This window comes from Pinus tabuliformis, chromosome J (genome assembly GCF_031772625.1).
Source record: "Pinus tabuliformis cultivar Carrire ecotype Pingquan chromosome J, CPIR1, whole genome shotgun sequence".
NCBI lineage: Eukaryota > Viridiplantae > Streptophyta > Pinopsida > Pinales > Pinaceae > Pinus > Pinus tabuliformis.
Genome location: NC_142295.1, coordinates 15,102,481 through 15,174,569, shown reverse-complemented (window position 1 = coordinate 15,174,569; position 72,089 = coordinate 15,102,481).

Sequence of the window (72,089 nt, the reverse complement as noted above, 5' to 3'; positions counted from 1 at the left end):
ATCATTAAGCAGAAGAAAATATCACGGGGAGGAACATCAAGATGAGGTAAGCCTTAGAATTTTTATGTATCTCTGCTAGTGTATAAATACCTTCAGAGATCCATATAGCTCCTTGTTATTCATTTCCCTTTTTAACCTCAGTAGAAAGAAGCATCCATGCTGTCCATCATGTTCCTCTGTCTCTGTTATTCTTTTCATTGATTCATAACGCTCAGTCTACCAGTATCCTTTCATATTCCTCAGTCATGGCAAGTCAGCAAGCCCTTACAAAGATAGAAAGAATAGTTGCTGCTAGGTATGGACCCTTGGTCTTGCCTACCCTGTTAATTCCATGCCTGTAGTAGATTATCAAGAATTTATGCCAAAGTTTACTGGTGCATAAGGAGTAACAGCTGAATAGCATTTAGAGTCCTTTTACAGCTATGCTGATAACCTGGATATCAATGAAGAGGATGTCTGGATGAGGGTTTTTGTTCAAAGCCTAGATGGGGAAGCTACAAAATGGTTCAGAAATTTACCCCCTAGGTCCATTGCAGACATTGAGGCCCTAGATGATGTATTTTTAAATCACTGGGGGAATGATAAAGATCTGCTCTTTTATTATACTGAATTTGGGAACTTGCAGAGAGAAGATGGTGACCTTCTATCTGATTTCAACATCAAATTAAATCATATGTATAGCAGAATGTCAGCTGAAGTAAAGCCCACCCCTGCTTCTACTATGCTCACTTATGCCAATGCCTTCGATTCCCAATTCTGCCTGTTGTTAAGAGAAAGAAAGTCTGCTTCTTTGGCTGATATGCAAAATGCAGCCTTTGAGGTAGAAGTAAACATCATTGCTGCAGAAAGACTCGAAGGTGATGATGAAAGGAGAAGGCAGGGAGGTGAATCCTCATCATCCTATGATTCTGAAATAGATGAATTGGCTAGGATGATTGAATTTTTGGCCTCTGAAGTTTCCAAACTAAAAACTGAGCAGTATTCTGAGGAAGCTGAAGCTCATTGTTCTTTTTCTCTTTCAACTCCAAATCCTTATAGAGGAGCAAATGAGCATTTGCAGATTCTGCAAAGAAATAAAGTTACAAATGAAGATAAAGGGGTCAAGACCCTTTTACAGAATATAGTCATGGAAGAAGTGCAGCATGAGGAGGAGGTCCATGGTTTGGAAGGTTCTCCTTTCCTAACAAGGGCTGCTTATGAGAAAGCATTATCCAGAGGCACTGCTTGTCAGTTTGTTGTACCTACAGAACAACAAGCTTATCAGCAGCAGCATTTAGCAGAAAGCCCCTTCATCCTCCAAGAATTTGTGCCCGAAGCCAGCTCATCTTCACATGGTTGTGCAGATCTGCAAATTTTCCAGCCTGCTTTGGTCCCCATTCCAGTGATTAAAAAGGGAGAAGAAATCTCCCCATCATTTTTTGTCCCTCTGTCTGCTCAAGTGAAATTCCCTCACAGTTGCCCCTTAAACACTGAGGCAGAACATAATTCAATGCCCAAGGCTGATACTGATCATCTCAGTCTTTATATTCTAATACCTGCTCAGATAACCTCCACACAGACTGAAAAGGCAGCTTATCAGATGACAGAGGAAGATGGTGTACAGTTGTTGGACTCCTCCTTGGATGAGGATTGCTCAAAGAAAGATTCAGGAGCAGTTAATGTTTCTGTGTCCCCTACACATGAACATATTGGTACACCATTTATATTTATTGTGCAGGCCAAAGAAGACATAGACAAGTACACAACAACAATGGTTATTCAGTAGGTGTATAAGGGCTCCCATGAAGAACGTCCAAGGAGGAAAATACATAGAGGGGAAATGAAATTTGATCAATATCTACCTCTTAAGCTCAAATATCCTAAATTGTTTGTGGTAGATGATCAAATCAATCCCGTTTTGCAACTCTATGATGAAGGGGCCGAGAGCAGGAGAAACAATTTTGATGGCCTATCAGTTGGCCATTTTTTGAGTAATTTTGTTGATTATGAGTAGCTTCTTTTTCAGGTTTTAGTTTAGGCTTAATTTGACTCCATGCCCAATGGATACTAGGCAGTGTTTTTAAGCTGATTTTGTATGAAGGCATTGGTCTGCAGTTCTTGAGACCTCACAGGGAGGATCTCATCCCCAGAAGGAGCCAGTGTTAGCTCTGCTACATAATTTGGTTTTTTTTTGGTCGAAGGCAACTTGGTAGTGTTGTTGGTGCTTGAAGAAATCTTGCAGCAACCTTTTCCTCCCTCCTCCTTCTTTTCCCTTATATTCTCTTCACTCCCGCTGTCCCTATTTTCCTTCTCGAAATCCTTTGTAAGCCTTAAATTCCCTATTACCCCACCGTTTCTGTTTTATTCCAAAAATCTGCATAGCCCCTTTTCTTTAAGCCCCAGGCGCTAAACTTATGAGCCCGTGCCCACGTGACCCACCCCTCCATAACCCTTTGCCACCTTTTTCTCGTGCGCTAAGCCTCATTCTTTTCCCCACCGTTGATCGCATCCATCGCCAGATCTAACGGTGGACGCTTCCCCCATAGAGCGGCTTGCGCGCACGTTAACCCACGGGGACGGTGGTTTTTTTCTGTCATGTGTCGTGATCTTACGAGATCGCACCATCATATAAAAATACCGTTGAGCCTCGGTAAGCGGTGTGGGGAAACCGCCTACCACCCGAAACTGTTGTTCTCCCGCGTGTTAATTTTCATGCGTCTTCTGCTTTCGTCAACCGTCAGATCTTCCACATCCAGATTCGACGGCCTGCGCTTCTCCAATCACTCTTTCTCCCAATTCCCTCTATGATTTGATTGTAGCCGTTCATCCCTGTGATCTGACGGCCCACGTTCTCCTGATCCCTCATTTTCCGATAACCTCTGCAAAGCGTTTCCCGCTGTTGATTCATGCATATCAACGGTTGATCCTTCTCCGTCAAGCCTCTGCCATATTGCCGGTGTCCTTAGCCTGTTCAGTGTACCCGAGGAAGGACGAAGCCATCTGCTACCCATAACCTATGCAATAAAGCTTCAACAACTGCATTTAAAGGAGCAGCATGGCCATAGAGGAAAATGTAGAGTTCGAGCAGTCAGCGGCATTAACCAGTTATGGCGCTCCTCTCAGGCAACATTCCACCTGCTCAGGAAGGACAACAAAGTATCAGAAAAGATCAGATTTGTCCATTAAATCTAGTAGATCATAGAAGAGGCCCATTTCAGAGAATTAATGTGGTTGGTGGTTAGCTATGACCCTCCACGCATAAGCCTGGAAAAATATCTTTGTAATCAATCTCTATATATATCGAGAAGACAAATTGTAATGGGGGTTGATGATGGATGAATTTATTTTGTTGTAAACTTCAACTTCTGGAGACTGTAACTATTGTGATACCTACAGCATCTGGTCTTCATTTTTAGCTAATGCAAGCTTCTTTTGCTGTTAATTGCTCACTTTCCACTTCTTCTTCTTTGTTCCAGGCTGTGCCTATTATGCATTTATTCATGTGTTGTTAATGTTTAGCATTAGAGGGGTTGTCATCCCACCTCTGTGTTAGAATCTAGCATGTATCATTGAATTTGTATGCAGGTTTCTGTTGTTTTAATGCCAGAGAGTTTTCATCCTATCTGTGCATTAGGGAATAGAATCACATACCTTTTAACTGGTTACAACTGGCCATCACAGGGTTCTGTGCATCTACTGGTGTGATCAGTATTCTCCATCATCACATTTTCTTACAACTGTGAGTAATTGGTGGTCTAAAGCCTTGTAGTCTAGGGGTGTTCACCCATGTCTGGGGTTAAGCATAATAGAAGTGGTTATCTGGCTTGAATGTGCAACATTTCTTTCATTCATCCACCATTTTCCAACTTTTTGTTGAGTTTGTAATGTTCCCGAGCATCTTTGATATACAACCTAGGAGAGTTTCTTGGGGTGATAACAAGTGGAAGGAGGTCATCAAATTCAGAAACAAATTTGGATCAGGAAGTATCTACCTCTACACACACAAGAGGAGTGATTACATTTCAATGGATCCATTCATAACTTTGGAATTTGGAATTGATCACAAAGAGGCAAAGTTCTTGTTCACCATTATTCTTTCTGGGAGGTAAAGGGAGGAAAGCTTACATCCTTTTGGCAGGATTCTTCATAGCAACACTCTCATTTGGGGGAGATCAATAAGCTCCAACCTATCCAAGCTCTATCCACAAGTTTGGGATCCAATAAGTTAGCATAGTTCTCGAATCTAGTAGATGATAAAAAACTATGGAGGAAATGGAAGGATACAAGTGACTGGCCCTAGAATGAAGTTACCTATCCCTGGGAGGAAATCCAAGAAATACTAGATAGTTGAAAGTTTAGGGTTTCCCATTGTTAGAAAATTATATATTACGAAGCAATGGAACACATAAAATATTGCAGAAATACAAACACATAAAACAAGAGAGACACATATATACGTGGTTCACCCAGTTTGGGCTACGTCCACCCCGAACAGGCAGTCCTTCCTTTCTATTATCCAGCAAAATGAAGAGACACAACCTACAGTAGATCTGCTGTAATATCCTCTGTTTTCTCTCACAGTCTCACCTCTCTGTTTCTCGCACGGAGAATACACATCTATTAGATAGCCTCAAATACAATGCCCTAATACAAAGAGAGGGGTTGCCTTCTAGGGAAAAAAAACTTAAACTAAACATAAGTTCCACCATCAGATCATCTGCCTAATGAACGGCCCAAATTGACTAGAAATTACTATACTTTTACAAGGCAATTTTACATATGTTTTTAGCTTCGGGGGTGCTGCCCCCGAAACCCCCCGCTAGGGGACCACTGGCCCTTGCACCCCCTCGCGTGGAGGGGTGTACAAACTTCCTTGGGTATATACCCGACTGAAACAAAAGACCTCTGAACAATCATGCTCCACACACAACAATCTCCCACTTGGAGAATGATTGTAGCAACTCCACCACTGCTTCATTTGCTGGACAATGACTGCTCTTTGGACTTGGTTGTTTCTCATCTTCATCGTCATCCTTGAAGACCAATTTAAACTGAGCATATTCTTAGTTTCTCCCTGGTTACAACTTTTGTTAGCATATCTGCAAGATTCTGGCTAGTGTGTATCTTTTCCAGCTTCAACTCTCCATCTTCCAACACTGATCATATGAAATGGTACTTGAGCTGTATGTGTTTAATCTTGGAATGAAATGCTAAGTTCTTTGCAAGATGAATGGCACTTTGGCTATCACTGTATAACGTGCCCATATCATGCTTCTTACCCAATTCACCCATAAACCTTTGTAACCAAATCATTTCTTTACTAGCCTCTGTAGCAGCAACATACTCTGCTTCTGTTGTTGAAAGTGCAACAACACTTTGGATTTTTGAAACCCAACTGACAGTTGTTCCACCAATAGTAAATACATATCCTGTAGTGCTCCTCCTGTTATCTTTGTCACCTGCCATATCTGCATCAACATATCCCTGTAGAGAAATGTTTGAACCACCAAAGCATAATGCTTTATTTGTGGTACCTGTTAGTGTCAGTCTTTCCAGCCTTCCTATAGTGATCAAATACGCTCTTACAAAGTGGTCTCAGAGTGTCAAGGTCAAATTTTGTCATTTCAGTGAGTCTTCAAGCAAAATTTGGTCACTAGGCATTAGGTCTAGGCTTTGCCCAAATGTCAGTCCATGTCATCATTCAGCTGAGCCTATCATCATTCAGAGGGTTGTCATTATCATGTCAGTGTCTAATGAGTCTTTTTACAACTTATTCATGCTTCAGTTGTGCCTAGGCAAGGTCATTTCCCTCTCCTAGGGTTTTGAAGGCAATTTCTCTTGGGCGGCTAAATAATCGGCAAAACTCATATCCTGATGTTCATACACCTTCCCCTATCCTTAAAGTACCTTATAAAACACTCCTCATCCCTTAGATCCTCCAAATTCCTCATTTTTCCACAAACCCTAGTTTCTAGCTACAACCTGGCAATTTTCTAGGTTGGGCCTGTGTTTTGCCCTTTTGGACCCCTTCCCCTCACTCAATCTCTGAGATTCCACTTTCCCCTGCTTCCTAACATCCCTCCCCACTCCCAAAAATTTCCTCAAGAATTTAGAAGCCCCCTATCCCCTTCATTTCGCTTCATTTCGACAAAATTCCTTGTTTCACATATCGGGACAAGTTGCACTCAAATGATGTTTCAGAGCAATAAAAGATGAATTTTGGAAAACTGAGAGAATTTTTTGTCCATAAGATGCCAAAGAAGAAAAACCTCCTTCACTTTTTACACAGGTGTCATGGTTTGAGAGAAATGTCAAAAATACCGGCGAGAACGAAGGTGCTCCAAGGACGGTTGGCCAAAGCACAAAAACGAAGGAAAACGCCCGATCCACTCCAAATTTTTGCCAAAGCCTCTTTGACTGAGCATGGTACTTGATTGGGGACTCCCAGCCCAAATTTCAAAAAATTTGGAGAAAATTTTGTCATTTGTGAATTTTTTGTGCAATTTACAGGTTTTGGCTCCTCAAGGGGTCTCACCCCGCGCGCGACCCTTTCATTTGGCAACTCCGTTTTGCGAAAAATCAGCATTGATGGATTTTTCATGCAAAGTTACACATGCCTATGTATTAGCTTGAGTTTTCATGGAGTTTTGGGTCTCCAAAAAGTCAAATTACAGCCAAATTTTGACTTTCTACCCCTTTTTTGAGCTGCAGAAGTAGTCTTGGGATAATTGACTTTTGACTGGGAAAATGACCTCCAAATCCAAAAATTCCCATTGGGTTGGAAATTAGACTCAGATACCTTTCCAACGAGCTATCCTACACCTCATTCTGACACCGGAAAGGCCTCCAAACAGGGCTTCAAAGTGCGCGACCCCTTCAGCTGGATGTGCGCGACCCCTTGGGAAATTTTTGCCAGATTTGACCAATTCAGCCCAGAATTTACAGTTCAGCTCCAGTTTGACTTGCTGAGGTCGATGGTGGTCCTTTTGATTGTACTTGTGGCACTTTTTAGATACTTTTACTCTTGTTTTACTCTTCTAGAAGTTTCTCTCATGTAAAAGGGTAAAATTGACTGTATGAACTGGTTTCCAAGTTTTTAGAGGCAAGTTGTTTTGACTGCCTATTTTGTAGTGCTTAGTTTAGAAGTTGTTCAAACAGCTCCTAGGATAGTGAGCTCGACCCATGGAGGCAGGGAAAGAGGTTAGATCATCTATATTATGTACTTTCATGCTCATTTTCATGGTTGGACTCTTGAGGGAGGAACTATCATTGTATATTTTGCTTGTATCTCTGCAATTTTTGGCTAAGGAAGACCAGGGTTTTGCAGTCATCATTGGGATTCTTGTGGACTCATTGTGTTGATGGTGTGTCTCTTCATGTTATTGTAAGCTTTGTTATGTGATTCATTTCCTTTCTATACTGCTGCATATTAAACAAATGAAGTGATAAAGTCAGAATTCATGTTTTCCATGCTCTGCTTTCAAATTTGTTTAATTTCTATGTTTTCTACTGTCTAAAGAGAATTCAAATCCATTGTTTGCTCTCTTTAGCCTTCTTATCTTTCTTCCAGATCATCCATTTCAGCTAAAGACATCTACACAAACTCCTACCTTGCCCCAAAGATCCCCCTGCAGAAACTGTGTCCAATCCCCGCACCCTAAATTGCAGATCCTCAATTTGCCACCAAAAACCCCATAAACCCCCAAATCAACCTTAAAATCAGTTTACTAGCCTAATATCAGTGTTACCTTGATTGGTCATCTCTTCCTATTGAAAATTTACCGAGATTGACCGGAGAGAGCCTTCTCCTGCCCCGTAGGGCTAGCTACGAGGCTGAATGGTTTGATGTAGCTTTGAGATTTTCCTTTTCAGCCTGAGGTGAAATTTCAAACGCTAACAGTACCTTTCAAATATCTGAGAATCCATTTCACTGTTGGCATTATGATTCAAGTGTTGACCTTGATGGCAACTCACTCAGAGGATGGTACAGGTGCTCAGAGGTTGGTACAAGTGATGGCATCTTAATCAGAAGACAGATCTCAGTACAGCATGCCAAGGAAGCTCATACACGCCGTTTCGTTAAGCCCAAGTCGCGTGTACACGCTAGTTCGATTCATAAAAAGCGCGTGTATGTGGAAAGGTTCCTTTGGTCCATGGTGGTTAGTCCTTGGAAGTTGTGCCTATGATTTCAGACCATTGTGTCTCGACGGGCGTGTCGATCCCTAGTTTTGAAGTTGATGGTATTGTGTTACTATGGTTTTGGCTCTTGGTATTGAGCTAGGCCTAAGACTATATAAGGAGAAGAAGATCATTAGGCAAAATCATCTTTCGACAAGGGCTTGAATATCTAAGAGTGAAAGAGATCTGATTTGCAGGTGCTGGGTTGCTTGATCTAAGCCAAGGAGAAATCACATTGGTTGATGGAAGACTAGATCTAAGGATAGATCGGGATCTAATGGTTTGAAATGCACTATCATGATATGGTTGATTATGCTTATTTCTAGATCTGCATATTGTCGCAATGCTATGTTCTGGGTCTAACTAATGTCTGGTACAGCTGCAAATTGAGAAAGTTTATTTTTAGATCTGTACGCAGGTTGGCTTCGGTAAAAGAGCGTGTATACGCGGGTTTGGCTCATTGAAGTAGCGTATATCTTTTGAAGCTTGTTTTTGGGTTTACAGTGGGGTCTGACTGTTATTGCAGAGTTCTGTAGTCTGCTCTGTGTTCTGGTAACTGGTGATTGACAGGGTTCAGTGGTTCAGTGATTCAGAGTTTGGTTGTTTTATGCTTCAATGATCTGTTGTGGAAATTGAATGAATTGTGGTCTTCAGATTGTAATGTTGTGCTTCAGGAATATTCAAGTCTGAAAATGTATGAAAGGTGATACCTGAAGAAAAGAAGATTGTAGGTCAGCACCTACGTACTAGTATCTTGGCTAGTACAAGAACAAAGGGGGTTGGAGCTCCCTTCCAAGGAAGTTTGGAGAACGAGAGAAGGTTGTAGCCTTCTGCAGGTTGTAGCCTGCGTACTGGTATAAGGCTGCACCAGTACAAAAGATTGTAAACTGAAGTTTCTTAAAGAAAGATAGAGACAACTTGCAGCAGGTGGTTTTCACCCACATTGGGTTTCCACCTTATATCTTGGTGTTCATGTGTGTGGCTTTTGATCTGTTCTGTTATACTGCATCTGCTTACTGTTAATGTGCTGAATAATGTCCTGATGAACTTAACTGAAGAATAAGCTAACTAAGTTATGAGTTTTCTGCTTATACGCTGTTTTATTTAGTCACAGTAGCGTGTACACGCTGTTTACTTAACTGAAGTAGCGTATATGTTTTGAGCATTGAAAAGGTTTGATTGATCTGATAATACTGATTCACCCCCCCTCTCAGTATTATTTCCAACAATTGGTATCAGAGCAGGTCCTTCAGAGAAGCTTGATCGCTTGAAGGTAGATCATTCATCATGAGCAACTACGAGAAAGAAGCATCAATCAGGCCACCGGTTTTTGATGGAACAAATTTCAATTATTGGAAGGTAAGAGTTACTGCATATCTTCAATCTCTTGGTACAGAAGTTTGGAACATTGTAGAAACAGGCTATGCTTTTCCTTCAGCTACTCCTACAGATCCAGCTGAGAAAAAGACATATGAAACAAATGCAAAAGCAGTCAGTACTCTATTAGGAAGTATATCCCAAACAGAATTCATGAAGGTCATGCACTTCAAATCAGCAAAAGAGATATGGGACAAAATGATCACTAGCTATGAAGGAGATGAACAGGTAAAGGAAGCTAAACTTCAAACTCTCAGGATTCAATATGAGACTCTCAAGATGTATAATGATGAAAGTGTGGCTAATTATTTTCTTCGGGTAGATGAGATTGTTAATTGTATGAAAAATTTGGGTGAAGAAATAAAAGAGACTATAGTAGTTCAAAAGATTCTAAGATCATTATCCCCCAAGTTTGAATCTAAAGTATCTGCAATAGAAGAAAAGGAAAATCTCAAAGTTCTCACTATGTCTCAGCTACATGGAATTCTAACTGCTTATGAAATGAGAAAGGGAGGTCCATCAGACAGAAGGGAAGCTGCTTTTAAGGCATCAGGAAAAGAAGATTACTATGAAGCAAGCCATGTTCCAGAAGAAGAGGAAGAAGAATCAAATTTTGTCAGAAATCTTCAAAGGGGTGCTGGAAGGTTCAGAGGTAAGCTACCTTTCAAATGCTTTGCTTGTGGAAGAGTAGGTCATTATGCTGCAAAATGTCCTAATAAGGATAAAGGAAAAGAACCTGCTAGATGGAATAAGAAACAAAGTGCAAATAAGAAAAGCTACTACACCCATGAAGATAGTGATGGCTTATCAAACAGTGATGAAGATGAACAAGGTAATAAATATAAGCTATTAATGGCATTTGAAGATGATGATTATGAGGATGCTGTAGATGTGGATAATCTCTATAATGAAATTACTAGACTCAAGAGATGCATAGAAGAAAAGAGTGTGATCATTGATACTTTGCAATTTCAAATTGATGAAAAGGAAAAACATCTTGAAAAACTAGAAGGTGAAATTGTTGGTCTCAGAAAAGAAATTGAGAAAACAAAAGCTATTAATCTTAAGTTTGTCAAAGGATCTGAAACTTTGGATGAGATTATCAATGTGCAGCGGTCTCCTCTAAACAAGACAGGTTTGGGCTATAATGGAGAAACCTCTCAAGCATCCACCTCAAAAAGTTATCTTGATGCAGCAAGAAGAAATGAGCAGAAGAACAATGAAGATAATCAGGTAAAGCAGGGACGAATTACAAACAGAAACTATCAGGGACAATCCTTCTTAAGGGTGAACAAAAGCTACAACCAACCACAGGTAAAATCTTCTCAGTTTGGCACAAGAATAGATGAAAATAGAAATTACAATCAGTTGGCTGGTAGATTCAATAACCGCAGAAGCTTCTTCAATGGACAATGCTTTTCTTGCCATAACTTTGGTCACAAAGCAGCTCAATGTGTTGCATATAAAACAATCATGACTAGGGAAGCTCAAAAACAAAGAAGTATGACAGGGATTACAAAGAGGACCTATAACAACTTTTCGGTTCTTGAAAATGAAGTTGAATGTTCTATTTGCAATAATTTTGGTCATAAAGAATCTGAATGCAGGAGCAGGTTTCAGGAGAAAAAGGAACAAGCCACGAGCACCAAAAAATGGAGAATAAAAGAACCTCAGACAGAAAGATGTGGGATAGCGTTTTATGCAGAAGGACAGGAAAATCTATGGTACATTGACAGTGGATGTTCGAAACATATGACAGGTGATAAAGAAAAACTTGAATCTTATTCTACTTTAGAAAAGGGAAAGAAAGTTTCTTTTGGAAATGATACTCCTGCAACTATAAAAGGAAAAGGTATTGCTCCTTTGAAAGAAAAGGTCAAGGCTGGAAATGTTTTGTATGTTGATGGATTGAAGCATAATCTTCTAAGTGTCAGCCAGATGTGTGATCAAAAAACCGAGGTTATTTTCAGATCGAATGGATGTCTTGTTCGTGATCTTGATACAGGTAAAACAGTTCTCAAAGGCAAAAGAACTCCAAATAATCTGTACATATTTGAAGAAGGACAACAACAATGCTATCTTAGCAAGGATGAAGAGCACTGGTTATGGCATCGAAGGTTGGGACATCTAAGCTTCTCACAAATAAGAAAAGCATGCAAATATCAGGCAGTTCGCGATCTTCCAGATATCAAAATTCCAGACAACACCATATGCAAATCTTGTCAGTTTGGAAAGCAAACCAGAACTAACTTTCCAGAAAAGGAAGGATCAGCTAGCTTGCCTCTTGAGCTAGTCCATACAGATGTATGTGGTCCATTTAGGAAAAGGACACCTCGAGGAGAAGAATATCTGATATTATTCATTGATGATTTCTCAAGGTTTGTTTGGTTAGGGCTTATGAAGCACAAAGATGAAGCATTCGAAAAATTCAAATCCTTCAAAGCATTGGCTGAAAATGAATCAGGACACAAAATTAAGTGCCTCAGATCTGACAGAGGTGGGGAGTTCACATCAAATGAATTTTTTGATTTCTGCGATGAACATGGGATAAGAAGAGAATTCTCTACAGCTAGAACTCCTCAGCAAAATGGGGTTGTGGAAAGAATGAACAGAACTATCCAACAAATGGCTCGTGCTATGCTCGATGAATCAGGTACTCCTGCAACCTTCTGGGGTGAAGCTGCACATGCTGCTGTTATCATTCTTAACAAAACAAATGTCCGAGTAAACAGCACTCAAACACCTCATGAGCTTTGGAGTGGTAAAACTCCTTCCGTGAAGCATTTCAAAATCTTTGGGAGCAAATGTTATATTAAGAATACTGATGAGCAACTTGGCAAACTTGAACCTAGAGCAGATGAGGGCATTCTTCTTGGTTATTCTCCACATAGCAAAGCATACAAGTGCTACAATAAAAGACTTGGCAGAATTGTTGACAGTATTGATATAGTGGTTGATGAGAAGGGATATATTCCTAGGCAAGTTCATCATGAAGACATTGAAGAAGATGAAGGTTACTCTCAAAGGCGAAATGATGAAGAAGAAGAACCTCAAGAAGAAGAAGAATCTCAAGAAGAACCAGAGGAGCAGACAAGAATAGAAGAGAAGACTCCATCCAGATATGTCCAAAAGAATCATCCAGAAACTCAGATTGTGGGGCAGAAAGAAGCAGGAGTACAAACAAGAAGGACACTTGCAGAAGCTTCAAGCTACTTGGCTCTACTCTCCTCCATTGAACCACAAAATGTGAAAGAAGCATGCAAAGATGAATGTTGGGTCAAAGCAATGGATGAAGAACTTGAGCAAATCGAAAGGAACAACACTTGGGAATTAGTTCCTAGACCAAAAGATAAGAATGTAATAGGAACAAAATGGGTCTTCAAGAATAAGTTAAATGAAAATGGAGAAGTAATTAGAAACAAGGCCAGACTTGTTTGTAAAGGGTATGCACAGCAAGAAGGAATAGATTTTGAAGAGACCTTTGCTCCTGTGGCAAGACTAGAGGCCATCCGAATGTTCCTTGCTCTCTCAAGCTTTCAAAACTTCAAGGTATTTCAAATGGACGTGAAATCAGCCTTCCTGAATGGAGACTTAGAAGAAGAAGTATATATTGAGCAGCCAGATGGGTTCATTCTTGGAAATGATCCAAACCTTGTATGCAGATTGAAAAAGGCACTCTATGGGCTCAAACAAGCTCCAAGGGCTTGGTACTATCGGTTGGACAAATATCTTCACCAACAAGGCTTTTCAAAAGGATCAGCAGATAGCAATCTCTATATAAAAGTTGAAAATAACAAATTGCTAATTCTTGTTGTTTATGTAGATGATATTATTTTTGGCAGCAATGAAGAGACCATGAGTCAAAACTTTGCCTTGGTTATGCAGAAAGAATTCGAAATGTCACTTCTTGGAGAATTGACATATTTTCTTGGATTGCAAATCCAACAAAATGAAGGAGGTATCTTCTTGTCTCAAACCAAATACCTCAAGCAGATCTTGAAGAAGTATGGCATGGAAGAGTCAAAGCCAGTATGTACACCCATGGTTACAGGATGCAGCCTCAGTGCAAATGATGAATCAGCAGCAGTTCACCAACCCACTTATAGATCCATGATTGGGAGTTTGCTTTATTTGACAGGTACTCGACCAGATATTACACATGCAGTAGGAATGGTTGGAAGATTTCAAGCCAACCCAAAGGAAACTCATCTTCAGGCAGTCAAAAGAATCTTCAAATATCTTCAAGGGACCCAAAACTATGGCTTATGGTATCCTAGAAATACTGATCTCACTCTTCATGCTTACACAGATGCAGATTGGGCTGGAAGTGTGGATGATAGGAAAAGCACAAGTGGAGGTGCTTTCTTCATGGGTTCCAGATTAGTATCTTGGTTCAGCAAGAAACAAAGTTCGATTGCCTTATCTACAGCTGAAGCAGAATATGTGGCTGCAGCATCTTGTTGCACACAACTTCTTTGGATGATGCAGACCTTGCAGGACTTTCAAATCACTTGCACTCCACCTGTCTCTATCTTATGTGATAATACAAGTGCAATCAGCATTTCAAAGAATCCTGTCATGCACTCAAAGACCAAGCACATACCAATCAAGTACCATTTTCTTCGGGAACAAGTGCTTGAGCAGAAGGTCAAGTTGGAGTATGTTCCTTCTAAGGAGCAAGTTGCTGATATTCTCACAAAACCACTGCCCAGGGAAACTTTTGAATATCTCAGACAAAAGCTGGGAGTAGTTGATGCTTCATCCTGTTGTTGAAGATTGTTTGTTCTACAGAAAAGTTGGTATACGCAGGTTACGGAAGGGATATGAGCGTATACACGCGGATTCATGTTGGGTAAGTCGCGTGTATGCTGGACGCTTGTTGCAGAAAGAATATCCGCGTACATACGCTGTTTTATACAGGATAAAACGCGTATATGAAGTTCTGAACAGCAAGGGAAAACTCTGAAGTTCTGAACAGCAATAGGAATGTCAGAATTCTTCAGGCACAGTTTCAGGGAGTGCAACAGGCACAGGTTCAGGGGGAGCAGCTCAAAAGTCTCATAAAGCATTGTTGGCATTCAGATGTTTTGGTTGTTGGTTTCAGGAGAAGGAGCTCAGAAAGAAATTCTGGTTGCTGATCTAACAAGATGTTTATCAGATGCTGCTGGTGTCTTTCCTAAGTCTTGGTCTAGATCTGTTGTCTCTATGTCATGTATCTCTCTTGTCATATCTCTTTTATGGTGTCAAGGTCATGTAACGGCCTATGTTGGTTTCCCCACTATGCCTGGGATGAATGCTGTAATATAATTGGTTGTTTCTGATATGTCCCCTCTTGGTAGGGAGTATGGATGTATGTATTGAGTCTTTTGGTGATAGGAAGGTCCCTTATGGTGTATAAATCTTGGTTCTTGTTGAAGAACATCTTTTTCAGATCTGGCCTACTGTCAGGGGGAGCACGAGTCAGCACAGCCAAGCAGAGGTATCAGCATGTCCTCAGGGGGAGCACAGCCCTTTGCTCTTGATGTCAAAGGGGGAGAGTGACTTGGTGTGGTGGTTGCCATCAAGTCCAAAGGGGGAGATTGTTGGCATTATGATTCAAGTGTTGTCCTTGATGGCAACTCACTCAGAGGATGGTACAGGTGCTCAGAGGTTGGTACAAGTGATGGCATCTTAATCAGAAGACAGATCTCAGTACAGCATGCCAAGGAAGCTCATACACGCCGTTTCGTTAAGCCCAAGTCGCGTGTACACGCTAGTTCGATTCATAAAAAGCGCGTGTATGTGGAAAGGTTCCTTTGGTCCATGGTGGTTAGTCCTTGGAAGTTGTGCCTATGATTTCGGACCATTGTGTCTCGACGGGCGTGTCGATCCCTAGTTTTGAAGTTGATGGTATTGTGTTACTATGGTTTTGGCTCTTGGTATTGAGCTAGGCCTAAGACTATATAAGGAGAAGAAGATCATTAGGCAAAATCATCTTTCGACAAGGCTTGAATATCTAAGAGTGAAAGAGATCTGATTTGCAGGTGCTGGGTTGCTTGATCTAAGCCAAGGAGAGATCACATTGGTTGATGGAAGACTAGATCTAAGGATAGATCGGGATCTAATGGTTTGAAATGCACTATCATGATATGGTTGATTATGCTTATTTCTAGATCTGCATATTGTCGCAATGCTATGTTCTGGGTCTAACTAATGTCTGGTACAGCTGCAAATTGAGAAAGTTTATTTTTAGATCTGTACGCAGGTTGGCTTCGGTAAAAGAGCGTGTATACGCGGGTTTGGCTCCTTGAAGTAGCGTATATCTTTTGAAGCTTGTTTTTGGGTTTACAGTGGGGTCTGACAGTTATTGCAGAGTTCTGTAGTCTGCTCTGTGTTCTGGTAACTGGTGATTGACAGGGTTCAGTGGTTCAGTGATTCAGAGTTTGGTTGTTTTATGCTTCAATGATCTGTTGTGGAAATTGAATGAATTGTGGTCTTCAGATTGTAATGTTGTGCTTCAGGAATATTCAAGTCTGAAAATGTATGAAAGGTGATACCTGAAGAAAAGAAGATTGTAGGTCAGCACCTACGTACTAGTATCTTGGCTAGTACAAGAACAAAGGGGGTTGGAGCTCCCTTCCAAGGAAGTTTGGAGAACGAGAGAAGGTTGTAGCCTTCTGCAGGTTGTAGCCTGCGTACTGGTATAAGGCTGCACCAGTACAAAAGATTGTAAACTGAAGTTTCTTAAAGAAAGATAGAGATAACTTGCAGCAGGTGGTTTTCACCCACATTGGGTTTCCACCTTATATCTTGGTGTTCATGTGTGTGGCTTTTGATCCGTTCTGTTATACTGCATCTGCTTACTGTTAATGTGCTGAATAATGTCCTGATGAACTTAACTGAAGAATAAGCTAACTAAGTTATGAGTTTTCTGCTTATACGCTGTTTTATTTAGTCACAGTAGCGTGTACACGCTGTTTTACTTAACTGAAGTAGCGTATATGTTTTTGAGCATTGAAAAGGTTTGATTGATCTGATAATACTGATTCACCCCCCCTCTCAGTATTATTTCCAACATTCACTACCATCCAATGTTCCTTTCCTGGATTGTTCATGTACCTGCTTACAACTCCCACTGCATGTGCAATATCAGGCCTTGTGCAGACCATTGCATACATTAAGATTCCAACTACTGATGCATATGGAACTTTAGACATATAATCCATGTCTTCTTGGGTCTTTGGGCACATTTCCTTACTAAGTTTGAAATGGCTAGCAAAAGGTGTACTAACTGGTTTTGCATTGTGCATATTAAATCTTTTCAACACCTTTTGTATGTACTCATTCTGAGACAATGTTAATTTACGATTTTTCCTGTCTCTAGTTATTCTCATACCAAGGATTTGTTTTGCAGCTCCCAAATCCTTCATTGCAAATGAATTTGGCAATTTTCTTTTGAGCACATTTATTTCCTGCATGTTAGACCCTGCAACAAGCATGTCATCTACATACAATAACAATATAATATAACTACCATCATTTTGCTTTTTCAGATAAACACAATGATCAGAGTGACATCTAGTATAACCTTGTCCAGACATAAACTTGTCAAATTTTAGATACCATTGCCTTGGAGCCTGTTTTAAGCCATACAAGCTCTTCTTCAACCTACACACTAGTTTCTCCTTCCCTTTCACTTCATATCCTTGTGGCTGCTGCATATATATCTCTTCCTCTAAATCCCCATGGAGAAAGGCTTTCTTTACATCTAACTACTCAAGATGCAAATCTTCAACTGCTACTAGACTTAAAATAGTTCTGATTGAAGTCATTTTAACAACGGGAGAAAATATTTCATCAAAATAAATACCTTTCTTCTGTGCAAACCCCTTCACCACAAGTCTAGCTTTGTACCTCTGTTTTCCTCCATCTTCTTCTTTAAGCCTGTAAACCCATTTATTCTTCAATGTACTTTTTCCTACAGGCAACTTGACTTAGTCCCAAGTCTGGTTATGCATTAAGGAGTCCATATCTTCTTCCATGGCTACCTCCCACTTCTTCCCGCTTTCAACCTGCATTGCTTCTTCATAACATTCGGGTTCACCAGAATTAGTCAACAATAAATAATATAATGAAGGAGAGTATCGTTCAGGGGGTCTACTTATCCTGGTAGATCTTCTAACACCACTTTCAAGTGTTTGGGGTGCCTGTTGTTGTTGTGGTGGTTTTTGTTGTTGTGGTTTTTGATTATTATTATTTTCAGGCACCTTTACTTTTTTAGTGATTTCATCAAGGACTACGTATTCCTTGTTTTCTTTTTCCTGTTTCTTTTCCTGCAACTGATTCTTATACAAGACCTTTTCATTGAATATTACATCTTTGCTCCTAATGATTTTGTGATTTTTGTAATCATATAAGCAATAACCAAAATCATTAACACCATATCCAATAAAGGTACATTTCTTTGACTTTGCCTCAAGCTTTGTTCTATTTTCTTTATCAATATGGACAAAGGCCTCACAACCAAAAGGCTTTAAAAAAGAGTAGTTTACCTTTTTACCTATCCATGCTTCCTCTAGAACACAACCATCCAAGGAACTTGAAGGCCCTCTGTTTATTAGATAAACAACAATATCTACAGCATCTGCCCAAAACTATAAAGGCAATCCTGCATGCAATCTCACGCACCTTGCGCGCTCCATGATTGTTCTGTTCATCCTTTCTAACACACCATTTTCTTGTGGTGTTCTTGGAACTATCTTCTCTCTGCGAATTCCATGCTCTGAATAGTACCTATCAAACTCTTTGCTGCAATATTCACCTCCATTGTTTGATCTAAGACACTTCAATTTCTTTCCTGTCTCAATCTCAACCAAAGCTTTCCATTTCATGAAAGTATCAAATACATCAGATTTATTCTTAATACAATAAATCCAAGTTTTTCTAGTTGCATCATCAACAAAAGTAACATAATAACGAGAGCCACCAATAGATGATACCTGACCAGGTCCCCATACATCTGTATGCACAAGCTCTAATTTTTTTCTCTTATTTTCTTTCCCAATTCTGAGAAATCTGACTCTCTTCTGTTTTCCATAAATTCAATTCTCACAGAAGTCCAAATCAACATTCTTCAAACCTGGCAACAAATTCCTTGAGTGAAGAATCTTCATCCCCTTTTCACTCATGTGTTTGAGCCTATGATGCCATAATGCTGCATCTGCTCCTTTGGAAGTTAAATCATTAACAGAGTTAGAAATACCATTGCATAAATACAATGTACCAACTTTTTCGCCTTTTTCTATTACCAGGGCTCCTTTAATAACCTTCCAAGCTTTATCTGTGAAAGTTGTCACACAACCTTCACCTCCTAACTGCCCTATTGAAATCAGATTTTTCTTTAGATCTGGAACATGCCTTACCTCCTTTAGTAGCCATTGGTTTCCATTCTGCTGTTTTACAAGAACCTTACACATTCCAACAATTTTACAGGGTTTATCATCACCCAAACGAACTTGTCCAAAATCTCCTTGAACATAGTCATGAAAGTATTTCTTATCAGGTGTGGCATGGAATGAGGCCCTTGAATCTACCACCCAGGAATCAGTAATATTTTCGAAAGAAAGAATCAAAGCATCTTGTAACACCTCACCTGTCACATTTTCTTCATGATTGTTTTCTTGCTGTGCATCTCCTTCTTTTTCCTTCCGAGATCTACAGTCTTTCTTTAGGTGTCCTTTCTTTCCACATTTCCAGCACCTATCCTCGATCTGGACTTGGATCCACCTTTCCTTGATTTACTATGATATTCTGAGCTCTTTCCTCTTTCTATTTTTCTTCCCCTAGACTCTGCACTCAAAGCATTACCCGATGTCTCACCGGAGCTTTTCCGTCGCATTTCCTCGCTAAGGATAGCACCAACAACATCATCAAACTTTAAAGTACTAGATCCAGAAACAGAGTTACTAATGGCCATTACTAAACCATTCCAACTTTCTGGTAATGAGCATAAGAATAACAGAGCTCTAACTTCATCATCAAAGTTTATCCCTACAGAACATAACTGACTTGTAACAGTATTAAAATCATTTAAATGGTCTACAACAGATCCACCTTCCGACATCTTCATATTAAATAATCATTTCATAAGAAATACCCTGTTTGAGGCTGAGGGTTTTTCATATAGTTTCTCCAATGCCTTAATCAAACCCTCTGTTGTTGTTTCCTTTGAAATGTTGAAGGTGACCAATGCTGCGAGGCACAACCGTATTGTTCCAAGTGCCTTTCTATCGAGAAGGTTCCATTCTTCATCTGTCATACCCGTTGACATCTTTGTTTTTCTGCCCAATGGTAGGTATAGATCTTTCTAATACAGATAATCTTCCATCTGCATCTTCGACAACGAGAAGTTTTGGCCGTTAAATTTCTCGACCCTAAACTTACCATCTTCCACCATTGCTCCCACTGGAACGAGGAACCCTTCTTGCCTGCGAGTTTATCAGCCAAATAGACCTTTGGCTCTGATACCAGTTGTTAGAAAATTATATATTACAGAGTAATGGAACACATAAAATATTGCAGAAATATAAACACAGAAAATGCATAAAACAAGAGAGACACAGATATACATAGTTCACCCAGTTTGGCCTACGTCCACCCCGAACAGTCAGTCCTTCCTTTTTATTATCCAGCAAAATGAAGAGACACAACCTACAACAGATCCGCTGTAATATCCTCTGTTTTCTCTCACAGTCTCACCTCTCTATTTCTCGCACGAAGAATACACATCTATTACACAGCCTCAAATACAATGCCCTCATACAAAGATAGGGGTTGCCTTCTAGGGAAAAAAACCCTAAACTAAACATAAGTTCCACTGTCAGATCATCCACCTAATGAACGGCCCAGATTGACTAGAAATTACTATAATTTTACATTTGCTTTTAGCTTCGGGGGCGCTGCCCCCCAAACCCCCCGCCAGGGGATCGCTGGCCCCTGGACCCCCGTGGGGGGGACAAGTCCCCCCCACACCCCCCTGCGTGGAGGGGTGTACAAACTTCTTGGGGTATACATCCAGCTGAAACAAAGAGCTCTAAACAATCATGCTCCACACACAACACCCATAAACAAGATATTTTACGCAGGGGAAAAAAATATCAGGCTCATTTTCACTCAAGGAAGCATACTCCATACTTGAAAACTCCCATGGTGTAGGTTTTAACCCTGTAGAGAAATTACTACAAACGAATTCTTAAAGCAAAAAGTATGGCGGGAAACACAAAACAAATACACAGATATTTCCCCTAGATCCCAAAACCGGGACTACCAGATTGATTTTTCATTATGTTCCTTTCAATGTTACAATACATATATATACATGTCGAATCATTCATAAAATTCCATTAACCTTGGATTAGAACATAACCATAGTTCCCTTGACTAGATCTACAAGATACCATGGGTAGAAAACCATCATGCCCAAGGGCCAAAACCATGTTCGAAACCAATGCACAAAACCATAGGTAGGTTCACCCACCTAATATCGGCTCCAAAAACAAATTCTCGAGGTGCTGCACCAAACCCCATATAGGGGGGCTACAGGCCCCCTGCAAACCCCCCGATAGGGGGGACTAGTCATGGAAATAAGATAACACAAAACCAAAACATGGAAGGGATAAGACAATGGTGTGGAAATGTTTGTGGGATGGTTCATGTTGGTTGAATATCTCTAGTTTCCTCTTGTTGATCACTTGGGGGCAAACAATCACCTAAGATTATCTACATAAAAAATGATATGAGGGGTCGTCATTTTGTCATCTATGTTCACGGGAGGAAGAGTTAGTAGATCACATCCTCATTACCTGCTTCTTCACTGAGAGGATTTGGAAACAACTATCACACATATTCAAATGAAAATTACCATGTATGGGTGATGTAAAAAAACTATTGGATCAATGATTTGGTTGAAAGTATAAAAATTTGGTTGTCTTACGAGCCTATCAATTGGCTCTAGGATTTACCCTTTGGAACTTGTAGAAGGAAAAAAACCTAAGAGTTTTTTAAATGAAGAAACAGACATAGACAACATTAAAGGAAATCATCCTTTAAAACATATGGGAGACCATTCTAACGTATTCATTCACTACTGAATAAATGGAAAACAAAAGAATTTGAATTAGATATTCTAAACCTTCAGTTGTAGTCATTTATGCTTACCCTAGATACATATACTCAACAGTTTTCCTCTCATTCCATTGATAATTCATATACACTGCCCCCGAGCTCCTTCATGAAACTAAGTTTCGATGGTGCCTCCAAGGGTAACACAAAAGTAGCTGACTTTGGTGACATCATTCAAGATGAAAAATCCTCTCCCTAGTGTGTTTACACATACTCTTGTGGTATGACCACAAATAACCTAGCCGAATTCCTTGCAATTGAAAAATGTTTACAAATTGCATCCAAAAAGGGCCATCATTTGATTCATGTTCATGGATACTCCCAAGTTATTATACAATGCATACGCAAATTGTTTAATGGGAAGCTAGTATACAAAACCGTTCATAGTTGGCATTTACAAGTAGTGGTCTCAAACATACAAACTTTATTATTAGATTTTGATGAAGGAAGGAAAAAGACCAATGAATGTTTTGGTGAAGTGGGTTAGTCTTGAACGACATCTAGATATGGATGAGAATTGGTTGTTTGCGTCATTGTCACTAGACATCCAAGAAGTTAAGAGGTGAGTAGAACATGAAAAATTAGTAGCAAAAGGTGTTGTCCCTGATGGGGGTGTTTGTCCTTGTCATAGCCTCATCAGAGGGAATGATTAACATGCTCAAATGTGGAATCGAACATGAGTTAACAGCCTTGGGAGTGAGATCCAAGCTCTCCACTTGTCATATCCTTGTCCTTGCATGGAATCTTTTCATTTCATGGTTTAGGGATTACCTACCCCAATCCTGTCAGCATAAATGCATGAAGGTGGTTGCAAGTGTTGTGGAGTACGACATTCCCATTTCTCTAAACTCACATACCTTAGAAACTACAATAAAAATACTCTCTCATGGCAGATTGGTTGTGGGTAGAGGAGATCCTGACACATTGTTCATAGAGCTCATTCATGAGCATATCATTTATGGCTACTAGGTGCTTGTTAAACAGTGTGTCTTGGCATACACTTGTCCCTCCATAGATTCTTCATACCTTCACTTCTCCCTTCAATGACTCAATTGTCTCATGTTCTTGCCCTAATATATATGCATGAGAAATCTTGCAGGGTTGTGGCATGGTTATGCAGTTGATATTGTTGAAAAGGGTCTTAGACCATCGTGGTGTTCCTTGTTATGTTGGATGGTTTGTTGGTGGGTCTCTTCTGGGCGACTAGGAGGATCACCTCTTCACTCTTATCCTTACTATTGCAGGTTCTTTTCACTTTTTAAACTCAAATATTTCTAGTATCCCCTTTATAGTTCTGTGAATTTACCAAATGTTCAATTTTTTTGTGCTCTTTCTCCATAATGTGGGTATCGATCCCTCTTTCGAGTTGTTGGCCTTGTTACTGTTTTCGTCGTCCCAAGTCCCTGATACTTCTAGAATCTCTTTCAACTGTCCAGTGTTGGTTTCTGGAGTCTAGTACCCCTACACCTTCTCAATTTGGTTTTGATATTGCCATTTGTTCATCTAGACTCACAGGTAGTTTAAGGTTGTTGGGCCTTGAACATCTATGCATCTCACAACTTGTGGTTTAATAGGTGTTGATGGTGCTGGAGCCACCAACATGTAATGGGATCTCCCTAGTAAGAAATCCCTATTAGACCTCAGACCATTTGGTGTAGGAGTCCCAGCAATAGGTTGTACAGTAATGCCTTGACCATGATTTCACACAGAGGCAAGTAAGATAACTCTGTTGGTAGCAAGGATATGATAGTTGTAGCAAGACAATGATCCAGGTGGATGTTGGTGGCCACCCACCTATCCCATTTGGACCCCCACAACTGTCTCTTTCAACTTTTTCAATTTCCTAAATTGTAGCATAGTTTACTATTTTTAGCAGTTTTTTGGGTCCTGAACTTCCGGAGCCGTTTTGAGGCCCTAAACAATGTTTTTTGGGAAATCTGGGACAACATGGGTCCATGGACCCATGTTGCCTCCCAAAGTGGTAGTACTCGGATAGATCTTTCTAACGAGCTCTTGTACACGTCAAACGGAGATCGTATGCCAAAGTTACGACCCCGGGAAATTGGCTCCTTCATCCAACTCATCCGCTAGCATGTGCATGGTATTCTTATTTTAACCGAACCAGCAACACACTGATGCATAGTGTCTGTGTTGATCTTCCAGTGTGTGCTGATGGTCATGCGCATCAACTACCAACTACAAGCTCAGCTCCAGTTGGACTTGCTTCTTGTCTTCACCTTGGTGAGTGTGTTGAATGGGTTGTATCGCATGCGTGTGCACAATTACATGTATGTTGTTGAATCCCTTGCATGCGATCAACAACATTGCTCAACATGTGCTCCATGCCAGCTGTTGGGATGGATCTATAACTTGTATGGGTGTAGTTTCATCCGTGAGTGCATGTTGCACGCCCTGTTTTTCGTGTTCCTACTACAACTCATTCACTTGTATGTGTAGCTCATGTTCTTCCTTGAGTTGCTGCTTCAGCACATGAAACTCCTTCTTTGTTCCATTCTCTGTCTTCGTGCGATCGCGTCATCACCTCATAGCCTGAGTCTCCAATGTTGCTTTCATCATCAGTGGATCTACTTGAGATTGAAACTTTGTTCTACCTCCGTGTTATCAACAAATTTCCTCTTTTATTCATTGCATTTGGTATGTTGCCTTCAGTTGTTGTTCATGATGCTGCTCGTTGTGATGTTTATGTTGTCATATCTTGATGTCCTTGTCTACGAAAAACTTGATGTCTTCGTGAGTAGGCAAGCTCATAGACACTTGATCAACTGCATCCCCAAGTGTGCTCTGAACAGTGTCTTCGGCTCTGCTCTCCTAGAAACCATTGTACTTGTGTTGATGAGAGGCAGATGAAAACATGCGATACCTGGAGACATGGCAACACTCATGGAAAGCAATCTGTAAGTCGAAAACCAAAATGAACTTGAGAACTGACTTGCAACATACCTATGTGACTCATCATGAAGGTTGTGTAATTTCTGTTGGGAGGTCGGGAGATTGACTACCAAGACTATGCAAGGCACAGTCTGGGCTACTAGAAGGCTGACTGATTGTTGGAACTGCGCAATGCACAGTCCTATTTTGCAACTAATTGCTCGAATTGCACAATGCACAATCTCAACTGGCAATGGTTGCAGGTTGAATGGCTGCATTGTGCAATTCTCTGGGACAACAGTCACTGTCCCCTAGATTTGCACAAAGCAAGCCTAGAGAATAGCTCATGGGAAAAAATGCACATTTCTGGAGAGGAAGACAGAGCCTTCCCTCCCAGGATTGCACAATGTTGTCGTGGTGAGGTAGAGTCTAGGCCAAGGCTGGCCAGACTTGTCGATGGGCAACTAAACGTGAATGTGAAAGTGAATGCATGGCCATACTAAGTGTAAGCATAAGTGAATGATCATGCATGAAAATGGTGAATGACAGATTCAAAAAATAGAACAACATGCATGTGGGTGAGGTGAGTTGCCGAATCGGTGACCATTCGTGAAAAAAAGTTTCATGCATGCGACAACAGTGAGATGTTAATGAAAATTGAAATGGTACTAGTACAAGCTAGTATGTATCAAAATGACAGCAAGCACTCACTAAAATCAAGCAGACAACGTTCATACGAAGAGAAACACAAAAAGCACCAGAAATACAACACAAGACATGGAAAACGAGCTTACCCAAAAACAGTTGAGATGAATGTGTCGACAGCTCCTAGATGCGATGTGGGATGTCAAAGCTGCAAGGTTGATGTGAGGAATTATATCTGCATTGTCTAGTTGATGAGTTTTGATAAAATCGAGGTTGTGACACGCATGCCACAAATCTAGGGAAAGTGACACTTGGTGGGAGGTTTTTGAAATGATCCTTGCATGTAACCTTCAACTGCCAAAAATAGATCCCTGAGACAAGGGATGCCTTTGCATGCTGCCTTGGGAGCAGTGTTCAAAATTAAACACATTAGAGCCCTTCAAAGGGCCTCTAGCACGTCACAGAAGTAGGGAGAAAATTTTCCTAGTGAAAAGAAATTTAAAATTTGAGTTTTGCAAGTTTAAAAACAAATTGAAATAATATTTTAAAATTTTTAATAAGGTTTGTCAACCCACAGATATTTTTTCAACTCACCGAGACACCACAGTGGTTACCCCTTTTCTTTTTTTCATTCACTGAGAAAGAGCAGTCTCTGAACCTGCCCCTTACATTTCCCTTTGGATGTCACCTTTAAAAGGGGTTTCATATGATGGCTGCTTGTCTTATACATCATTAAACCCACCTACTGCCAAGTTAGTGCTGCTTCAAGAATATAACATTGTGGTGATCAGAGATTTCCCATAGCGGGTGAAGGTAGCACAAATATTAAGAGTAAGTCCCAGATTTTTCATCTGCCATGCCGATTCAAAGGGTTTCAATGGGTATGTTTCTCTACTTTATGTAGAGCATGAACTGCAGATGGAGCACCTCTATTTTATGCTTCCTGTAACCAAACTGTAGAATCCTTTGACAACCTCTGATATGGCTGCCCTGGCCATAGAAACCAACATTTCCATCGATCGAAGCTGCAGTTGCTCCCAAACTCATATATTTATATCTTCTATTTGGAGCACCGAAGTTGGAGATGAATGTAGAGATGAGCGATCAGAATGGAAAAATGAGGAACGCATTGATAAATTTGAGAGGGAAAATGGGCATGATGGACTCCGTCCCTGCGACGCCGGCATGGGAATGATGAGAAGAAATCTAAGAACTATTGAGGAGGTAGCCTTCAGGTATTAACACAACAACTTCACTTTTCAACTCCTAGTCAGTAAACCTTATCCCCACAGATGATCCTGGTTAGAAACAAGTTTGAAATTAGATTTCCCTCCAAACTCAGTCCTGAGCAGAAGGCTGGAATCAAGAGAATTCTGGGAGGCCATGCTTGAAATTGTTGTTTCACATTGTGCCTCTTTTATTGTAGATGCTTAACAAGACTGAAATAGATATAACAAAAATAACTCATTGTAGTTGCGAGTTCCTCCACCAAATTGTAAAAGTTACCATTTGCATATCTTCTCAATGAGCTGAAATAAGTGGCTAGAGTTATATCTACCTTTTTTATTGAGTCCTACCATCTATCGAATGCATTCCTTTTCTGTGTTGATTTTGTACAACTTGTTGTATTGCCAAGTTTTTTCTTGCCAATTTTTTGCCTTGGCTTTCTTAGCATGTCCATATAATAGATCATAACTACCACTATATTGCAATGACATTGCTTGTACCTACAGATTATGCCAATTCTTATGAAACTTCCTTATTCTTTAACTTCACTGGAGTACCAATGATGTAAGAAGTTCCAAGCTAATGATATGATTTACTTTCTGTACACTTAACACCAAGAAAATACAACCATCCAAAGCCTTTGGTATGATTTTGAATCTAGCTAACCATGTCTCAACAAAAGTTCTTCAGACATGAAGGAAAAATGAATAGAAATTTTTCAGTTGTCTTAGTGTTGGCATTTCTTTGGAAAAATGTGTATTGAATCTTCAAATGCCACATCTATTTTACTCATCATTGGAAAACTACCAAAGGCACTCTTTTAGTCCAATGTAGGATGTTTTTAGTTACAAATCCCATTAACCGTAATTTGATCATCCATCAACATCATTGCCTTTTACTATTTGGATAACATTGTATTTCTTACATATATGTTCTTCACTACTCGTATCAATTTAATAGCAATTTCCCATACCACATCAAATGACTCTTGGCACAGTGGAATTTGTACTGTGAAATCATCTTATTGAGACTCTTCTACCCCATGTTTTCAGAGTTTAATCTTCAACTGCACGTTGAGATGTAAAGTTTTTCTTTCATCTCAAACTAATTCTTTTTTGGATGTTATTACACCAACCTTTTCTTAATATAAAAATAATTCAAGGAAAAAGACATAAAACATAACATCTGGCGAACATAAATGTTATGAACACAGTTGGCCTATTTGAAATACCCTTTTCAGTTACAATGCATATAAATTGTATGATGACTACTAGACTTGCAACTGTGTTGGAAGGGGCTGTTATTCTTGATAAACTGAGGAGTATCTTGCATCTTGCAACATTGTAAGTTTTATCACTCAGAATTTTCCTTAGAAGTTATTAGAAGAAGGAAGAAACCGAGGTAACCACAAACCAATCTTTTAAGTATAGGCTCTAGCCAACCTATGACTCAGAGAGGGCTCTCTCTATATAATTTAGCTTTGTTTCTTATGGGATTTTAGGCTAGTTCTTAGTGTTCCTTGGGGTTTTGGTTTTGATTTGAAGGTTGGGTGGTGGAATTCTTAGAGAAGATGGATAGAGCTAGGTCTTCAAGCCATTGGGCTATGGAGTCAACAAATGGATAGTAGGACTGGACCAATTCATTAAAGGGAATGTTCATAGGGCAGGCTAGCAGAGAAAAATGCAAATCTTTAGGCCTAATGGGTGAAGTAATTCTAACCAGGGTGAAAGGGCACTTAAGAATCCTTAGACCGGGATCAGAATGAAGAACAAAGGATAATCATGAACAAAGGGAAATTAAGAATCCTTTGCTATAGATCACAAGAAGTCACCTAAACTAAGGAGCAATCAAGAATTCCTTAACTTAGATTTGTGAAGAAAACATATAATAATGCATAACAGTCAAGACAGAGTGCATTTAAGCAATTTCTGAAATATCATTCCATGTTATAACATTTAGATTTTAGAGATACATAAAAGATTATGGAAAAAATTTGAAGAAAAACAACATTGAACATGAGAGAATACTTATTTGTATTTCACTTTACACAAGAATCCTGTAAAATATCTGATCTTTATTCCTTGATCCAATAAGCCAATCCAGTCATTGATACAATAGAATTTTTGATTTGAGAGAAAAAGTCTATAGAAATGTTTTGGAATCCACCCCTACATACTTCGAATTGTGAAGTATTTATACAAAAACTTATTACAAAATATCTCAAAACAACTTGAGATTTATTTTAGGAAATACAAATATCTTCTTGCAAGAAGATAGAGACAACTAATGAACTGTTTCTTGTTGTCCCTTTAATTATGGTTGTGCTAGCCTTTATGGTTGAGGTGTAGCCCTTTATGCTGGCTTACAGTTGTGGAGTTTCATGCTGGAATCTTCTTTGCTTTCATATTTCAACTGATACTCTTTAACCCTAATACCCTTTCACCCTATTGTGTTGTTTTTCCTATTTCACCATGTTACCTTCATTTTTACTACACAGTAACTTTTAGCTGTTTATTTATCACAGTAAATTTGTCATTGTCTCCCACCATTCTGCATCTGGTAATTTCACATTTATCATCCTCCTGTAAATCGCATTAGCCTCGGTATATTTAGAAAAATTTGGCTTGGTGAGGAATAAATGTTTTACCTCATGCTCAAGGAAAAGAAAGTTCTCAAATGTATCATATAATACTTTGCCTATGGGCAGGGCTTTAATGGATGAAGAACTGGCTTGTTCCTTAGCCAATTTTCTAAGTCTATCACCATAGTCTACTGTGTCATGAGCTTGTCATTAATGACCATAGGACTGGGCAGACCTTTCTCCCTCAAAATCTGAAATTTATCCATGAACCTATCAATGGCTACCTGCATATTGTGGCACTTTTCTTCCAAATTAAGCATAGGGTTCCTTTTGGAAAGGACCTTCCTTATTTCCAAAATGGCAGATATCATGTCTTCTATATTTAGCTCCTGGAGCTCATATTTATTCTTGCTGTTGAGGAAGTGTATGAGTCTATTTGCATCCTCTGGCTTATTTCCCAACTCCTCCTTTACTTTCTGGATAGCTTTAGTAGCTACCTTTACTAGCTCTATTTGCTAAAAAATAACTTGGATTGATGGCCAAATATCATTGGCAGATTCAATGATATTGGCCCACAACATTTCCTTGGTTTGTCCAAGTGGCTTTTCCAGTGTTAAATCCTTCTCTAGGATTTTGATTCTTTCACCCATTCTCTGTGCCTTTTGTGTTTCTTCTTTTTGCTTGAGTTAGGTTAGTTTGCAATTAGTTTCCAACTTTGCCACATTTTCCTTTAGATTTTTCATCTTTGTAGCCTAGATGGTCATTTCTTCCATGGCTTTCACAAGTTCTGCTGCTTTCTCTCCTGATGTACCTACCATTGATGCAGATTCTTTTGTTACTAGCAATGTTGTTGCAGGTGGAGCTGTGGGTGCCAGTGATGCTACCAATGTAGAAGGAACTGCTGTGGGTACCATGGGGATGACAATTCTGGAAGTTGTGACCATGTCACTTTGCTTCGATTGAATTAAATTGTCCAACTCCTTCTCTGTCTCCTTGATTTGATCATTCAACTTCAGGACCAAGTCCATGAGCTCTTAATGTCCTTGTTGGGCTTCTAGGACCTCTAATGTTTGTGGATGATGCAGCTGGGGTATCTTTAGCTACTTCTTGAGTGCAGCAATATCATCATTTTTCTTCTTAATTAGTTGCTTTGTGGCTTTTATATCCTTGGGATCATGTCCCAATTTAATTACTAAGTCCTCTAAGGACTTGATTCTTATGTCCTTGGCCCGTGAGGAGGCCTTCTCTAACTGGAATTGTGCAGATATGTTATTTAAGGAATTATGTAGTTGGTGGGTAGCTATGGCCTTTCCTATCAATGTGGAGTATATCATCTCCCCTTCTTTTTTGTGTAGCTCAATCTGGTCTATGGGATGGATATCCTTTGCCAACACTTCAAAATCTAATTTCTTGAAATCTGAGGGTGTTTTTGGCTATTAACTTGTAGGCTTGATAAAAGTCATATGCATTTTCCCCTGTTTGATATCAAAGGTTGACATTAGCCTAGTTTGATTGGTAGGGGTCATCTTCAGGTATTGGGCATAAGTTTGGACTTTAAGCTTCTCATTCTTTGCTTTTATTTCCCTGTACTTTCCTTGATTTCTTGGTCTTTGTTAGCAGGCATTCTAAAGGAATATACTTCAAGACTGAGCTACCTTTCCAACATCTGTGTTTGTGATGTGGACGGTGTGCCTTTCGATGGGGTGATGGGCCTGCTCCTATTTCCTTCTGTACTAGTGACCTTTGCTATCCCCTCTGTGTTCTCCTGTTCAGAGATATGATTCACTCTCTGTCTTTTGGCTTGGCTTGTTTCTACATAAGCTTGTGAAGTTGCTCTTGCTAATGTGGTGGCCTCCTCCCTACTTCTTTTTAGGCTCTTCTCCTCATTTAGAGGAGTCTATACAACTAAGGGGGTACTCATGGTTTTCTCTGGTGTGCTTGATTGCTCTAGCCTATCTGACTATTCTGGACTATCTGACTGCTCTGGCCTGCTTGATTGCTTTGGTACCTGCAAGAAAGAACCCTCATCAAGTTGTTTTTCCAAATTGATTAGAGAATTCTCTATGTCTATTCTGGTGTTGTCTTGATCAACTAGGGTTCCTTCCACCCATTCTAGTTGGTTGGCATAGGCTTTAATCTCAGGTATGGGATGGTGAATAAAAGGTCCTAGCTTGACCTTTTGCCTCTTCTTAGAAATTAATTCCAAAGGGTCATATCTCAAAACAAAACTTCTTTGGAATTTCATGCTCTACAATATCAAATCTACTTCACAGCCTGCCTCACTAGAGTTGCATATGAAGGGGCCTAGTTGGTATTTTATTTTGAAGTTGGCCTTCTTCTTGGCATTTACAAAGTTTATCTCATTTGCATTGATAATTTTCCTATAGTATTATAATGCAAACAACCTCATTGGGAGGTACTTTGGTAGTTTGTATGGTGCCAGCATGCAACCATAAATTTTGATTTCGGTGTGGTTTTGGTATAAATACCAATCACCCACTTTGGTATGCTTTGACAGTTGAAGGACTCCCTTTATTTCTAGACTGATTCTTAGAGGAGGGTTTCCAGTCAACATTGTCATAAATGGATGTACAGATAAGTCAATGAAGTCTGAATAAGAGTATGGAGATTGATACTCGTGGATTAATGGGGTCCAAAAAATGACTGACCTGGGTTGACCCTTGGTGTCCAATTTTTTGAGGGTGAATGGGAATTTCTCTGATTGATAATATAAGAACATATGGTATAAAACTGAGGAGTATTTGAAGACCCTTTCATTCCCCATTCTTGTGAACTTCTCATGCATCCTGTTAGCTATTAATGTGGCAAATTCATAAAAGGTTGCAGGAGGCTTTCCTAGGGTATAGATGGACTTGAAAGCCAGGATAATTTCATCAATATACTCGCTTGTGGAGTAAACCAAAACACAAGATATCATGGCTACTTTATTTCGGCCCCAAGGGGAAAATATAGTTGCTACATATTGAGGGGGGTCTTTAGGGATGTGCTTCTCTTCTCTGATGAAGGTTTGGAGCAATTGGGCCAATTTTGCGGTGCTGAGTTTGGGATATAATTCCAACAGATCTCCAATTGAGAGGGGAGTTAGGTTTGGCCCTAGTTGGAGCTACAACATTTCATTTATAGACTCAGCAGTGATGGCGAAAAGGACCTTCTAGTCATGAGACATGATGGTTTTGTGACTTAGAACATAACAATCATAGCACATATGCACAATTTTAGGAAAAAAGTGGACTTGGGGAATTGGTACTTGGGCAAATTTGACTCCCAAAGTCTAATTTCATCAGCCTAGTTCAAGAACTTGTCCCTACTTTGGCAATGTACTTTGAGCAGGAGCTTTATGATAGTGGTATCTTTTATCTGGAAATCTTTATCAACTAGGGGAAGGTGGTCCAGGTCTAAATGGGGTGTAGAGATGGGTCTCACATCCATAGTAATTGGGACAACCATACTCAATTCTTGTGGATTTGAGTATGGGGGGTAATTTCAAGTTTTTTAGGGAAACGGTATTCTGCAAGGAGTAGGCTTGAGCTCTTGAGTATTTTTAATTAATTTTTAACTTAACTAAAAACACTCAGCAATTGGTTACTTTGAAATTGATAGGGTATTTGGTGAATTCTAGTTTAAATACCTGGAACTGGGGTGAATTGGCTCTAAGCAGGGTGGCTGGTGACTGCAAGTGGTTGAAGGGGCTTTGTATAGGTTGCAAGGCTGACTAGGTTATCTACGACATCTTTGGAGTGAAATTGTACGTGGGTTGACGACTTTGACATTTGCAGGTGTTGTGCATGCATACAGAGGCTTGCAGATGAAAATTCAACAAAAACAAACAATTTTGGGGCTTTTGGATTTTATACGCAAAAAGTTATTTTTTGGTGCATATGGGGTGAATAGTGGTTAATTTGTCACGTAGCGGGAGGGCGGTAAGTAGTTCATTTTGCACTGATTTTGGGCGCTCGGTGGTATTTGGGAGGGGTCGCCCGATTCCACTCATCGAATGACACATAGCATTGGGGGCTAGGGGGAAAACCACTTTATCGAGTGGGTAAAGGACGAATGTCGGGTTGGCCCGATATGGATGAGGGTCATTGGATGAGGAGGGGGACGATCGCATGGTGATCAGGTGAAGCTGCACAGAGGCTAATGGGGGCCCGGCGGGCACTTAATTACGGTGGTATCAGGGTTTAATAATGGCTTAAAGTGAGATTAGGCTATCGGGGTAATTAACGGAGGATTAAAGGGGGCTTTATTAACTTGATCACAGATCGACCAGTTAAAGGTTTTGGTCGGGTTTTAGGTGAAAATCATAGTTTATAATTAAACTAGGGTGTAGGGTTAATTTATACATAGGAGTTAAATATATATGGGAAATTGGGTTTTTATCGAGATTTAATATAATAAAGTTAGTAATTAATATGAAAAATGGGCGGAAAAGGAAAAACACTAAGAAAAATGTTTTTTTGTGAATTACATGTTTTTCACATATTTACATTAATACTTAGGGTAAAGCATTTTTGTGGGTTTTGGTATGAAAAGTGTTTTATATGGGGGAAAATTGTTTTTCCTAGGAAAAAGGTGTTTTAACCTTAGGAAAAGGAGTATTATTAGGAAAATGAATGAACTGAAGGGGGGATGAACTTTTATGAGGGGAATCTAGTACTTGATATCTATAAGTCATTGAGCCAAGGGTCTAGTCCCTCCAAAAGTTAGAGAAATGCTCTGAGCCTCTTTGACTTAAAGGTTTTAAGTACTTTGAACTTTATTATGGGAAATTAGTTAAGTAAAGAGGTGTAATGAATGAGAGAAGTTAATTAATTGACTTTTAAATCCATTTGCATGCTTGATTGTCCATTCATATTTGGAACATATGATGAAAGATGATAAATATGCTTTTTGTCTAATCAATCATCATACTTCTACAACCTTTCTTCTACTTACCCATCTACTTATCCTACCATTTTTTCTTCACTTTATTATGGTGCATTTAAGCTAGCAAACCCTTATCAATATTTTCTTTCTTTACATAGAAAACTATCTAAATCAAACTTTATATCATCCAAGGGCTCAAATTAAATAGTTGAGCTCCTTTATTTACTCTACCTATCTAATTATCTGCCAAGATTACACTGTTTGGTCAGATTTTATTCTTTATCTATAAACATAAAATTGGAAACATGAAATAGCCAAGTTTAAACATTTTGACAATCATGGATTATGGCAAGGATTACAAGATGCACACAATCATTTATTATGCATAAAATTAAATAGGAGTGGCATTTTGACTTGCTCACTTTCATGATCTTTTTGTTTTCTTGGGGTTCATATTTTTCATATTTTTTTACTTTTTTTATTCTTTTTTTCCTTTGATTATTCTTTTAGGACAAACCCTCTTTACATTTTCTTAATTTTTCTAATATGGAAAACATTTGCATAAAGCAAAGGTATGTACAATATTACAAGGTTTAATCTCAATCAATCAAAATTATGATTCCTATTGTTATAGGAACCTAATAGTGGCTCCACTTGGGGATGGCATTTCTTGGTGAAATTTCAAGAACTTTGTAGATAAGTAGCCTTCTAAATTGCTATTGATATTACCGTGCAACACTTCTCCTTTATGTTTCTGCATTATTACTATTTATGACAGTAAATCATTTGAAGTTTAGGGCCTTCTCTCCGAGCTTCAACTTCACTGACCACCATCCAATCCAAACTAAACTTTTTGAAAATAAAGTATGTACAAATGAGAAGTGAAATTAGTAATTAGGTTCAATATAGTGTTTAAGCATTTGATCATTCACTGGTCCATCTTCTGCTTCTGTTGGGCAGCGGATCCCCCCATAGCATGTTTTTGGGGCTTAAAGCCTGAGTTTTGGTCAACATAATGTAAAGACTCCGTAAAATGCAGGCGCTGAGTGCAAAAGTTTAGATGAGTCATAGGGTTGTCCACCCTAAAGTAATGTAATTGAATGTAAATTGTGTCGGCCAACCATGGTCTGCGGACCATGGGATTGTATAAATAGAGTGAAGTTCTAAGTGTAAAGACAGTTCTGAGTTTTTAAAAAGTAATAGATAGATGCGAAGTCATGGTTAGAGGATAGAAGTGGATCTGAAAGTATTGGGTCATAGTAGTAGGTTATGGCTCTACAGCTGAGTGTGCAGAGGCCTAATAGAGTCTGCAGCTGAGTGTGCGGACCCCTGCAGCCGAGTGCGCAGGGCCAAGTCGAGTCTGTATTGAACTGAACTTGAAAAGGATCATTAATAAAGCTAAGTTGATTCTGCATATTGTGCATTTGTTTTGTAGATCTATATTTTTATGTTCGGAATCAATGGTATATGGTTATCTATATGCACGCACTTGGATGTATATTTATGTATGAAAACTTTCTAAGTAATTAATGAACAGAACCTAACTAAGGAAGACTTGGGTAATTAATATTGGTCGCACTGTGGCTGGATCTGCGTGAAGGCTATCCCATAGGATGCAAGGAGCCCACTGGTGCGCGTACACAAATAAGTGTGAGGTTTGAATCGCGTACCTATCACCCATATCAGACATCCCCAGGGTGCAGAAACCTAGTTCCAGCACCCTCCCATACTACTTCGGGTGAGACCTCAGTCCGTGCTCTGCGGACTGTTGCTGAAAGGGCCAGTAGTACCAGGATTTTCTTGGCTAAACTCACTGGTGAACTTGGGTCAGGCCTCAAATAGCTAAAAAATGGTTTCGTTGCCAGGACTGGGATCTGCCTAAGGGATGTCTGATGTCATGCCACTGGAACCCAACAAAGAAAGAAATTGAAGAGTGGTTGGAAAAGAAGATTCACGAGTTCGCGACACAGGAAAATAGAACTCCGTAGGTATCTAAGAAAAGGTGGCTGGATCATTACATGTATATGGAAATCAACAAGAATTTTTTTGCATCCTTTCCCTCTAAACTGTATGAGTGGATTGTGAGATTAGCCAACAGCCAGGGATGGTGTAAGCTTGACCAACCAATAGTGTGGAATTCAGAATTAGTGCACAAACTAGAGGCATCAGAAGATAAGATCGCACGAGCTATGGACCATTGGCTCGACCGGATAATAGGGGGATTTATCATTGAGTTTGCGGTAGACACGACTATGAGCTACAATGAAGCAGAACGATGTTTTCTCAAGGGGCCGCGGGGTAAGTACATTAAATCGTTGAATACCTGGATTAAGATGTTGTTACGTGAAAAGTGGGTTATGCGAGTACATTAATGTTTGTAACGACGCGGAGTGGAAATATCTACAAAGGTAGCGGGGAATTAGGAAATAGTCCCTTAATTTCACCTTTGCGAGAAAGCAAGGAAGAGCTCGCTCGGGTCTCTCCGAGAAGTGCGATCAGTTTGATAAGGTAGCACATTCCGCAGTTACAACCTCCACCCATTCCACCACCCACTTCACCTCCCTCACCTCCATCTCCACCCACTCCACCTACACCAACCCCGCAATTCAGCATGGAAGCACGATCAAGCTACCCAATTTCAGAGGAGTAGGGAATGAGGATCCAGACCAGTTCTGGTTCGTGGTAAGAGCATTGTGGGAAGTGCAAGGGGTCATGGACGACAACATTAAGAAGGCTACATTAGTGAGCGCACTGCAGGATCGCGCGTTTGTTGTTGGGAAAAGTATCCAATACGGAATGACCCTATCCCACTCTAAGGGTGATAGTACCTCAGCAACAACCGAATGCAAAGCTATTCAAGATTACTTCTTTATGAGATGTAAGAGAGGGGAGAAAGAGATCCACTAACCGTTGTCTTCCGCTAATGTTTGATCCAATCTTCTCTCCTTGCTGCTTGCTCCCAGCTCCTTGCTCTTTCACTGGCCCAGCTACACAAAGATCCTGCAAAAGCACAAGAAAGGGAAACTACAAGAAGCATACATCCATAATTGATTCAAGGATTAGAATAAATCAAATATACAAGCATCAATACGCCACAGAGACACATGCATATAGAAGAACCTCAAATGCTTTATTAATGGAAGAAGTAAAGTTCTGAGAGTGTTACAACCATAAGAGGCCCAATCCAGCAACACCTCCCAGCAGAAAGAAATCTCCTCTTCACCTCCTTCAAAGCAATCACCCAATAGTTCTATACTCAAACCAACAGCACTTCCTTACATTCACAAGATTCCAGCCTCCATAGACCTCATGAGAGAGCTCTATATATAAGAGATTTGGAGAAAGGATGAGTCAGCTTGAGCTTGGCATGAAGCTGACTAGTGTCCTCTCCCACTTCAGTTATACTTCAGTTCTTGAGTCCACTTGGAGTTTCTTGCTTCCACTTGGAGATCTAGATCCTCTTACTCATCATAAGGCGAATTCCCTGATCCAAGTGTCATTTTGGAAGCTTCCTGGGCATTTGACACCTTGCAGAATGACTGTGCCACTTGGCCAATCTCGCCCAACGCAGGTAGCCTTCATTAGATTTGACATTCAGCGCAGGTACAGAGTGGAGCAGTTGACATTCAGCGCAGATGCTCAGTGGAGCAGTTGACATGATCCAGAATTAGCTTGTTTTTTAGTGTTTTCAGGTGGAGAACTGATTTTCAGTGCTGTGATTTGCTGACCTTGTTCCTCTAGGGGTAGGAACAACATGTTTAGGGACTTTGGATCCCTCAGATTATTGACATTTCATGCTTCATGCTGTAAGGCACAAAAATGTCTATAACAGTTGCCCCCTAAAGTATGAGGTCTTTTATCGGGTGAAATGCTTTATCAGGAGGATCCGAAGTTCATTCAATCGCTGAGAGGTGCCCTGTAATAAAATACAATACAATACATTATTTTTCATTCTTCTTTCATGATCTAGCTGAGGCGGGCATTCCCATGCTCAACTTTATAAATTCATTTTGGTACATAGAACAGACGATCGTCTGATAGTAGACTGATAATTCTCTGCTGAAATTATCATCCTTTGAGTAGGATGATCATCTGCTGCAATGATGTACATATCAAATGTATTTATATCCTGAATATATATCGCAGCCCGGATGGATGAAACTAGATCCGGGGTCTTCAAACTCATTCGATCTTCACTCTAAGTACAAGTCGATCCATGTGAGAATTGCGCTGAAGTCGAACATGGAAAGACATCGCTTGATTACCGGTCAATAATGTAAACCGTTAACAAGCGCGAGAGGGATCACCAATAATGACAATGACCCTCAAGGTACTGCAGTACAATTCACGTGGTGTGAATAAAGGACTTGGCGTCGAACACCACGCAAAATCTTCTGGTCGAAGGTCATTGATGTATACCTGTCGCCGGAAGTGAGAAACTTGCCATTGAGGCATGCAAGCTTCAAAGCACTGGGGGGGGGTTGTTCCTAGATCAACTTCTTGGATAATGAGCTGAAGTCGACAAGAAGCGATCCGTCAAAGGAGGGCCTTAATGAATCCCACATCAGTGACACGGAACGGAGCTAATGATTTTAGTGGAGATGAAAACAATCTGTGAAATATGATTCAGGGTGGCGATCATGGGTGGATGAAGGATAATGTATGGCAGTGGATGGGACATGGTTGACTCTTTCTGAACAACATCTCTTGAACATATAACGACACTGATGTGATGGATCGGTAGCATTACCCCAAATGCGGATGGTTTGGCGAGGACCATGGTGATGAGACCGGTGAATGAAAACAACCCAACCCGATGTGATACGGAGGACAAAGTGTCATGTTCAAGAGCGACTTGCTACCATTAAAGATTTGAGGTTCTCCCAATTTTTCCCCAGTCATTTTTGACCAGTACCTCTTTATTTTTGTCAAGCTTGAGGAGGATAACATATGCTTGTTCTATAACCTGCCCTTTGGGCAAGCCCATCGCTATGTTTTAACGAGCCTAGCGATAGGGAAACTCGTTCTCGTCTAAAGACAAGTTTGTCGCTATTTAATCATTTTAACGAGTCTAACGACAAGGAAAACTCGGTCCTTTTCATTTTTAGAGAGTCTGAAAAGGTACAGAAAGTCAACTCCAAAATTCCTTTTTCGTCATCTAATCCCTTAAGTCCGAAAAAGTATAAAACAATACAGAAGGGATGAATTTTCGATAACTTTAACGAGCCGAATAAAACAAGCGCTCGACCTTTTTGTGCAATAATCCCTCAGGTCCAAAAAGATTAAAATCTAGAAGAGGGATAGCTCTTCCGGTCACTTTTAACGAGCTGGAAGGCCAAAACTCGGCAAACTTTTCATATTTTACGAGTCAGATGAAAAGAGCTCAAAGAAGACTCGTCTTTTGAGGAACGAGTGATAAACAGGGATAGCAGCAGATTCCAGGTACAGGTTGGAATTTCCAATCACGGCAGTGTCACAAGGATGGCTAAGTGAAATCACTCTTCGCAGCTGTTCCTCAAAATGGGTAAACAATCATATGGAGGTAAACGATCGGCCAAATGAACGGTGGAGGTGGTGGCTGCAGCAAAACACGACCAAGGTCTTTTTACGGTTGATCAGGGTACATTCTTGATGGTTATTTACCGGGAAGTTCATTTTTTAACGAGCTTAAACTTGCTCAAAAGCTTATGTTTATTTTTTAACGAGCATGAACTATGACGCTAAAACTGCTCGGATCTCGCTTTTCTATTTTTTAACGAGCATAAATTCCGCGGTAAAACTGCTCGATATACCAGTCATAAGATAAGAAATGTCTCCTGTGAGATAGCTATTTTTTACGGAGCTTTATCTCACGAAGCTGTGCTCCTCATATCCTTTCTTTATGCAAGTTTGGAAACGGCTAATCCTACGAGTTTAAAGGGTTAGACCTACATGTTTAAAGGGAGGACCTAAAAATTTAAAAAATAAATAGTTGTCCCTTGCTTGCACTCCAAAAGGTTGCATGCCCCCAGGTGTAAGGTATAATTTCAAGGCTGCCCCTACTTATCTGATAAAACATTTGTTTTAAAGGGTGAGGCTTGCCTCTTTCTGGTTACCCAAAGATGGTTCTATTTGCTGCCGCAAATCAATCTCTTTCTTCGGCAATGTCTACCGAAATAGACAAGGGTGAATGACTCTTTGTCAAACAAGTAACCTTGACAAAAGAATCCTGTTCTAGAACAACCCCTCTTCCTTCCACGGACGGGGTACGGACTAGTCATATTCCTTCGCGGAAATTCTACCTTATACCCAAGGTTTCCTCTGCCCGAAGCAGACCAGGATGCATGCCCCCTGGGTTCCAGTCCCATCTTTCCGAATCACTCGCACTCATCGGGAAGGAGGACTGGGGGTGGAGACATTTCTTGGGTGAATAGACCATTAAGGGTTGGTATGTGACTATTTGCGATGCGTGATCCCGGAAATGAAAGCTGGTCTACGAGCTTGACCATTCTTCCTTTGTGTGGAAAACACATTACTCTAAAGAGTGAGCAGACTATAGCTCCCATGCAATATATATAGTCTCGTCCAAGGAGTAGGTTATAATCCAAGGGTCCTTGAACAACCATCACGTTCATCTGAACGGTCTTCCCTTTCAATGTAACAGGCACATTGGGGAGGATCCCTAATGGTCGACTGGTTCCTTTATCAAAACCCGAGAGATTTCTTATCTCAGGCAAAAGCTCCGGGGAACCCAGTGCTTTCCAAGCAATAGAGGAAAGGATACTCACAGATGCCCCTTCATCAATGATAGTTCCAGCCATTACCATCCTGTAAATTTGGACTATGATTCTGAATGGTATATTGGCTGTTAACCGGGGTCTGCCTAGTTGGTTCCAATCAAAGGATACAACCAGGTTGCTTGGTGGTGGGACCGAATACACGGCCGGATATGACCTTGACGATGTTCCTTCCTGCGATAAAGGAATGGGCGCATTGCCCTGATTCTCATCAGAGTCGGTGTTGATGAAAAGAATCTGGATGGTGTCATCCTTATTCTCTTCAGTGAGGGTGTCATTTGAAGATGAATCTTCAGTGACGGTGTCATTTGAGGATGAAACCTCTGAAGGAAGAACCGGGTCAACTGCCGTATCGACCTTTAGACTTTCGTCTGGTCTGGATTCAATAGGTTCATTTTCAATGACTGACGCTTCAGCTGACCACTTGAGCGGGCCAACTGTATTTTCAACCAACGAAGGACTTGGCACGAGTTTTTTGTATCCAGGAGGAAGTCTCAACGGTGAAACCAAACGATCTTCCAAAACTCTCTTCGCTTCGTCTAAGGAGGGACAACGGTGGATGGCGTGATCGCCTTTACACAGTTTGCAGGGGGATCTTATTCCCCCTCTTTGTCTTGAACCTTCACTTTCGCTGGTTGACGGTAAGCATTCAACATGGCTATCAGAGGTTGATGCTCCCGAATTGTGCAACTGAGGGGACCAGTCCCTTAGTATCCGGGGAATACAGGGACAATCTCTATGGAAGTGGTCTCGTCTACATATGACACATGGCGATTTAGGCCCGGTCTGTGCGGTGTGTGGATTTTTGTCAGATGTCTTTTGCTTGCCCCCAGTCGCCTTAGGTTCCTTCTTCTTCTTCTCCTTCTTCTCCATGGGAGCTTGGCTTTTGCCGGCTCTACCTTGCGAAGATGAAGGATTAGAGGAAGAGTTATAGGAAGTTGAAGGTTGGTGGGCAGCTCTAGACTCATCTAACTGTTGACTCGACTGTTCAGGAACCATGGTGGTCTGAACTGCATTAGTTGAGAATAGCCAAATAAGCAGACCAATTGTCAGTCCTGGAAGCGACAATGTGGCCATGTGGGGCGCACCAACTTCTCCCCAAGAGGAGAATGGACTAGGATTTCCATCATGTGGAATTCCTTGGTTGGGGCGTTCCATGTTCTCAACCTAAGATCAACGCGGGAATAGGAGGTGATTATGTTCCGTTTAAAATAAATTTTATAACGACGCTTTAGACACAACTTGCTTTTTCACTTTTTAAGAGTCGATAAAAAGCTAAAGATGACTCTAGTCTCCTTCGATGTTTTAACGAGCCCGAAGTGACAAATGCTCGGATGGACTTTTTCAGTTATAGAGTTTGAAAAAGGCCAAAAGAAACTGCTCTGGAGTTCTAGGCAGAGGGTGTGCCGAACTTTTCGCAAAACCACAGAATACGTTTTATGGTACGAGTGGTCGATCTTCGTGAATGCTGTGTTCACTGCATTGCGATCAGTAGGGCGGTCGACACGGTTTCCTATTGGATAAAGGCTTTGTTCCTATAGGGGTCTCCCAATATATACGCGACGGTACGTGGGAGCACAAGTCCGTATTGATACTTATCGCTTCACCGTGGAGGAATCACCCAACCACTCAACGCTAAGATATCACGTTTAACGACGCCGGAACACGTCTCTAGCTTAGACCTCTATGTGTTTGCGTTATGTTTCAATGCGTTGTTATGTAAATTCAATTTATTTTAAGGTTGATCTTGTTTAGCAGTTTGCCTTTATGGATCACCACGAGATGTATGATAACACTCCTAAATGCAGTCTAAGATGATAAGCAAGCTTTCAATCTTTCAACTTTGAAAATCTTAACTACTGAGGGAAAAGAAAGACAACATCTTTTCACACAGATCATAGAGCACACACTAATGCACTTTTTCCTAAATCAACATGCAAGCTGTCATAATGCACATGCACAAATGCAAGTATTTCTTTTCTCTTTCTTAATGTTGGCGTAATGCAAAAAGAAAGCTGTTGTATAATTTCGAATTCAATTTCAAGTGAAAGCAAACAAGCTTGTCCAAAATCGAAAGACACCTTAAGATTTACTTGTTTCGACACTAGAAATATATAAATTCAAACCATATGATGAAAGCAAAAGCTCAATCAGCTATGAACAACAAACAAACTAACTCTTAAGATCAAAACGACACTTTATCACAGGTCTAGATCTAAGAGGTCACAGCAAGACTAGTTCACTTTCGCTATGGGAAACTGTAAATGATATAAGAAATACACAAAGAACAAACACAGTTTCTTTATACAACTGAGGCGGAATAGTGGCAAGGAAAGTTGGTTTCAGATAGGCACATTGACTGGTAACAGGCAGCAAAACAAGAGTGAAAACAGGGCAAGAAACAGCAGGAAACCCCAGTAGCACAAAGCAAGACTGGTCCAGCGCAGGTGGGACACTGTCTGTTTGACCTTCAGCGCAGGTAGCCCCTTCGGGAACTGCACTGAAATGCAGACAGTCTTTGTACAACCTGCACTGAAGAACGAAACTTTCGTTTCTCTTGGTTTCCGGGTCACAGATTGCTCAAAAATTCACAGTTTTGGCTCAAATCAGAAGCTATCAGTCAAGGACACACTAAGGGATGACAAGGAGGATGAAAAGCTATCACTAAGAGCTTATTAGAGTCCTTGTGGATCAGCTCTTCAAATCATAAACTTGCCCAGAAACTGAGCTAGCGTAGCTGCCCTCTACTTTGCATTCGAAAGATCCAAATGCAGTTCGATTCGGTACTCCCTTTGTTTATGAAATGAATAGCAAAAACACAAACAACCAACAAGATACGATCCCCAGTGGAGTCGCCAATTTTTTGTTGGGAAAAGTATCCAATACGGAATGACCCTATCCCACTCTAAGGGTGATAGTACCTCAGCAACAACCGAATGCAAAGCTATTCAAGATTACTTCTTGATGAGATGTAAGAGAGGGGAGAAAGAGATCCACTAACTGTTGTCTTCCGCTAATGTTTGATCCAATCTTCTCTCCTTGCTGCTTGCTCCCAGCTCCTTGCTCTTTCACTGGCCCAGCTACACAAATATCCTGCAAAAGCACAAGAAAGGGAAACTACAAGAAGCATACATCCATAATTGATTCAAGGATTAGAATAAATCAAATATACAAGCATCAATACGCCACAGAGACACATGCATATAGAAGAACCTCAAATGCTTTATTAATGGAAGAAGTAAAGTTCTGAGAGTGTTACAACCATAAGAGGCCCAATCCAGCAACACCTCCCAGCAGAAAGAAATCTCCTCTTCACCTCCTTCAAAGCAATCACCCAATAGTTCTATACTCAAACCAACAGCACTTCCTTACATTCACAAGATTCTAGCCTCCATAGACCTCATGAGAGAGCTCTATATATAGGAGATTTGGAGAAAGGATGAGTCAGCTTGAGCTTGGCATGAAGCTGACTAGTGTCCTCTCCCACTTCAGTTATACTTCAGTTCTTGAGTCCACTTGGAGTTTCTTGCTTCCACTTGGAGATCTAGATCCTCTTACTCATCATAAGGCGAATTCCCTGATCCAAGTGTCATTTTGGAAGCTTCCTGGGCATTTGACACCTTGCAGAATGACTGTGCCACTTGGCCAATCTCGCCCAGCGCAGGTAGCCTTCATTAGATTTGACATTCAGCGCAGGTACAGAGTGGAGCAGCTGACATTCAGCGCAGATGCTCAGTGGAGCAGTTGACATGATCCAGAATTAGCTTGTTTTTGAGTGTTTTCAGGTGGAGAACTGATTTTCAGTGCTGTGGTTTGCTGACCTTATTCCTCTAGGGGTAGGAACAACATGTTTAGGGACTTTGGATCCCTCAGATTATTGACATTTCATGCTTCATGCTGTAAGGCACAAAAATGTCTATAACAGCGTTGACATGGTATATCAATCACTCTAATGACCACCCAAATGTAGGGATAGTAGAGATCCAGAATGCATTGAATAGAGAATTTAGCCGACCGAAATTAGAGACACAGTCAATCATCAGGTTTAAAGAAATCAGAATGCTTCCAGGCAATACCCCTTGGGATCTGGATCAGTGGCCGAAGAGTACAATCCACGAGGCTAATATGATGCTCATGGATGCATAGCATCGTGTATGGTTTGTGGCATCCCTGAGACTGCACTTGAGTATGACGTTGTCACAACAGAAACTTTCCACCCAGGCTGAAGCATTGGAAATGGCGATGAGGTTGCATGAGACCCTGATACAAGATCTTGGGTTGGGAGTTCAACAAATCCATGCACAACTACAAAATATCTGCTTGGAAATGCAGAGTTTGAAGTAGGATAGGGCACCGCAGCCAGAGGCACACGAGTGAGTATGGTGCATAAAATGCAAAGGTCGGGGCCATGACAAGGACCATTGTCCAGTATTTGTGAGCTACTTGGCAGGAGGGGGACCAATGTCACTGAGACCAGAGGCATAGGCAGGGCCGAGTGCGACACCTGTGTTATGGTGCATGATCTGTTAGATAGGAGGAAAACACATGACAGATAATTTTCATTTGTTGCAGAAGTATACACCAACTCCTAAGTAGTTGTTTTGTAATTTCTACAGGTTGGTAGGCCACGAAGAGCACACTTGTCGCAGCTATGAGTTAATGATGGATCGGACCCCAGCCTATAGAATGCAAACAGAAACGCGAGCCCTCGACCCAGCTGCAGGGATGGCGTGAGCTGGATTTCATGGGCGAGGTCGAGGACGAGGAGGAATGGGACTAGGAAGGGGTCGTGGATAGTTAATTTGTTACAATTGCGAAGGACCATGGCACTATGCCTGTGATTGTACCAACTCGACGAGGATATCGTGTTCATACTGTGCTAAGTTTGATCATGAAATGATATATTGTCCTATGTTGATCACACAGATGCATGAAAAAGGCGTGGTCCAGCCTCCTCTCACTCAGAATATCCAAATGATGAGGTCTGAACCACACGAAGATGACCCAAATGTGAACATGGTGCTCAGAAGCAGTGCGACCACAGGGGAGGATAAGGGGAAGCAGGTCGAGGAAGATACATGGGTTCGTAAGGATCCTATAGAGGAACTTGAGTTTGACTTAGAACGCACAAAGGATACATTCATGGAAGCTAAGAAGAGCTTCACGAAGGCCTCCACTTCAGGTAGTAAGGATCAACCAGAGCCAGGGATGGATCCTTCTGTGCTTACTACCTTTCTAGAGACATGCATGAAATTGCTGCGTGACAACAAGGCAGTTAAGGGACTACAGGAGCTAATCACTAGGTGTGTGGGGTCAGGAGAATCGTGCGTAGTCCAAAAACTAGGAAAGCATGCATTAGGCACCGGGAGGGAAATGAGATTGACGATGCAGATTGGTGAGTAAGAAATCAATTAGGTCATCCTAGATCTGGGTTTGGACGCGAATGTGTTACCAAAGAAAACATCAGAATGTGTGGGCAAGCCCATGTTGCAGTGGTCCCCTATTCAATTATGAATGGCAAACCAACATAAGATTTTTCCCATGGGGAGTTTGCAAGGGGTAACAATTGATATTAAGGGCGTGAGCACACAGACGGATTTTGAAGTGATAGAGATTGTCGATGACGGTAATCCCTATCCCGCGTTGTTAGGAATAGACTGGGCCACCAATATGAACGGAGTTATCAATCTGAAGAAGTGGAAGATGATATTTGAGAAAAAGTCCCTATGTGTAGTAGTCTAGCTAGACCCTACCGAAGGAGCGTACTACATGGAACCAGTGCACGACGATGAAAATGATGATGAGTTGGATTATATTTACCAGATAATGATGCGAGACCAGGAGTAGGTGAACCCGACTGCAGATGGGAGAATCTCATGGGAGCATGATAGCTCCTGTACTTTGGATTCAGACGAAGAAGTAGAATGCTGGCAGAACTAGTTGCACGAAGTGACAACACTGAATTGCAACATGATGATTAGATCACTACATTGCATGATGACAGAGGCAAGGGAACTTCCAACATATGATGGAGTGATAGTGCTCGATGAATTCCTGGACAAATTTGAAAGTGCAGTACCGGAACAGCAGCGATACGGTGCATTGGAATGGGCACTGCGCGCAACACCCACACAATGGTGGATTACACATCAGGAGACCATTGTAAACTAGCGCGAATGTAGAAGGATGATGTGCTTACAGTTTAGAAGACCCTGGCTTCGACCAAGAGTCGGGCAGCCAGGATGGAGCAACTCGCGAACCCACCTGTGTCGATGGGTACAGACGTGTGCTGTGCAGCCCACACAAACACACCCCAAACTAAGAATATAAAATCGGAACAGGACGCAGCAACAGGAAAAGTGACGCGCCCCACAGAGGGTCCACGTAGAAGCGTTCAAGAAGGTATGTAGAATCCTAAATAGGGTTTACCAGGTGGGACGAATTGAATGGGACCTGCATGTACCAGTGGTCCGATGGGCCTATAGGGCCATGCACAAAAGCCTTAGCGTGGAAATGATTCCGAAGATGATGAGCAGAGTCGAGGCCATAGTTTTGGGAAAGTATCCTCCTGCAATAACTTCCATAACTTGGACGACACGTGAGGACCAGAATGAAGGGATTATGCAGCCGCGTGAGGACGAACATATGTAGATTCAAGAGGCCATTTGGTGAGGGAAACTTGAGCTTCAAAAACTCGAAGAAGATCAGGTACAACTGAAGCAGAAAAGCATGTTAATGAATGCGGAAATCAAAAAACTGGAAACTGAAATCACACAAGCATGTTGTGTCGATAGAAGGATAGGACAAGATATGGGCAGCCATACCACTGCATTAGAAGATTATCACCAAGAATTTATGGCTCTGCTACCATGGCTACGACTGCACCTTATCAGACAAAATAACCAGGGGAGTGCACCACATAAGGAAGAATGTGAGGCACTAACTGACGCGAGGGTAACTGAGGAAGGCCCATGGACCGGGTTGGATGGTGAACTGAATCCTCACACCGGTGGTGCGACCACCTGACTATCTGTAGGAAGCACAGTGTCAGTGCTCCAAGAAGTTGAAAGAGAGTGCAGGACTATAAAAGAGTTTGTATGGGAGTTGTGTGACAAGGAGGTTGCGCGCAGGATCAGTATGACACACGGGTTGCGTCCATGCACAGGGGGCTATGTTTCCGTGTGGGTAGGCTGGAAAGTGACCATTGGTTTCACTGTTCATGACAAGATGTCCAATTTAAGGCAACGAGGAATGGGTGGCGGGCAATTAAGACACAAAATCATAACTAGATTTGGGACTATGTGCCGCCAATCCTGCATTAATGAGCCGAATAAGGGGGGAATGGTCGAATTTGAATTCAAAAAGGGCTATAAATCACAGGCGACTCTCCACCAAACAACCCTTGGCATTTTGAGAATTTAGTTGTTGTGTTATAAATTCGATATCGACCTGATGAATTTGGAGGCTTTAAAAGCAAGTTCAGTGTTTGAGACATTTCCAAAAGAGATGTAGGACTTCTTGAACAGAGTGATGTCGATAGCCGAAGGAGCTGCACAGATACCCGTGCCACTGGTGGGGGATGTACCAAAAATTCCTTGATCACCCCGAACAACGAGGCCCAAAAAGGATCCACAGGAAGTAGGACCAGTTCGCATGTCCCCGTGAAATCTGTGGTTTGGTAAGCTGTTTATGGAAGACAAGGGCAAGATGATTAATCTTGAGACGGATGATGAGGAGGAGGATCTCCAGGCCTTTGTAGAAGAGATTGAACCAGAGGAAGAAATGGCAGAATACATTCAGCCAGTGCGCACTACAGAAAAACTGCCCAAGTATGTCCCTCCACGGAAAGGGAGAGTAAAAGTACCCAAAGATCTGGATGCCATTAAGAGTGCACTCAAAACCCCGCTCCTCCCAGAGGGAATTCTGTTTGAAGGTTCGGTTTTGGGCCACGTGCCCACGATGAAATTTGAAGATTGGGACCTCGCAGATAGCTAAAGTTCCCACATTTGGAGACTAGCAAACTCATGAAACAAAGCAAGCAGGGGCCAGTTACAGCGCTATAGCCATGAAAATGGCTGCGAGGGGTGGAGGAGGTTGGGCTACTCCACCTACTATGGATTCCACACTTTCACCGGGCACCAATCATGATATTTTTCATCAGGCAACTACTTTGCTTAGTACACGATGGGTACATGTGGCTAGAGGAGCCTATTCCCATCACGACGAAGCTTATTCATAGTATTTCTCGGCTTCCCTGTACGGGAAGGGACCCCGTGGAAATAGCAGGAAAAAGCAGAGACTTGGCACTCGCAGAGGCCATGAAGAAGAAATACAAGTTGGAGAAAAAGCAGAGGGGCTATGTCATTACTAGCATTCAAGACAAAGGGGTGCGCGTAGCCACCCAGCTGCTGGCAGTAAAAGTGATGAGAAAATGTCGCAGAAACAAGGTACTAGCAACGGTCATCGTGCTGGCTGAATAATGCATTGAGGGGGTACAATTCAACTGGGCACAGTTCCTTTGTGAGGAGTTCCTGACAAACTGCAAGCAGGCCCAAGAGCAGGGTAAGACCTTCAACTATGCGTGGTTGCTCTTATCCATCTTGTTGGTTGCAGGGGAATTGCGAGAGGACAGTCAGTTTCCTCCTCTTGACTAGGACTTGCCAGAGATAGTGCAATACATGTCGCTATGGGTGCCAAGGGATGCCACACGGATCCGCGAGATCAAGATCTTCTGGATACTCATGAAGGCGAGCGTACGGATGTGGATCAACAAAATGACCGCACCTATCCCCCACGATATATGATAGTCTGCGGAGCTTTGCAAACTTTAAGGCATATATGCACAATGTGTATATCAGGGCACGAAAGCATCTGAGGCAGAAATGGACCAAACTCCCCTTCGTCCCGATCGATGACATTGTTTTCGTGGTGCTCGACTCATGGCCTCCCGAATGGAACACCCCAGATCTGGCAACGTGTGATGAGACGAAGATTCAAAGACAAAAGGATGTCGACAAGCTGCTGGCACAACAGAAGTGGAACGAGCAATTTGCCGAGGAGGTAAGGGCTTCCTGCGAGGCAGTGAAGGCCATCGCGGAGCAGACTAAGGCCACGGAAAAAGCAGCAGCAACACCGGCAACTAGGGCAACCACGATGCAGGAGGAAAGAGGCCCAGACCTGACCACAGGACAGGGGATAGACGACACAGCGGAAGGCACAGACCTAAACACGTCATCGGCACAGCTGAAATGGCCACACGGTATGGAACGGACAGGGCCCCAGAAGAAGACCAAGGCTTCGAAATTGAATAGGGAACCTATTACACTAATAGAGGGTGACCTATACGACATCGGCGACACCATTCATGAGGTCACTAGGGAAGCGCTGCAGGAGGTAATGTCAGAGTAATAGAATGTGTTGGGGGCACTCAGGGCACAAATGCAGGGACTTCAGGTGCGACTCCCACAAGAAGGAACGGTGGCCGTCTATGGTGTCGTGGGAACACTGGCAACAGAGCATTTCTTGTGGGCCAAACTGGCCAACACCATCGTGCTGCCGGAAGGAGCACTGATAGCAGACAACATGGAGGATAGAGCCGTGGTAGGATGGATCAAGGGACTCGACCTAAACTTGGCTGCCCTTCTGTGGGATATTTTATACTAGTTGCATGACGGAGCGATAGTAGAAATCCACACCAGAGAAGGACGCACAGTGCAAATGCTAAGTGAACAACGAATCAACATCGAGCAACTTGGCTCACAACGCGATGAAGCGGTGGCACCACGGGGGCTTCACTAGGTGAGCAATACCATATCATGTGCATTCATATTGGGGAATATATATTGAGGAAAAAATGACATAATATATTAAGTATATAATAGGGGTTAAAGGGTTTTTATATTGGAAGGTATAAAAAATGGAGCTCAAAGTTAATAAAAAATAATAAACATGTATAAAAAATGTTAATGAAAAAATGGATACCTACAATATCTAATGAAATAGGGTTTTTTTTAAATTGGGAAGGTGTATTTGGTTTGTATTGGTACGGGGTTAAGTAATGTGACTTTTAGAGGTATTTTTCAATATGTTTTCAAATTAAGGGTATTTTTTAGTATGCCACGAATGCATGTGCTATGTCAGAGGTTCATTGAGTGAAGCCCCGTGGGTGGTGCAAAACCAGCAGTTGGAGTAGATCATAGAGGAAGCATGTCGCCACACCCTAGAGCTGGAAATTGTGATAGACCTACTAATAGGAATGCGGATCCACAAATTGGCTAGTGGATTCCGTGAGGCAAAGGAGGAAGCTACGAGGATCTAGCTGGACCTCAACCTGCAAATTGCTGAATTGCAATTAAAGGCATAGTCATCCACGCCCCCGAAAGTTCGAGAACAATGCACTGGAAATGTCCAAAAAGGGCTTGAAGAAATTGAAGTAATGCAGAGTTGTACCACTTTGTTGGAAGAATCTTTCGGCGTCCTCACAGCATTACAGGAGGACCCCACCATACAGCGGTTGGAAACAGAAGTGCGAGAGCTTCAAATGAAATATGATAATGTGCACGGGACAGCGCAAACAGTAGTCCTGACTCAGTGGCTCGCCAAGCTACAACAAGTGAAGGAATTATAGGAGCAAGTGGATGCAGTGTGCCAAAAAGAGGTAGTACTTAAAGCACGCGTCCAACCTTGGATTAATGAGGCCTTCCTCATAACCATTGCCATCGAAGGAAAGCTCACACAAATGAAAGTAATGCATGCTCTCAGATAGGGATTTTCCTAGGACAACGAGTATTTAGCTGAGCAGATAGAGCAAATCCAGTAGCCGACTGAACAGTGTGCTGCAGACCTTCGCATAGCTTAGGAACAGTTGGAAGGGCTTCGTGTTAAGATCGCCACACAGTGACTGGGGAGGAGTCACGATGATTGTGTTGGGCGCTTGTTGGGCAGCAGATCCCCCCATAGCATGTTTTTAGGGCTTAAAGCTCGAGTTTTGGTCAACGTAATGTAAAGACTCCGCGAAATGTGGGCATTGAGCATGAAAGTTTAGATGAGTCATAGGGTTGTCCGCCCTAAAATAATGTAATTGAATGTAAATTGTGTTGGCCTACCCATGGTCCGTGGACCATGGGATTGTATAAATAAAGTGAGGCTCTAAGTGTAAAGACAGTTCTAAGTTTTTAAAAAGTAATAGATAGATGTGAAGGCATGGTTAGAGGATAGAAGTGGATCTGAAGGTATTGGGTTGTAGTAGTAGGTAAAGGCTCTGCAGCTGAGTGAGCAGAGGCCTAGTAGAGTCCACAACTGAGTGCGCGGACCCCTGCATCTGAGTGCGTAAGGCGGGGCCAGGTCTGTATTGAACTGAACTTGAAAAGGATCATTAATAAAGCTAAGTTGATTCGGCATATTGTGCATCTATTTTGTAGATCTATATTTTGATGTTCGGCATTAATGGTATCTGGTTATATATATGCGTGTACTTGGATGTATGTTTATGTATGAAAACTTTCTAAGTAATTAATGAATAGAACCTAACTAAGGAAGACTTGGGTAATTAATACTAGTCGCACTGTGGCTGGATCTACGCGAAGGCAATCCCACAGGATGCAAGGAGCCTGCTGGTGCATGTAAGCTAGTAAGCACGAGGGTTGAACCGCGTACCTATCGCCCATATCAGACATCCCCGGGGTGTGGAAACCTGGTTCCAACACCCTCCCATACTACTTTGGGTGAGACCTCAGTCCGCGCTCCACGGGCTGTTGCTGAAAGGGCCAGTAGTATCGAGATTTAGTTGGCTAAACTTGCTGTTGAACCTGGGTCAGGCCCCAAGTAGCCAAGAGCTTCTGTACCATCCATTTCTCTTAGGAAGAAAGCATTTTCCCCTCTAAAATCATAAATGACATATGGGCCTTTCCATAGGAAATAAAATTTCCCATGTTTACCTTTAGCGTCCCTCCTTGAATCCCATTTTAGGACTTTATCACCAAGGTAGAAATCTTCAGCCTTGGTTCTCTTGTCAAAAATCTTCTTGATCCTTTCCTGCATAGCCTGAGATCTGATGTACACTTCCTCCCTGGTTTGCTGTAAATGAATTGTTTGGTTGATTCTTCTTTGGATATTATTTGGTTCAACCTACAATTCTTGGAGCAATTTCATCACTGGTGTTCCCAAGGAAGATGGAAAAATAGCTTCCATCCCATAAACTAGCTGGTAGGGAGAAGTACCAATTGATTTCTTTGTGGTTAGCCTGTCTGCTCATAAGGCATTTACTAGCTTTCTATTCCATGATTTCTTATTATCCTGTAACAATTTTTTGATGATATTTACCAGACTTTTGTTTGAGGATTCTATTATTCCATTTCCTTGAGGATAATAGACTGTGGAATAGCCTAGGGTTATATGACACTTGTTACAGAAATCTATCATTCTTTTGGATGTAAAGGTTGCTACATTGTCAGTAATGATTTTAGTTGGACATCCAAATCTTGATAGAATGTTGGTTTCTAGGAAGGTTATGATAACAGTATCAGCGGCTTGCCTTGAAGGTATCGCCTCTATCCATTTCATGAAATATTCTGTGGAAGTGAGGATCCATTTGTGTTGGGCAGAGGAATGTGGGTGAATCTCACCAATGAATTCTAATCCCCATTGTTGAAAAGGTGCTTCAGCAGAGATTGGTTTTAGGGGTAAAGGTAGAAGCCTTTTCTTTCCCTCAAAAATTTGACATTTGTGACAAGAGGTCACATGTTTCTTTACATCAGAAAACAAGGTAGGTCAGTAAAAACTAGGTCTAAGAATTTTATCTGCAGTGGTTTTCCAGTAAAGGTGTCCTCCACAGTCACCTACATGAAACTCTTGTAATACTTTGTCAGATTCATCTTTTAATAAACAATTGAGAAGAATACCTTCATGATTCCTCCAAAACAAAGCATTGTCTAATATATAAAATTTTAAGGACTTCATCTTCAAAAATCTACTTTTGGTCTTAGATAATCCAGGAGGAGCTTGTAAATTTTGTAAAACATAAATGATATTAGCATACCATGGTGATTCAATAAAGGCCTGGCTGATTAGTGGAGTCGCCATCTCCTCTTCATTATCTATTTGTGCAATAAATTTTATATCTAGGGCCTGACAGTTTGACTCAACCATGAGCTTGGCTAAACCTTGGCCCTTGATTAACTTAGTTGGTCTGATTTCTATGTCATATTCTAAAATAGTAGCAATCCATTTTCCCCTCTTTCCATCTGGACCACCCTGAGTTAGGATGTCTTTGACTACTGAATTGGGAACATAGGCTACTATATGAGAATATAAAATGTATACTCTAAATTCCTTGATAGCTTTGACCAAAGCAAAAGCTTATTTTTCCATTATGTTATATTTTAAGGAGGCATCTCTCAGGGCCTTGCTAAAGAAAGCAATAGGTTGTTCATAGCCCTAGTCATTCTTCTGCAGTAAAACTACAGCAATTATGTGCTCAAAAGCAAAGGAAAATAAGATGAAATCTCTGTCAAATTTTGGACTAATAAAAGCTGGTGTTCTAGTTAAGGCTAGTTTAATGTCTTCAAAGGATTTCTTAGCCTCAACAGTCCATTTCATGGTCGAATATTTTTTTAACATATTGTTCAGTGATCTAATTAATTTTGCTAGATTAGAAATAAATCTCCTAAGAAAGATTGTAATTCTCTGATGTTCCTTGGACGTTGTATCCATAAGATGGCTTCTATTCTAGCAGGATCTATTCAAATACCATATTTTGAAATTATATGACCTAGTAACTTTCCTTCTTCTAATCAAAACAAAGACTTCTTGGGGTTCAAAGAAATTTCGTATTTCCTTCATTTAATAAAAACCTGCCTTAGATGATCCAAATGATGGTTGTCAGATTTTGAAAATACAGTAATGTCATCTAGGTATATCACTAGGAAATCATGGATTTCTTTAGCAAAGGCTATATCCATAGCCCTCTGGAAAGTGGCTCCTACATTCATTAGTCCAAAGGGCATTTTCACATACATGAATGTGCCCCAAGGAGTGGTAAAGGCAGTTTTGGCTTGGTCATCAAGATGAACTAAAATCTGATTGTAACCAGAAAACCCATCCAATAGTGAGATCCTAGTTGATCCAACTACCCTTTGCAAAATATGGTCCATTTTGGGGAGAGGGTAATTGTATTTAAGGGATACTTTGTTGAGGTTTCTAAGGTCCACACTGAGTCTGATCTCGCCAGTTTTCTTCCTAGTTGGCACCAGGTTTGAAACCTAGTCAGAAAATCTGATTGGTGCAATTATCTTAGCATCATACATTCTCTGGATTTCCTTTTCAATTGAAGGTAATATAACAGGATTTATCCTTCTAAGTTTTTGCCTAAAATGTTTTTGATTTTCTTTTATAGGGATTGTGTGTTGTATGATGCTGGTGTCATAGGATTTGAGGTCCTCATAACTCCAAGCAAAGACATCCTGAAATTATTTTAATAACTCAATGTATTTTACTCTTTCAGTGGGAGGTAATGATTTAGAAAGTTTGATCAATTTTGGATTTTCATCAGTGCCAATATTACACCCCTCCATATCAGATTTCAAAGGTTCCATTTTAGGGTCTCTAGGAACATCATTTGAAACAAACAAGTCTTCCAGAGGGTTTAATCCCTTAGGTAATAAATTTTCTTTGAGATTGATTACTTCATTGTCTTCGTTAATTATGTCATCAATCTCAACTTGTTCTAGGTTTCCTACATCTGATTTTGTATATTTAGTGGGATGGAATCTATCTATCTCTTCACCTTATATCTCATTTATTTCTATTTTATCTTTATTTTTAGGGTCTATTGATGTGTCAGTATCTATATTTCTATTTACAAATTCTTGTTTTGAAATAAAAAGTTGTTTATTTGTTTTTCATGAGCAAATATTTTCCAGTTCTTCAAATTATCTAGAATCGCAGGCCCATGCCTTACTTCAATAGTGTACTAATAGCTAGGCTTAAAGGGCAACTTGCAGGTGCTGGAAAACATTGCTAAACTATGAGCCTGCATATTATGTTTTCTAGGAATTACAACAACTTTGGTTTCTAAGAAAGTGTTTAGTATTTCTACAATGGTTCCTCTATAACAACTTAATCTAGGGTCTTTGGTCATATATACAGCATTAATTTGTTTTATCACTAATTCAGAGTCTCCCATGACAGAAACTCTTATAGCTCCTAGCTTCCTAACTAATTTAAGACCTAAAATTAGTGCTCCATACTCAGCCATATTGTTAGTACATTTAAAATTTAGTCTGTATGCATGGCTTTCTAAGTAATCATTCTCTAGATTGTATATCCAAACTCGTGCTCGTGCTGCAAACTTATTGACTGACCCATCAAACTCAAGATGCCACAATATATCATGTTCATAATTAGTATCATCTGTTTCCAACAACTTTTCCTCATATTGACTAACTTGTTTAGTGGAAAGTTCTAAAGTTTGTACAATTTCCTTTTGTTTTGAAATTGCAATTTCTTTTGGTTCTATATCAACACTGTCTAAACAATTTCCTTGTGTTTCATCAGTATTATACAAAATAAAAGAATCAATGTCTAAATGTACAGAGTAGATAGGAAAATTTTGAGGCCGATCCTGGCTACTCACCATGTATTTCATTAAAAAATTTCGGTACAACTTCTTGGGTTGTCCAAACCCAAAAATTGTTGCATATGACATATCAAGTTGTAGAGATCCCTGAAGTTTGGCTCCCCATGACCTGGATAACGACATGCCATACTTTGGTGGGATTTCAGCAACTACAATATCCATAAGGATGCTCTTGGATGGATATTGAACTAAGGTAACATAGAGGTCTTTAATTAACCCCAGACACTTTACTTGACTTAAGTCAAATGAAAATAAGTCCTTGTAACATCTTGTAATTTCTAGGTTCAATTTTTTCATTACTGATTGGGGCATTAAGTTGTGGGAGGCTCCAGAATCCAACATTGCATTATGAAGAATTTTGTCATGGATTCCAAGGCTAATGTAGAAAGGTGGTGTTCCTTGTTCTAGTGGTTTTTCATTGATATCTAGACCAAATATAAGTTCGGGTTGGTCATCAAACAGGTTAACAGAATCCTCATTTTCAGCAAGGTTCAAGGTCTGGTTTATCTGTGTTTTGTAGGTTTCATTCTTGATTAACTCTGTCAAAGGGACTTAAATCTTTAGCTTAGCTACATTTGCTCCCAAATTAAATGGCAAAGGGGATTTCTCTGTTTGAGGGTTTGGAATTTTGACAACAAGGATTTGAGTTGGATGGTCTTCCTTTCCTTTATTGGGGACTTCTTTTTGTGAATTTTCCAATCTAGTATTTTGAGGTGTGTCCACTGGTTTTTTGCGGGAAATTGAAGAAGAGGATTGATCATCATAAGGTTGATTAGGGGCTATATCTTCAATGGTAGGACCAGAAGGATTCTGGTTTTGTCTGGGGAGAATCTGGAGGATTTTAGAAACTGAGGCTTCCTTGATTTTCTTTGGCTGATTTGGCACTGTTTTCTTAGTTTGGTCAGAGATATCATAATTCTTTTTACTCCTTAGGTTATACTGCTTATGTACTTCAAAGATGGCAGAATCATAACCTTGTTTATAATCAAATGACTCTCCAGACTAGATTTGCAATTACTGTAGCATATGCAATTCCTGATCATCTTGGGTTAGAAAAACAACACCTTCATCATCTAATCCCATCAGGTTAATCTGTGTGTCTTTCTCTGGGTCTTCAGGATGGGATGTTTCTGCATAATTTTCTTGGAAAGGAGGTCTAATATTCTGATCAGGTCCATTTTTTCCAGTATTTTGGTTTTGGTTTTTCCTAAAGTTCGGGTTTCTAACTGGAGGTGCCTGTTGATTATCCCACTGGGGTTTCCTCTCTATATTCTCTATTCTATCCATTAACTTTTCCATGCCTTTTTCTAAGCTATCTATTTTAATGTCAAAGGGGGAAGGCTCATATTTAGCTGATCCTCTTCTTTCATTCCTAACTCTAGCTCTTTTAGCTAATAAATTAGCCTCTACACTTACTGCTATAGTTTGCATATCTTCTAGGATTGGGGGGTTTCTTTCCCTGAGTTGGAATGCCATGTCTATGTCAAAACCATTAGGGAACTTTATTAATGCTAAGTTAGGTGGGGGTCTAAGATAATTTACTGGAATTGCATTATATATATATATTGTTAAATCTGGTGCAGCAATCTTGAACAGTTTTATTGGGTCCTCTCCTAATATTTTCATATTTAGAAAGAATCTGTAGAGGATTCTTTTTCTTTTCCCATATATTCAAAAATTGATGTTGAAATACTTCTAAACTATCAATACTATTATTAGGCAGTGATCTAAACCATTTTCTAACATCACTAGCTAAAGTCTGAGCGAATAATCTCATTTGGACATCCACAATATCAATTTCATGAAGTTCAAAGTAGTCTGTCATTTTATTAACATGGTGTTGTGCAGTGTAGTGTCCTATGCCATCAAATTGGATGATTTTACTCTGGTAGCCTGCTAGCATGGCACCAAGTGGAGTATGTAAGGCAAGGGGAGCATATCTATTTGCCATGGCTATAAGCTGGGATGGGCTAAAATGCGGGGTTGAGGCACTGGAAGGTGATGCGGTAGTGGAGGATGAGCTAGGACCAGCAGGTGGTACCTGGGATATGATAGGTTGGTAAGGGAGTAAGGGTATGAATGAAGGTGAGGAACAACCTTCAGATGTTGAAGAGAATAATGGTGAACTGCGAGTAGTGGACAATTGTTCAGAAAGATCAGGGATCTTGGCAGTATTAAGGGATGATTGTGGTGAATTTAGAAGGTAATCATCAATTGATTTGTTGGCTTTTTGGACTTCAAGGTCTGTAATAAACTCTGGATCTATGACAGTGTCACAAATTTCACTTTCAAAATTTGATCTAAATAATGACAAATCAAATTGCTCATCAAAGGGAAGATATTCTAAAAACAACCATTCATCAGGGCATGAATTAGCTTTAACTAAGGGTGTGTGACTGCCCAAACTTTTTTATGTTTTGGATTTTCTTGAAATCAGGTTGGGATTATCAAATACTATGGGAGGGTTTGGATCTGGGTTAGCCCTATTATAATGAGTTTTCCTCGAAGCCAGAATTTCAGATTTTTTTTTAAAATTGTTTTCTTTTCGTGAGACATAACTTCTAATAAAATACTTTAGGAGGCTCTAAATACAGAATTAAAAATTTCTTAAAGATTTATTAGGACCAAGGGTTCTCCCCAGTGGAGTCGTCACTATGTTATCACTCAAAATTTTCCTTAGAAGTTATCAAAAGAAGGAAGAAACTGAGGTAACCACAAACCAATCTTTTAAGTATAGGATCTAGCCAACCTATGACTCAGAGAGGGATCTCTCTATATAATTTAGCTTTGTTTCTTAATGGATTTTAGGCTAGTTCTTAGTGTTCCCTGGGGTTTTGGTTTTGATTTGACGGTTGGGTGGTGGAATTCTTAGATCAAATGGATAAAGCTAGGTCTTCAAGCCATTGGGATATGGAGTCAACAAATGGATAGTAGGACTGGACCAATTCATTAAAGGGAATGTTCACAGGGCAAGCTAGCAGAGAAAAATGCAAATCTTTAGGCCTAATGGGTGAAGTAATTCTAACCAGGGTGAAAGGGCACTTAAGAATCCTTAGACCGGGATCAGAATGAAGAACAAAGGATAATCATGAACAAAGGGCAATTAAGAATCCTTTGCTATAGATCACAAGAAGTCACCTAAACTAAGGAGCAATCAAGAATTCCTTAACTTAGATTTGTGAAGAAAACATATAATAATGCATAACAGTCAAGATAGAGTGCATTTAAGCAATTTCTGAAATATCATTCCATGTTATAACATTTAGATTTTAGAGATACATAAAATATTATGGAAAAAACTTGAAGAAAAACAACATTGAACATGAGAGAATACTTATTTGTATTTCGCTTTACACAAGAATCTTGTAAAATATCTTATCTTTATTCCTTGATCCAGCAAGCCAATCTAGTCATTGATACAATATAATTTCTGATTTGAGAGAAAAATTCTATAGAAATGTTTTGGAATCCACCCCTACATACTGTTAGAGCCTAGATTTGTCTCAGGCTAAAAAGACAAGGTTCTAGGTCCACGCCAAACCACGCTCAGCCTCGTAGCTAGCCCTACGAGGATAGGAGAGGGTTCTCTCCGGGTCAATCTCGGCAAAAGGTAATCGATGAGGCTCGAGATGACTAAATTTTCAACTGATCTTAGGCTAGGTATTAAGTGCAAAGGATTTGATTTGAATTTTTTAGGGTTTTGTTGAAAAGATGGCAAAGGCAAATTTGGGCTCGGGGATGAGGCACAGTTTCTGCAGAGGTCTGATTGGGGCAAGGAAGGCGATCGTTTTGATGCATTAAAGCAAGTGAGATGAGTAGATCAGATAGGTTAGGAGCTAAAGAGAGCAAGAGAGTCTCAAGGATTCTCCTTAAACTGAAGAAAACATGAAAAGTTAAACAAATTCAAAGGCAGAGAATAACAGTTATGGATTCCACCTTAATCACTCATTTATTTCAAATTCAAAAGAAGAAACAAGAAAATGATACACATAACACTAGATAAACTTACAATTACTCAGAGAGGCACACCGTCAAAACATAAAGCCACATGGGTCCCAAACAGTGCTACAAAACCCTGGTCTTTCCTTAGCCAAAAATGCAGAGATAGAATGTACAATGATATGCCAAAGCAATCCCAAGTGTCCAACCCTGAAAATGACTTAGAAATTACATAATATAGACAAGCCAACCTCTTCCCTTTCCTCTAGGGGTGAAGCTCATCTTTCTAGGAGTTACTTCAACCAATTCTAAACAAAGCACTAAAATCCAGACAATCAAAACAACTTGCCTCTATAAGGTAGGAAACTGATTCATTCATTAAATTTTCACTCTTTGGTGAATGAATCCTCTAGAACAAGTAACTAAGTGTCAAATTACATCATGTTCACTCAATTACATCAAGATAAGTCAAAAATTACATCACAAAGAAAAACTAGTCAAACTGGCCGAATTTCTGAGCTGGAAGGTGAAAAATTGGGCAAAAACCCTCTGTGCGCCGCGCCAAAATCTGTATGCGTCGCGCCACTTTGGGGCTGATTTTGAGGCACTTTCTAAAGTCCAAATTGAGCCCAAATGTGCTTGTTGGAAATCCATGCCTATCTAATTTCCAACCCAAGTGGAATTTCTGAATTTGGTGCCAATTTGCCTCTCCAAAACCTCAATCTCCCATGATTGCTTCCTATGTGTGAAATTAGGGGCAGAAAGGTCATTTTAGGGTGTTTTTGACCTCCTGAGGACTCAAAACTTGCCCAAATTTCTTGGCCAAGCACCAAAAGTCATGATTTTCCATGAAAAATCCAAAACTATAAAATTTCTTGCATTTGGAGCCTCCTATTGTAAGCGCACGTCAGGTGGCGCGGCGCACAAGGAGAAAAACCCTGTTTTTTGCACAAAAATTTCCAAAAATACCAAAAATGCCCCAAATTTCTTGAAATTTGGGCTAGAGCTTCCTTATCAAGCGTTATGCTAGGCTAAAGAAGCCTTGGCCAATATCTGAAGATGATCGAGCTCCCTTTGCCTCTTTTGCTTCTTGATTGCCTTCCTCAATTTCACCTTCAAATTCCTGATTCGGGCCTTGCACACTTTGTTGCGCGCCATGTAGTGAAAAACCATGTGTCTCAGCAGTGCATGGTCTTTGTCAGCCTTGTCCAACAGCCTCTCTAAGTGCATGTTCACTCTCTCAATATTGGGCTCCCGATCCTCATTAATTTCTTGCTCCAATGATGTGAGCTCAACTCTTCTCCTTTGTGCAGCTTGGCGATGCTCATGAATGCTTTGTAGCTCCATGATCGCATTCTGATCCTAAAGCTATTTGTTCCTCTTCTCTTAGTATCTCATGGTCCCATTAGCCCTCTCCAAGTCAAGGGATAAGGCTTCGATCTCTGATTGTTACTCCTGGATGATCTCTCTAAGTTTGGCACTTTGTGGACCCGTATCTGTATCATCATCATGAAGGAGAATGAACTCGGTCTCTCGTTCACCTGATGGCTCACCTGAAGGCCCCTCATCCTGCATTGGCTCCTTGCCTTTGTCCTATACCTGTGATGCTGATGGAGGAAGCGAGGCCCCTTCCACCCCGGGTGGAGATAACACTCGCTTTGTCGCTGCAAACAAATGTCTGGTGCCTCTCTGATATGTGATGAAAACTGGCACACTAGCAGTCTCATGGCGCTCATACTGATGAGAAGGTTCACCCTCATGCTTAACCTATGATACTCCCCATGAAGCTCTGAAGAAGTCACGAGAGATGAAATCATCCCAAGTGATGCCCTGCAATCCAAGCTGATGAACCACCAAAATCTTAATAAGAGAAAAATGATATACACTGTTAAGTTGCTGCTGAGGGGTTTTACGCTGTATAAAGGTGGTCATCCTCTCAATGTTCCGGCAAATGAAATATGGAATGTTCATCATCTGTACCCTGGTGAAATGCATGAGCAACCTGATGTGATAAGCATAAAGACGAGAGAACCGTCCCTCACAGCTGAAATTTTTCATGATCAATCTCATTAGTGGAGCATATTCATCTTTCAGATATCGGAATGGGAACACTCTCTTGAGCTACCTCAAGCAACTAGTTTTAATGTATGGCTCATAATGCTGCTGATAAATCTTTTGTTTCTTGTGCCATGGTTCACCAATGTTCAGTATAACGGTTGCTAATGAGACAGATTCTGGTGTAAGTGTGAAGGTGACACTAGCCAAGATAGCTTGATCTCCGTGCAAGTGTAGCACAAAAAGACGAGCCAACTCATGATGAAATTGGACACTAGCCACCTTTTGACAAAACTCATAGCATGACTGATGCTGAAAACATTGCATAGCAAGAGAGCAGGCTTGCAATTCTGTAAGGGTGGTCGGTTCTTCCCTAACATGCATGCCACTTTTATGAGGCCTCTGGGGTGCCTGTTCTTCCAAGGGAGAGTCACTTTGGGTTTCCACCTCATAGTCTGATGAATGCTCAGATGCCATGACTGCTATACAAAAAACCTTGAAGACAAGATGACTGTTGTGTATGAACTGTGCTTGAACTGCCCTTTTTTGGTGTTGTATTTCAATTTCTGCCACCAAGGGAAAAAACAAATGCAACAGGGACTGTTAGGGATTGTTAGGAAGGGGAAACAATATCGAGGAATGGGAATTATTGGGAGAAATTTAATAGGGAAATATGGGAGAGGGTTTGAGGGATTTGATGTATGGGAATAGGGTTTAGGGTTTGGGATTAGTTGTATAGGTTTTGATGTGTGAGGTTAGAGGATTTGGGATAGAGTATGTAGGAGAAGGGAGTAATGAATTTAGGTGATAGGATTAGTGAAAATAAGGGAACAATGGGAGGGAGACAAAATCTTGGTGGCAAAATAGTGAGTTTTAAACCCTGGCTGCAATTGGCTTTAGGATCTATAGAAGTAGGTTTTGAGACTTTTTTTTGCAACCACTATCACCCATAAACCACCATCTCTTATCATAAAATTTGATGCAATAGCAAGATAGCAAGCCTACCTGGCAAATCTAGGCAAAGTATGAGAAATTTGGTGAAGTTTCCAACAATTTTTGGGCTTGAGGCTATATGCGCCGCGCTAAAAACCCAGTGCATCGCGCTCTCTATGTGCATCGCGCCTGTTCAACTTAACACTGGGTGGAAATCCCTAGTGCGCCACGCCGCCTGTTATATGCGCCGTGTCGGTTAGCTGCAAGCCAGTTCTCTCCAAAACACGCACTGCTCTCACAAATTCGCCTTGAAATGCTTTTCTCCAACCTTGGCATGCAAAATGACTTTCATCTTCATGGAAAAACCTTTATATAGACATCAATTTGATTTTTTGTTTCTCGAAAACCCATTTGGCAATGTTTTGCAATTGACACTTTTTCACAATTAATAGAACTCTGACCTTTTTGTTTCCTCCTTGATTTTTGGTTGAAATGATGAATTTCTTGACAATTTTTTGCAGGGATAGCTGACATGGAATTTGGAAAAGGAGACCAGGGTTGTGCCTGGAGAATTCAAGAACTGAAAATTTTGAAAAATTATTACAAAAAACGAAATGTCGACTTATCTTCAAAACAGAGTTTTGAAGAGAAGTCATAATCCATCCATATGACGATAAGAATCTTTTGAAATAACAACTTCTCAAGGATCTCCCTCTGGCCTACTGGCTTTATTAGACTTTCTCGAAGCCCAAATTGACTAACCCTAGACCTAATGACTAAAATGACTATTATGACCTAGAAACTGCAACAGGACTGCAAATGACTTTTAAAATTCGATTTTGATGGATAGACCTGAGCCAGAAGTGCAAAGCATGAGGGGGATGAATGGAAAAAGCCCTTCCGTCAGATTTATGGCATGCTCCTAATGAAATGCAACTGGTCGAAAGCGATGGGACACCTAAACATGAAATGCATAAAGAGTTTTGATCTCTAACGGAGGGATGACCAGACTGACTCTAACATTGGCTCCAATGGGGATGGTAGCTCCTTGGAGGTGCCAGGAATGGCAGATCTCTGGAAGAGCTAGATAGTGTCTTCGTCCATTGGGATATGGAGTTATTATTTCGACAAATAGTACAAGATTCTGACTCAATTTATTTGACTGAAACTGGACTTGAAAACGACTCGATAATAACATTAAAATGACTGAAAAACTAACTTGACAAACTGAACTCAAAACTGAAACCTTTCTTCAGAATTATAGCCTTCACTTCGGGCCCCAGACTGAAGAAAAGATTACAGCACTCACTTGTAGTGAAACTGAAATAAAATGGTATGTACAATGACAATGATGACAACAGAAATGACTTAGAAAAGGTACCGCTTGAGCAGCCGACCATTAACCGGCCCTCCTGGACAATCTTCCCCGTTCATCTCCTTCAAAAGAAAGGCATTCTGACCCCGATACACTGCAATCTTAAAAGGACCTTTCCAGAGATTGTCAAACTTGTTGTGCTTGCCCTTTTCCTCATTCCTTGCATCCCACTTTAACGCCACATCATCCAAATGAAATGTGTCCGCCTTTGCTTATCTATCATGAATCTTTTTAATTCGCTCCTACAACTTGAATGTGTTCTAAAAAACATCTTCCCATGTCTACTGCAAGTGGATCATTTGATTTAGTCTTCTCTGCATTGGATCCTCTTCACTACCTGCCTCTTGGAGAAGTTTGACTACCGGAGCTGCAAGAGAGGTAGGGAACACTGTGTCAACTCCATAAACTAACTCAAAGGGGGACATACCAATGGATTTCTTTTGACTCACACGATCTGCCCAAAGTGCATGGACCAGCTTCTTATGCCAACTCTTCTTGTTGATTTCCAGCATCTTTTTAATGATATTAACCAAAGATTTGTTGGAAGACTCCGCCAATCCATTGCCTTGCGGATGATAGGCGGTTGAGTGCCCCAAAGTAATATGATATTTACTACAAAACTCAACCATCCTTTTTGACTTGAAAGCTGCTGCGTTATCAGTGATTAACTTATTTGGGCAACCAAAACGAGACAAAATATTACTTTCTAGGAATGAAATTATTACCGCATCCGTAGCTTGCCTAGTGGGAATTGCTTCGATCCATTTCGTGAAGTAATCTGTCACTGTGAGGATCCATCTATGCTGACCTGAAGAAGAAGGATGAATTTCACCAATGAAATCCAACCCCCACTGCTGAAAAGGGGCACTCACTTCAATGGGCTTAAGTGGCAAAGGCTGTAATTTCTGTTTCCCTTCAAAAATCTAGCAGTTATGACAGCTCTTAACAATCTTGAACACATCAGCAAACAATGTCGGCCAATAGTATCCATCCCTCAAAATTTATTTGCCGTTGTTTTCCAAAAAAGGTGACCGCCACAATCTCCTTTATGGAAATCCTCCATGACCTGCTTCGCTTCTTCTTCCACCAAACAATTTAACAAAACGCCACCAGGATCTTTCCAATAAAGTGCAGAATTCAAAATACAAAACTTAGTGGCCTTCAACTTAAGAGTTCTCGCTTTGTTTCTAGCCATACCAAGTGGAGCGGACAAATTTTGAAGGACATATATGATATCTGAATACCATGGAGAAAGAATAAACATTTTTGATACCTGAAGTGACGAACTTTCCTCATTTTCATCGGACATAGCAGCGATCAGATTTATGTCTAAGACGTGTAGATTTGATTCAGCCATCAACTTCGCCAAACCCTGACCTTTAACAAGCTTTGTGGGCCTTATTTCCACATCATACTCTAGCAAAGCTGCTATCCACTTGCCACGTCTTACTTCAGGATCGGTCTGAACCAAAACATCTTTGATAGCAGCGTTAAGAACATAAGCTAAAATATGGGAATGCAGAATGTACACACATAAATCTTTCAGTGCTTTTACAAGTGCAAGGGCTTGCTTCTCAATAATATTGTATTTCAAAGCAGCATCTCTTATAGTCCGGCTGAAAAAAGCAATGGGTCTTTCATGCTCATCTTTTTTCTGCATTAACACAGCTGCCATAGTATGCTCCGAAGCAAATGAAAACAATATAAAATCTTGAGTATAATCCGGGCTGATTAGAACCAGAGCTGAGGAAAGAGCCAATTTTACTAAATTGAAAGATTTTACAGCCTCTTTCATCCATGACACTTGGCTGTCCTTCTTAAGCATGTTTGTAATCTCCCTTAGATGTTCAGCAAGATTAGGAACAAAGCGGCGCAGAAAATTCATCTTACCATTAAACGATTGGATCTCCTTCTTATTCCGGGGCAGGTCAATTTGCTGAATCGCTTCCACACGTGCTGGATCAATACGGATGCCATCTTTTGAGATAATGTGCCCAAGTAGTTTGCCTTCATCCATGGCAAACAAACTCTTCTTAGGATTCAGCGACACACCATATTTTCTGCACTTTTCAAAGACAATTTTCAAATGATACAAGTGTTCTTCATCTGATTTGGAAAACACGGTCAAATCATCAAGGTACACAACCAAGAATACATCCTTCTCATTTGTGAAAGCCAAGTCCATTGCCCGCTGAAAAGTGGCACCCGCATTCTTCAAACCGAAAGGCATTTTTGCATAATGAAATGTTCCCCACGGAGTGGTGAACGTTGTTTTGTCTCGATCATCTTCATGGACTAAAATTTGGTTATATCCAGAATAACCATCGAGTAGTGACATGTGAGATGCTCCAACTACTCACTGAAGTATGTGATCCATTTTGGGCAGCGGATAATTATCCTTCAATGAAACTTTGTTGAGATTTCGAAAATCAATGCACAAATGAATCTCACCGGTCTTCTTTCGCACGGGCACCAAATTAGATATCCAATCAGAAAAACGAATGGGAACAATGATTCCTGATTTGTAAAACCTATTTATCTCCTTCTCAATTGATGGCATCAATTTTGGATTAAGCCTTCTTAACTTTTGACTGAAAGGTTTTGATTAGGCTTAATAGGAATAGTGTGCTGAATAATATTTGTATCATATGTCTTCAAATCAGAATAGTCCCAAGCAAACACATCGGCAAAAGATGACAACAAACTGATATATTTGGCCTTTACCATTGGTGGCAATGCTTTGGACAGCTTTACCATCTTCGGATGCGTGGATGTTCCAATGTTCACGTCTTCAACTCCCTTTTCTGTTGGCTGCAATGTTGGTTTGCGGGCTACGTCATCATGATCAAAGAGTTCCTCTAAAGATATCAAACCTTTAGGAATCACATTATCCTTGAGTTGCAACACTTCCATTTGATTGATCTGCACATTGTCTTTGCCATCATCATGCTCTACATCAATTGAGGTATCTTTGAATTTACCTTTGTTTTGCAGAAAATCATTGATCTCCTCATCATCTTGGAAAACTTGCCAATATCTCTGATTGTCCAGGACAGTCGGACGATGCTTCACATGGATTTCAAATTTATTGCTTGAGTTCATAGGAATCTTCAAATTACTTGCTGCCTTAGCAAGTGCATCAGCAATACTATTTTGAATACGAGGCACACACGTCAAAGTGTAATCTGAAAAAAGCTTCAAAATGTCTAGAACAACATTCCGGTATGCCCGCATCCAAGGATGCTTTGCTTGATATTCGCCTTTAACTTGCTTAATCACCAATTCAGAGTCGCCATATACAGCAATCCTCTTAGCATTCAGCTTTCTTAAGATCTTTAGGCCAGCAATCAAAGCCTCATACTCAACTTCATTGTTCGAGCAATCAAAAGCAAGTTTGTAAGAACATACCCGCACATTACTCGACACTTTGTTTGGAGCAGAAAAAGGACTGCGTACCCAAATTCCAATTCCAGCACCATCATTTCCCACTGCGCCATCGAAATCCATGGTCCACAGGCCATCTTCCTCTTCTTCTAAGTGCTGAAACTCTTTTTCCTCTGTTTTTTCTGCTTGCTGTCCATCATCTTTTTCGGATTGCTGAACGGTATTTCCATGTTCTTGTCCTTCTCTCTTCAAAACTTCTCTGAAATTTTCTACTATTTCTGGAATATCATCTGCTACAACTAACTGACTATCAATATCATTAAAACTATCTGAATACAAAACAAAAGATTCTAGATCTGTATGTACATAATTAATTGGATTATTAATTGGTTTCTCCTTGCCTGTAATCATGTATATCATTTTCTACTCACGATACAATTTTCTCATTTGGCCAAACACTGGAATCGTTGCATACGAGAAATCGAGCTGCATAGTTCCTTTGATCTTAGCTCCCCAAGACCTTGAAAGAAGCATACCGAATCGGGGAGGAATGTCTGCTACAACAACATCCATCAAAATATTCTTAGCCGGAATCTGATCCAAACTGACCACCAAGTCTTTAATAAGCCCAATACATCTCACCCTACTGCAATCAAACGAATAGAGATCATAGTACTTCCTAGTAATGTCCAAACCCAACTTCTCCATGATAGCTTTTGGCATAATATTGTGGGAAGCGCCAGAATCGAACATAGCATTATGCAACACAAACTCATGCACTCTCAAACTGATATAAAAAGGAGGCACACCACTGTCTGGAGACTCACCATTCAATGCTGGTCCAAAAATCAGTTCAGGTTTATCATCTTCCACACTCACCATGTCGGACATTGGATCAAAATTTAGAATTTTGGAAACCTGCCCTCTATAATCGTTGTTCCTCATCAGCTCTGTCAAAGGAATAGATACCTTCAATTTAGAAATTTCATTTTCTAAACTAAAAGTGGAAGTCTTCTCTACCTCTTTGGCTAGAACTTCTTTCTTCTCAGCTTTATGACTCCTTCATTTGCTGATGGAGTTTTCTTAGGCATAGGATCAACAACTTCTTTGCCTTTATTTGGTGCAATTGGTGGCTCATTCTTAGATTCTGGACCCTCCTTTCTCTTTTGGATTGGATTGATGGGGACATTTCTATTTCTTAATGAATACTAACACTGTTGGGCGGACGAGGCATGCATATACCCTCTTTGATACTCATCCGACTCCTCTTCAAGAGTTGTGTCATTCGACAAGATAAAATCTACATCATGCTGTACCGCTGAACTTTCCGCATACTCATAATCTTCAGTGATAAATGTGGGCATATCATCAGGAGTAAAGAAGTGATTTTCTTCTCCTATTACATGGTCTTCGTCATCAGATTCAGGGCAAACAAAATTTTTCTGAAGAGGTGTCTTTACTTGCTACTATTGTGATGTCGTTTCTTGTGCTCATTGCTCACACTGTTTGATCCTGAATTGTGGCTGCTGCTGGTCACAAAAATTGGGATTCCGAATATGTGGTTCAGGCTTATCAAGTGTCAACCTTTCAATCATCTTTTCTACCTTGCGTAGCACCTGATCTGAGGTAGAAGCTTCCTCCTTTATTGAGACTTTCTTTTCAGCTTTCATTCTAGCTCGCTTGTCATTCAAATTTTCCTCAACACTAACGGCAATTTTATGCATTTCTTCTAAGGTAGCTGGATCTCTTTCCCTCAACTGATAAGCCATGTCCGGATCAAAACCATCTGGGAACTTAAGCAAAGCTGATCTTCTAGTTGGCTTTAAGTCATCCAGAATTTCATTATAAACCACATTGAATCTAATACAATAGTCTTGAACGGACTCACCAGCATTTCGCTTGATCTTGGTATATTCGGAAGTGATTTGCAGCGGATCTTTCTTTACTTCCCAGTGTTCCAAAAACTGTCTTTTAAGGTCTTCTAATGTAGGAACACTTCTGGCCGGCAAAGCTCTGAATCATTTTCTTACCTCACCACCAAAATTCTGCACGAATAACCTCATGGTCACATTTTCTTCATCGATCTCATGAAGATCGAAGAAATCTGTCATTTTGTCCACATGTTGTTGAGATGTGATACCCTGAGGTGTGCCATCAAACAAAGTAATTTTGCTTTGATAATCTGCGGGCATGTCATTCAAAACTTGAGGCAGCACGAGAGGTGCAAACCGAGCAGCCATTACTCTTGGTGGATTTGGTCCAGGGGATGATGGAGGAGTGGGAGCAGCTGATGTGTGAGGTGTATGAGGAGGTGTATGCAGAGGTGAAACAATTTTAGATGTAGAAATCAAAATTGGATCTGGATCTGGATTTTGAAAGGAGGAGGATTTGGATCTGGATTAGCTCTTGTATATCTCTTTGAAGCCATCGTGTTATTTTCAAGAAATCAAAGGAACAAAAACTTGATTAGCCTGTCAAATTCTAAACCTATCATCCAAAGCTTAGAATTCTCAAATGTACTGGGGTGATTTACAGGTCAAATGTCACAATTACAAGCTAGACCAGAGATTGACTGAATCAGTGTTTATCTACTTGCGCTATTGCAAAGCAAAAGCGTTTCAAAGGCTACCTGGCATAACTTCAGGCTCCGTCTGTAGCTTAGAAAACCAATGACATCAACAAGCAAACCATTTGACTTCCCTAGTATGGTCACCACTATGTTAGAGCCTAGATTTGTCTCAGGCTGAAAAGACAAGGTTCTAGGTCCACATCAAAATACGCTCAGCCTTGTAGCTAGCCCTATGAGGACAGGAGAGGGCTCTCTCCGGGTCAATCTCGACAAAAGGTAATCGATGAGGCTCAAGATGACTAAATTTGCAACTGATACTAGGCTAGGTATTAAGTGCAAAGGATTTGATTTGAATTTTTTAGGGTTTTGTTGAGAAGATGGGAAAGGCAAATTTGGGCTCGGGGATGAGGCACAGTTTCTGCAGAGATCTGATTGGGGCAAGGAAGGCGGTCGTTTTGATGCATTAAATCAAGTGAGATGGGTAGATCAGATAGGTGAGGAGCTAAGGAGAGCAAGAGAGTCTCAAGGATTCTCCTTAAACTGAAGAAAACATGAAAATTTAAACAAATTCAAAGGCACAGCATGACAGTTATGGATTCCACCTTAATAATTCATTTGTTTCAAATTCAGAAGAAGAAACAAGAAAACGATACACATAACATTAGATAAACTTACAATTACTCAGAGAGGCACACCATCAAAACATAAAGCCACATGGGTCCCAAACAGTGCTGCAAAACCCTGGTCTTTCCTTAGCCAAAAATGCATAGATAGAATGTACAATGATATGCCAAAGCAATCCCAAGTGTCCAACCCTGAAAATGACTTAGAAATTACATAATATAGACAAGCCAACCTCTTCCCTTGCCTCTAGGGGTCGAGCTCATCCTTCTAGGAGCTGTTTCAACCAATTCTAAACAAAGCACTAAAATCTAGGCAATCAAAACAACTTGCCTCTATAAGGTAGGAAACTGATTCATTCATTAAATTTTCACTCTTTGGTGAATGAATCCTCTAGAACAAGTAACTAAGTGTCAAAATTACATCATGTTCACTCAATTACATCAAGATAAGTCAAAAATTACATCACAAAGCAAAACTAGTCAAACTGGCCGAATTTCTGAGCTAGAAGGTGAAAAATTGGGCAAAAAACCTCTGTGCGCCGCGCCAAAATCTGTATGCATCGCGCCACTTTGGAGATGATTTTGAGGCACTTTCGGAAATTCAAATTGAGCCCAAGTATGCTTTCTGGAAAGCCCTGCCTATCTACTTTCCAACCCAAGTGGAATTTTTGAATTTGGTGCCCATTTGCCCCTCCAAAACCTCAATCTCCCAAGACTGCTTCCTGTGTGTGAAATTAGGGGCAGAAAGGTCATTTTTAGGGTGTTTTTGACCTCCTGAGGACTCAAAGCTTGCCCAAATTTCTTGGCCAAGCACCAAAATTCATGATTTTCCATGAAAAATCTAAAACTATAAACTTTTTTGTATTTGGATCCTCCTAT